The 72,089-nt window shown below is 37.7% G+C and overlaps 1 protein-coding gene across 1 annotated transcript; it reads right to left on the bottom strand.

The window, feature by feature from the left end:
• Positions 1 to 16,703: 16,703 nt before the first annotated feature.
• Positions 16,704 to 38,833, bottom strand: LOC140693651 (uncharacterized). Its single transcript, XM_072957369.1, has 15 exons — positions 38,621 to 38,833; positions 37,125 to 37,614; positions 35,560 to 35,645; positions 35,159 to 35,278; positions 34,972 to 35,053; positions 34,278 to 34,316; positions 33,612 to 33,677; positions 32,754 to 32,817; positions 31,323 to 31,390; positions 29,233 to 29,364; positions 27,844 to 27,951; positions 25,885 to 25,995; positions 25,441 to 25,503; positions 23,131 to 23,215; positions 16,704 to 16,982 (listed from the first exon to the last, which is right to left on the bottom strand). The coding sequence occupies exons 1-3, from the start codon at positions 38,831 to 38,833 to the stop codon at positions 35,590 to 35,592; spliced, it is 759 nt and encodes a 252-aa protein (XP_072813470.1). The 3' UTR covers positions 16,704 to 16,982; positions 23,131 to 23,215; positions 25,441 to 25,503; positions 25,885 to 25,995; positions 27,844 to 27,951; positions 29,233 to 29,364; positions 31,323 to 31,390; positions 32,754 to 32,817; positions 33,612 to 33,677; positions 34,278 to 34,316; positions 34,972 to 35,053; positions 35,159 to 35,278; positions 35,560 to 35,589.
• Positions 38,834 to 72,089: the final 33,256 nt, after the last annotated feature.

The following is a 72,089-nucleotide window of genomic DNA, read 5'->3' on the forward strand; positions in this document are numbered from 1 at the left end:
TTTGCCTCAAGCCCACCCACAGAGTGTGGAACAGATGTGGAGTGGGGAGTAGCACTGAATAGGGGAGCAACCAACCCAACTACTATGGAGGACTGCTGCACCTGGACACGGCATTGAGAAGGGGCACAACCTGCCCACCTACCATGCAGGAGTGCAGCACCAAGATGCAGCACTTGGAGGAGAAGTGACATGTCTACCTACAGGCACTGGGAGCAGCACAGACCAAGGGTGTGACCAGAGGGTCTCTGGAAACAACGAGCTGAGTTCATGAAGCAAGGCAAGGGCAGGAGCTTTGACAACAACAAAACAAAGAGGAGTCCCCATTCAATAGCCAGGGTAGGCTCTGGTTAACAGGTTAATGGCCACATCATTAACCAAAGGGATAACAGACAAAAGGCACAGAAGTAAGACTTGGTAACCACACATATTTAAGAAGGACCTCTTGATAAAATTACTAAGGGCACACAATCTCCACGGGAACATACTCTTTTCCTTTTCTGTTCCATTTTCTTTTACTTTTTAAATGTTACTTCTTAAATAATTTTTATATTTCTATTTTTAATCCCTTTTAAAATTTTCTTTTAAAATACTTTTATTATTACCTTACAATTTGTCCAATTTCAGTTTTATCCTTGTTTTGTTCTTCTGTTGTGATTATACTCTGTTCTCAAATATTTTTTCTTCCTTTAATATTTTAAAAATTCATCCCAACTCAATTGTTATCTTGTTTCAATATGTTCTTCTGTTATAGATTATACTGCTTTTAAAACTAATTTCTTTGTGCTTAGTTTTATTTCTGCATCCACTTTATATAAATAAATAAACTCTTAAAAGACCACAGTAGATAATTGATACTCCATAAGCCATAGTGCCAGAGAGATATAAGCAAGATAAAAAAGCAGAGCAACCTGTCTCAATTAAAAGAACAAGATAAGCCCCCTGAAAGAACAATCAATGAAATAGACATTGATAGTCTACTAGATGATTTCAAAAAAGGAGTGATCAAAGTACTGAAGAAACTAAAAGAGATTGTGTATAGAGACAGAGAATATGTCAAATAACGAAATTGAAACTCTTAAGAGGAGCCAGTGAAAATTGGAAAACTCATTTGCTGAGAGGAGAGTTGAGGTAAAGGCTGTAAAATGTAGGCTGGATAATTGAGAGGAATGAATATGTGACTTAGAAGACAGGACAACAAAACAGCTGAAAGACAACAAATAAAAACCAATGAAAGCAATATACGGGACCTATGGAATAACATAAAGCATGCCAACCTACTCATAATGGGGGTCCCAGAAGGAGAAGAAAGAACAAAGGAGATTGAAGAGATATTTGAAGAAATCATGACTGAAAACTTCCCAAACCTAAAGAAGGAATCAGATATCCAAGTACAGGAAACACAGAGCGTCCCAAACAAGGAGGACCCAAACAGACCCACACCAAGACATATTACAATCAGGATGACCAGGGTTGAGAATGGGAAATGATTCTAAAGGGAGAAAGAGAAAAACAAAGAATGAGATACAAGGGAACCCCCATAAGATTTTCAGCTGATTTCTCTACAAAAACAGTACAGGCCAGAAGGGAGAAGCAAGGTGTATTCAAAGTCCTGAATGAAAAAATGATGCAGCCTAGGATACTTTATCCAGCAAGGGTATCCTTTAGAATAGAAGGAGAGATAAAGAACTTCACAGAGAAACAAAAACTAAAAGAAGTTAGCAACACTAAACCTATGCTAAAGGAAATATTGAAAGACCTACTCTAAATAGAAAAGAAGCAGGATGCTACAAAAAGGAGAAAACCATAATTGGAAAGGTGATTGCTACAATGAATTACAACAGAATAAACATGAAATCATAAAAGAGGGCATCTAAATCATTAAGGGTGGGAGAGGCGAGCAAGAAAATATGCAGGTTTCTCTCTCTCTTTCTCTCTGTCTCTCTCTCTTTTTTGTTCTTGGTAGGATGGGTTTGAGCTTATATTATTATCTGTTTAAAACAAACAGATATAGTAATGGGTTAATATATGTACAAAGTAGGGTAGCCACAAGCCAAAAAGTTACAATAGAGTCACAAAACTAAAAAGACACCAAGATAATAAAAAGGAAAATTATCAAACCACAAAAAGAAAAAGTAAGGAACAAAGAGGAAATACAAAATGAACTGCAAAACAAAGTTCAAATTGTGATAAACACATTTCTATTAATAATTACTATAAATGTCAACGGACTAAATGCTTTAATCAAAGGACATAGAGTGCAGAGTGGATAATAAAGCAAGTATCTACAATACGCTGTATACAAGTGACCCACGTTAGGGAGAAGGACACACATAGATTGAAAGTGAGAGGATTGAAAAAGATATTCCACACAAATGGAAATCACAAGAAAGCAGGAATATCAACAGTGATTTCAAATAAAATAGACTTTAAAACAAAGATTATAAAGAAAGATTAAGAAGGACATTTTATAATGATTAAAGGAGTCATAGATGAAGATATTACACTCATTAACATATATGAACACAACATAGGAGCACCTAAATATATAACAGACAAAAAGAGAATACTAACAGATAAAAAGGGAAAATTTGATCCAAATACAATCATGGTAGAAGACTTTAACAATCCATTAACATCACTGGACAGATCTTCCATACATAAAATTAATAAGACAACATAGAAATTAAATGATACAATAGAACAATTTGTTTTGGGTAATATTTTCAGAACTTTATATTTCCCTAAATTAGAACATACATTCTTCTCAAGTGCACATACCACATTTTCTAGGATAGATCATATACTTTGGCACAAAAGAAGCATTAACAATTTGAAGAAGATAGAAAATATTTGAAGCAACTTTTTCTGACCAAAATAACATGAAACTAGAAATTAACTACAGAAAAATAAAGGAGAAATAAATGACAGTATGAGGTTAAACAACATACTACTTTAAAAAATAATGGGTGGATGATGAAATCAAAGAAGCAATAAAAAACACATTGAGACAAATGATGATGAAAACACAACCACACAGAACCTATGGGATCCAGAAAAGGCAGTGCTTAGAGGGAAGTTTATAGCGAGAGAATCAGGTCTACCTCAAAAACGAGGAACAACTGCAATAAACAATCAAACTTACCACCTAAAAGAATTAGAAAAAGAAGAGCAAAAATAACAAAAGTAAGCAGAAGGAAGGAAATAATAAAGATCAGGGAGGAAAAAAATAAAATAGAGATATAAGGAACATTTGAAAAAATCAAGCCAAGAGATGGTTTCTTGAAAGAGTAAACACAATTGACAAAATTATGTTCTATGCTGGAAATTGACACAACAATGCAAACTGACTATAACTCAATAAAATAAAAATTAAAAAATAAATATATTAACAAAAGAAAAAAGAAAAGGTAGTTTCTACTCACCAGACTGGATGAGGGGACTGCAACCTATGCGGGGTCACACCCAATGGGAAAGCCTGGGGTCAGGATCGGAGGAGCAGGGTGCTGTGGACATGATCTGTCACAGGGTTTCTGCAGGAGGGGAGTGTGAGGCATGTGAGCAGGCTGAGGACTGGCCATTTGAGTAAGTTCATGGGCTCTGGAGTGGAGGGGCTCCCCCAAGTGTCTGGACTTGACTCTGGGTGAGTTGGGCAGGTGGACAGTGGCTCAGTGTGAGTCCAAGTCCAGTGGAGGAGGTAGTGACTTAGATCTAGAAGGACTCCTTCTGGGGTGGGAGGGCCCAAAAGGCAGGCAGGAGGCCAAGTCCAGGTGACTGAGAACAGGGTGTGTCCTGCATAGGGCTGCAGGGCAGATGAAAGCATCCAGTCTACAGAAGGTGGAAACACGGTCCATACAAGGGCTCAGCTCAGATGTCACCTCCTCAGAGGAGCCTTCTCTGCCTGCACAGTCTACAGGGACAGCCTCCTCCACGCACATCTCCCCAGCAGACACCTGCTCCATTTCCTGCATAGCACTCAGGAACCGGGCCCCTGCTCCGTACCCAGCCATGGTTCCGCTGCCCTGAGGAAAAGCTCTCACAGGAGCCATAAAGCCATGCACGACCTGGGCCCCACCTCTCTGTCTCCTCTGGCACCACTGTCTCCACCTGGCCCTCTTCTCCTCCACTCCTGCACTCCTGACTTCCCCCAGCCCTGTGTGGTCTCCAGAGCACATGTCCCTCCTAACATGCTGTGTGTGCTCACTGTGTCTAATCCACTGCATGCCTCCCACCCAGGTCAGTATCCAGCACACAGTAGGGCTCAGTAAGTAGAGAATGAATGACTCTTACCATGACTGCTGGGAAGACTTTTGTCTGTGGCTTACAGTGATCACACACCCGTCACACAATCTCTGAGGTCCTACTGTGTGTTGGGTGGGTTCCAGATACTGGGCACAGCAGGTAGTGAAGCAGTCAGTTCTCCATCCTCATGCAGCAGACAGCCTGGTGGGGGACACAGAGAAAATTAAGTAAAATATACACAATGTCCGGAGGTGATATGTTCCATGGAGAAAAATAAGGTCAGGGAGGACATTTGAGCAGATTCCTGGAGGTGTTTAAGAAGCAGGTGGAGAGAGATCCTGGCTGGAAGAGCAGCCATCGCAAAGGCCCTAAGGGCAAAGTGGGATGTATGTGGAGGGTCTTAGTTATCCGTGTGAGTTCTTAGTCCTGCCTTGAGTATGTATGTTGCTTTTATTTGTAAACCTTGATTTCAGCTTTATAGCAAATTAACCTGCATCATCAATTTGCATAATTTAGCCAACTCTGTTTCAGGTGTTGTGGGCACAATGGCAGGCTAATTACTTGGGTTGGTAAAGAAATACCAGCGTCTGAGAAGGGTTTAGGAAAGTTCAATAGGGACACTGCTATAGACAACATCAGGCCACACAGGCAAGAGGTGCCTACACGAGCGCCAAGGTTGAGTGTGTGGGGTCTGTTATTGGGGGGGTGCTGTGCACATAAGGAGGAGGGGGCTGCATGATCAATTCATGCACAGGTACCTGGTTGGTTATGAGATCTGACAGGGGCTTCTCTGAACAAAAGGCTTTACCACTTTAATAAGGGAAGGATGTGAGGCCTCTCTTCCTGGGGCAATGAGGTTTCATAGGGTAAACACACAGCAAGAGAAGATGCTTTATAGCTTGTGGAAATGCAGGTGTGCAAAGGGTCCTGCAGTGGGGAGTGGGAGGTAAGAGGCCACTGGGCTCTAGGCACACAGAGAGCCCAGGGGTGAGGGTGTATGACACTGAAGAGTGCCTGCTGGCTTCACACCAGGGACTTTATGTGGAAAGAGGAGAATCTAGGTTATCGGCACGTGTCTACTCAGTGACCTCCCTAAGCCTAACTCTGTCAGGCACCAGGTGGCTGTGAAATGAACATGAAGGTCCCCACCCTGAGGACCCCAATGAATGAACATCTTGATATCCTCAAGCCCCTTCCCCTGCGCCACCGCCCCACCTCATCTGGGTCTCAGGCTTTGACCCTGACATCAGTGGCATCTTCATTCCCTACATCCAGCTCCTCTGGACGTCTCTGTGATGAGCTGTCTCATGTCAGCAAGCCCCAAACTGAGCTCTGCCTTTTCCCCATGATTGCTTCCTCCCTGTGAAGCCCCTCGTGAAGGAGCCACCACTAGCAGGATCCTACAGCTCTGGGCTCTGCCTTCCCCACCCCTCCGATGACTCCCAGCCCATGATCCCCTCTGGAGGTCCCTATTATCCTCTCCCTCCCACTTCAGTCTTGGGCTGCACACCAAATCCCTCTTCAAAATCTCCCACAAGACAGGTCCAGGTCCACTTGGGGACACTGAGGTGACACAGGCGGGTGTTGCTGGGAATGAAGAGCAGGATACTGAAGCAGAGGAGAGAAAAGGGCTCCCAATCCACCAGAACACACGCTAAAGTGGTGGCAAGACACCCATAAAGGGTGAGGCGGGCATCAAACTGCAGCCCCGCCCTCTGCTCCCCCAGGGTGCCCTGTGTTTCCTGCTTTGGCCTAGGGGACTCCCCCACTCACTCTCTGTTTGAGGGGTGCCATTTCATTCATTCACGCCCTCATTAACCATGTACATGGGTCCTGTTCAGTGTCAGGCCTCAGCTAGATGACAGCTCATCCTTGGGGACACAGCTCAGATCTCACCTCCTCCATGAAGCAGTTCTGGATTCCCACCCCCCCTGAAGCTCCTCTGGCCTCAATTGGGACCACTAGGGCTGTGACCACACTCTGATTACATCCCAAGTCTGTGATCTCTGTGAAAGCCCTGGGCCCAATGTAGAAAGAGACTCAGAAAAATGGGGCCAAAACGGGCTAAGAGAAATGTTACTATTCTCTATTACAGAGAATGGCACTGAGCAGAGGGAGGGCAGTGTCCAACCAAAGCCACAGAGGAGGGTCTCAGTGAGCCCTCCCATGGCCCTGTTACTAGTTCTCTGTTACAGATGAGGACACTGAGCCACAGAGAGGGAGCAGAGCACTGCTATAGCCTTGGCCCCACGGCCTGTGTCCTTTATGACTAGCTCCATGCTGCCAGCAGGGATGTAGGCCTGGAATGGACGTTGAAAGCAGCCTGACCCCCAGGCCCCCTTCATACACAATGTCAGTCTCAGGAAACACCCCTCAAGACCTACCTTATACCCCTGGGATTGGGACCTGATTGCTGTTCCTGGAAGCTGGCTAGGCTTCCCTGTGAATTGCCCCAGGAGATGCTTGGGACAGCCACAGGGCCCCTGAGGCTTCCTGTCCCCAGCTGAGCATCTCTGGTCCCCTTGACTGTCCCTGGCCCAGGCCTGATTACACGGGGTTTTGGCTGGGTAGCCAGCTGTGGAGATGAGGAAATGGGGGCAACATGCAGGTACATGCAGAGGTTCAGTTATTCACTCAACAATCATTGATTCAGGCTTTGCAGTGTGGCTGGCCTGGGCCCAGGCCTGGGTGTCCAGTAGTGAATACAGTCAACCCCTTGAGCCTTCTGGGAAAACAGTCCTCAGAGAAACGGGCCCTCAGTGCACCCATCCTGCTCCCCATGAACAATCACACTGAGATGAGGCTGCGGCCATGGGTCCCAGTGGAGGATGAAGGGAGGAGGAAAACCCAGAGTGGGCACTGACCATGAGCCTGGACACTGGAACCAGATGACCTGGGCTCTGTAATCTGGGGTGGTCACCTCAGCTGTTCTCTCTGTGCCTCAGTTACTTCTGCAGAAATGGGTGATAATGCCTGTCCCTGCCCCACAGATTTTCGTGAGGAGTCAGTGAGCTTCTCTTAGGCGTGTAGGGCAGCTCCTGGCTATGGGTCAGGATCCTGCTCACCTTACAAGAGTCTGTCCCACTTTAAAGATGATAAAACCAAAGCTAAGGGGGTTATGAGACCAGCCTGGGCTAGCCCCCTTCTCATGGTCTGCTGTCCAGGTCTCCTGCTTTTACATCATACCTCTGCCCCCATATCCACCCAGCAAAGTAGGTGCTGAGAATCTGAGCAAATCAGAGTATGAATGGAGGCACACCCTCTCCCCATCTTGGGCTCTTGGGGTGGTGGGCAGGTTGGGGATATCGGGCTCCTCCAGACTGTCCAGGAGGCCCAGCATGTCGGTCACCTCATTTCCACTCAACACGGAGTAGGTGTGTCTCCAAGGGCCAGAGGGCGCTGGAGTAACCCAGGGTGGGTGGATGCTAGGTAGGTGTGGGAGGCACAGAGTGGCCCCTGGAAGACAGTGTCTAGGCAGCCAAGGTGCGATGAATGAGGGTCCCCAAAAGGGGCAGAGGACAGAGTCCAGCCTGGACACCACCCCCTGCTGGACCCTGATCTGGGGTGAGAATTGGGACAAGCCAGGGCCCCGCTGGGACTCTACATCCAGCAAAGAGGTGAGGAAAAGTTAAGGAGACCATGCTCCCTGTGTGAGGGTGCTGCTTCCAGGATCCTGGAGGTTCCTTAGACCCTTGTGAAGTGGCTGCTGTTTCCAGCCCCATGTGGGCAGAAGAACTGAGGCAGGGAGGACAGAGTGACTCAGGACAGAGCTAGGATTCATCCAAGAGTGTGTGCTGAGCCTCTTGCTAAGAGCAGCCTCTGGGCATCATGGACTCAGGAAGTGCCTTGTCGTCCCTCTTAAGGCTCCTTGCATGTTAGGCAGGAAAGGTCCCAGTGCCCATACCTGGGCCTCTCTGGGTGATTCTGACATGTGGGATCATGATGGTCCTGGGAAAGGAGAGAGAATGTGGGCTAGGCGTCAGGTCTGCATCAGACCCTAATGATGCGCCTAATGTTGTGTGACCTGGAAACTCCCTGACCTCTCTGTGCCTGGCTTTCCAGCCCTGACTCAGAGGACTGCTGTGCTTGGCACACAGTAGGACCTCAATCAAAGGAAAAAGCCAGCCCTTCCCCAGGAACCTCTCCTCTTACATTCCCAAAGCTAAGCCCATGTTCCACACATCACCAGAGCTGAAACTTGACACACAGGGCAAGTGAAATCCAGCAATTCCTCCCTCCTGCCTGAGGCCCTTCGTTCCTCAGTGACAGTGGCTCAGAGCAGGTCTCTGCATCCCAGAAGTCTGAACTGAGCCTTGTGACCTGGAGGATTCCCTGTTCCACACAACTTTGTTTCCAGGTCCTTCCAACAAGACACAAGAGCACCTGGTCTGTGTCTTAGCTGCAAGGTCCTCCCTTTGCAAATTTCCCCATCACATCCGGGCTAGTTGATGTGAATTCCAGAGCACATGACCATCCAAATGATGACTTCAGGGAAACATCCCTGCCCACACTGCACTCTTCAGAGCCCACCTTCTAAAATAAGGGGTAGTGACCCACGGTTGTGCACACTTTTATCAGAACACAGCCCTCACCCAACCAACATTGGAAACACGTGAGAAGCAGAGATTCCCAAGTGCCTGGACCCCTGTCATCCAGAAAGCAGAGGGTAGGGTAACAGACAGAAGGGGAGAAAGTACTTTCAGACTATATATCTGATAAGGGGTTAACACTCAAAACATATAAAGAACTCTTACAATTCAACAGCAAAAAAAAAATGCAATGTGATTTAAAAAGTGGGCAGAGGAACTGAATAGACATTTTTCCAAAGAAGGCACACAGATGTCTAACAGGTACATGAAAAGGTGCTCAACATCACTCACCATCAGGGAAATGCAAATCAAAACCACAATGAGATACCCCCTCTCACCTGTCAGGGTGGGTGTCATCAAAATATAAGAGACAACAAGTGATGGTGGTGGTGTGAAGAAAAGGGAAACTTGTGCAATGTTGGTGGGAATGTAAATTGGTGCCATCACTCGGGAAAAGAGTATGAAGGCTCCCCCAAAATTTAAAATTAGAACTTCCATATGATCCAGCAAGTCCACTGCAGGGAATATATCCAAAGGAAATGAAATCACTATGTCAATGAGACAACTGCACCCTCATGTTCACTGTATCATTATTTACAATAACCAAGACATGTAAACAACCTAAGTGTCCATCAGCAGATGAATGGGTACAGAAAAAGTGATGCATATATATGTATATAAAATGGAATCTTATTCAGACATTAAAAAAGTGAAATCCTGCCATTTGTGACAACTTGGGAGGACCTTCAGGGTATTATGCTAAGTGAAATAAATAAGACAGAAAGACAAATACCTATGATCTCATTTATATGTGGAATCTACAAAATAAACCGAAACACATAGAAACAGATATCAGGTTGGTGGTTGCCAGAGGTGAGTCAGGGGATGATTGAAATTCGGAAAGATAATCAAAATGTACAAACTTCCAGTTAGAAGATAAACAAGTCCTGGGGACATAATGTACTGCAAGGTGACTGTAGTTAACAGCACTGAATTGTGCATTTTATAGTTAAGAGAGTACCTCTTAAAATTTCTCATCACAAGGAAAATAGTGTGTGACTATGGGTGATGACAGACGTCAGGTAAACTTAATGCACTGATCATTTCACAATATGCACATGTAAAAAGTCATTATGCTGCACACCTAAAGCCAACAAAGTTATGTGAAAATTGTATCTCAGGAATACTTATGTCAGGAAGCGGGGGTGCGAGACTGGACTACCTACTGCAGGAGCTGTCTTTGCCCTCCAACAGCAGAGGGTGGTAGTTGTGACAGGGACTGTAGGTCCCTCAAAGCCTAGAATGTTTACTGTCTGGACCTTCACAGGGAGAGAGTGCAGACCCTGCCCTGGAAGACAGTGGTCATGGCAGCAACAACGGCCTGCCTGTATGCAGGCTCAGCCCAGACAGCTCCTGTGCTCTGCTGTCACCGCATTTACTTCCCTCCACACCCTCAGAGGGAGAGACTTCAAAGTTCTCATTTTACACATGAGAAAACTGAGGCTCATTTGCTTTGAATTATTGACAAAGTGGTGGGGGAAGCTTTGAACTCCAGTGTTCTGACTTCAGAGCCACATCTCAGTCCTGATTTTTAGAAGGTGGAGGTCCAGGCACTGGGGACCCTCCACCTTCCTCACTTGTAGTCGTACTCCAGGGCTGCCACCCCCAAGGCTTCTGGGTGAACACAGTTAATCCGCTTACTCTGCACCAGCTGAGCCCTTGGCTGCCAGTCTGTTGTCACTGCCTGAAACCAGCTGAGGTTTTGCAAGTGAACCATCACCCCCTGCCAGCCCACCTGCCCTGCCATGTGGGGCAGACCCCTCCTAGCCTGGACATTCTAAACCCTTAGCTCACACATTTGCACAACTGCATCAAAAGGGCCCTACTCCCTGAGTGGAGATATCGACAAGGGGAAGGGAGGGGAGTTTGGGGTGGCCGCTTACTGTGAAGGTGACACATGAAAGGGACATGTTCATGTCCATAATGACACTCAATTTGAAGCTAAGAACATGGTCACAGCGAGGGGTAAAAGCTGAGTGGCTACAAGGCTGCCTAGAAAGGGGCTTGACTATTGAATTGTAAATGTGTATTTTAATTTAAAAATTAGCCCCCTGGGTGATAAGAATTTGCCCCTAAGGCCAGAATTGGCCAACTGACCCCTGGGAACCCCTCAATTCCAGGATGTAATCATCTGAGCAAGGAGGGGGCTTAAATTGGAGTGTTGTCCTCTCAGTCATGGTGCACCTGCCCACGTGTGCACCCATGATCTGCAGTGCTCACACATCAAGGAGGTCCAGGTCATAAGGAAGGGATGACAGACTGTGAGGTCACATGTGTGCCCCTGCAGGGGTGAATGTTGTATAGAGAAGAGCCCCCCACTCTCACCTCCAGGAGGGGTGCTGGAGGAAGCAGGACTCCTGAGCCCCTAGGCTTAGCAAGCATCCTGGCTGAGGGTGGGGAGGCTGTCCACTCTGAAGTCATAGGTCAGAAGGTAGATTGGGGTCCCTCCCCCACATCTCACCAGTGAGACCGTCTAGTCTGTTTTCTCTGTAAACTGGAACCCAGTCACCCTCACCCTCAGAACTGGGGGCAGCCTGTGTAAATTACAACACAAAGCCCTGGGCTGTTTCAGGTGCCCGGGGGTGTCCAGCCCCCTAGGCCCGGCAGGTGGGAGAGGAGAGGTGTGGGTTAGCAGGTGTGACAGCAGAGCTGAGACTTGGCTGAGTGCATGCACTCTAATATCCAGGAACTGGGAGCTACCAGTAGCAAATCTGTTCACTGAGGCCATGTGTACTCTCCCTTGTCATTTACAATCCCCTGTTTGAACAGAGGCCTCTGGACTCTATTAGCCACATTGTTGCCTGTCACCTCACTGTTGCAGTTCCAGGGTCTCCATTTAGCCAGCTTGAAGGAATAGTCAAACTTTTTCTTAAAACCAGTGACAGAAAACCAAAGTGGCTTAATGAAGCAAACAGGGCAGGAGAGAATGACTTACCTAACTGAGACGTCCACAGGGAGATAGCTTCAGGCAGGTCTGTACCTGGTGCTCAGTGACATCAACAGAAGTCATCCTTCCCCACCTCTGGGCTCTGCCACTGGTGTCATCTTCACATGGCTCTGCCTTTATGAAAGCAAGATGGTCACCAACTGCCACAGGCTGATATCACCACCCCTCAACTCCCAACTGAAATAGAACTTCTCTGCTCCCAGGATTCCAGCAACTAGGCCTGACATCCGTGGAGCCTGATTGGGCTGGTGCCCAGCCCTGAGCCAATCACAGTGTCCAGGGAGGATGGAAAATGCTGATCGGCCAGATCAAGGCCATGTGACCATCCTCTCCAGGAAACCTGTGAGCTGTTCACCTGTTTCCAGCTTGGGAGAGTGTGATGTCTCCCAGAGGATCCTGCTTCTAGCACAACCTGCTGGTGGCACAATGAGCTGGAATGAGCCTGTCTGCTTGGTGACAAGTGACAGGTCACTTAGTGGTTCCTTGCTCCAGGGAGGGAGGCATGTCCACACAGTATTGGGGCTTCAGAGCCAGAATGTAGTAGAAAAGCCTCCTGGTCTCCCAAAAGGTGGGAAAGTGAGCAGTGACACTGGAAAGGCACTCCTCTCTGTGGCCCTTGGCTTTCTCCTTGTTACAGTGGAGAGTGCAGTGCTGCCCCTGACAGCCCACTTCCCTGCTGGGAGGCCTTTGCAACAGGTGGAGAGTGCTTGGAAAAGCCCATTTATTCTGAGGAACTGTTATTGCTCCTGGTGGGATCATTATTTTCATGTCACTTGTGAGGTGGGCCCTGAGGGGTCCCTGATCTGGGGGCACAGACACCCACAGAAACTTGGCCCAGTATTGCTGTTCATTCAACAATGACTTACCAAGCACCTACTGTGTGCCAGATTCCCAGGGTAGAGCAGTGATGTTGACAGCACAGGTCCCTGCCTCACCTCATCTCTGCATCCCAGGTGGGGTCACCAGAGTGGGAGTTCAGGAAGCAGAGGACGTGGCCGAAGCCTTGTGGGAACCCCTGGGTTTTTCTCTGTGCTGAGGGCACTAGCAGCACACCGATTGTGGGACTCAGTACCCGCAGGACCCAGCATTGATGGGTAAAGGAGAGGGGCATTTCTACAAGCCCATCCTCACTAACCCCAGGCTCTGGAGGGCAGCTCCAGTCTGCTCAAACCCAGGGGGCATCTGCCGCCATCCTGATCACCCTCTGGTATTACTCCCCGCTAAGATGCAATTTTCCCTGTGGCAGCTACACTCAGAATATGTGTTTGTTTCTCTCTCATGTGGTTAAGTGGACTTCAGATGCATGATAGCGATGGAGTGGCTAAGCCTCTGGGCAGATTGCTGGGTGACCCGCGGAACTTGCTGCACATGGTGAGCTCCCTTCTGCCAACCAATGGGCCAGGCCCCACCACTGTTCTGTCTGTTCTACCTCACTTAATCTGCACACTCTGTGCGGGACATCCTGTTATCCCCCATCTCTGCTGACCTTGGGTGGACAAAGCTTGGGTTTGAGAAAGTTGCCCAGGTCACATGGTTGACAAGTGGGGAGCTGGGGATTTGCACCCTGGTCCCAGGAGTCTGGATCATGGAAAGGCCTGGGTGGGGCAGCTTATTGCAAAGGGAAGTCCTGCCCAAGCCTCTCCCATGAGAGCCCACCCAGCAGCATATCTAGCAGAGTCAGCATTTCCTGGACAAGATGGACAGAACCTCAAAACTTCTTTGCAGATTATTTCCATGTTCTTTTGCAAGCACAGAAAGGCCGCAGGCCAGGGAAGAATAAGGCCAAGAGTGTTTTCATTGGGAAGAGTGAAGGACAAGTGTGAAGACACACAGCACTCCCAGCAGCCCTCTCGGCAGAGCCTGCCACTGGGTGAGCAGCTACCGTGACTACCTACCATAACCCTGTGAGGTTCATGCCTGTACAACTCTGCCTGTGAGAAGAGCAAAGTGAAGCTCAGAGAGGTGTGGGGACATTCCAAAAAGAAACAGATAAGGTGGGATCATCACCACCATGCTGTGCAGGTGTCACACTGTCACACTGCTCATGCATGGCCTGCTGGGAGTAGTGAAGGCCTGATAGGAGCACAGGAACACTGTGGTGAAGGTGATGTTTCTACCTGGGACAGCTGGTACCAGGGACTCTAGCTGGTTCTTCATTGTGCCTGCTTTGAGTGTCAGCGTGTTGCAGCCTCATGTAGGGGAAGGGCTGTCTCCTTTCCACACCGGTGCAAAAGGAAGAGCATGTACACACTGGCATCACCATAGACCACCGGCAGGATCAGGATCTGGAGCTCAGAGCAGAAACTGCCAACACCCCAGGAACTGGTGCAAGAGGAGGACCTGAGTGCCCCCTGAAATATTTCTAGTTTTAAAAACATACTTCATTAGGGGGAAGTGATAAACTGTTTATCCCTTCAAAATATTCTGTTATCCAAGGAACAATAGCACCTCAGCATTGTAAGAGGATTAACTCAGTCGTCAATAACCATCACTATAGGTATGAGAAAACAGAGTGTTAGGAGTTACAAAAGGGTCTCAAGATCATGCAGGTCAGAACTGAGAACCATTCAAAGCATGTGCTGCATGATAGCCTCTCTAAGATACCTGAGGCTTGGTCTGCTCCTGACACAGGGCAGATGGTTCTGAGAAAACCACACTCCTCAGGGGACCCCAGGGAGTTGGCAGAGTTGAGTTTGGGTTCCTGGTCATCTTCTAAGTCTGGAATTTTGAGATTCTTCTGCACCTGTCCTTCCTCCAGAACAGAATCTGATTCAGACGGGATTCCAAGGACTGAGGCATGTGCCAGGCAAGAGAGCAGGCATAGCTGGATGAGAGCATCACCAGTGCCATTAAAAAAGAGGCCAGGGCACTGAGATTTCCAGTGATATAGCATCATGGCTGGGAGGAGTCATGTCTTCTACAATGAGTTCCGAGTATCCTGCACCGTCCTCGAGGACCTGCAGGGGGTGCACGAAGCCAGCGTGTCTTAGGTAGCGGTGCGCATGCGCAGTCCGCATCAGCAGCCAGCGTCTTCCTTGGGGGCGGAGCTTGTTTTCCTCAGGACTGAGCGGGCGGCGCCAAGGAGGATCCGGGACAGCGCTGCCTGCGTGTCTGCGGGAGGATGCTCCCCGCTCTCTGTCTGAAGTTACTCCGGTTTCCCACGGCCTGAGCCCGCTTCCTGCCGGGATGTGTGTGGACCTGACCGAGCTGGGGCCCCGGCCGGCAGGGCAGGAGGGGACGGGTGCGCTGGCTGGCCCTCTTCGACTATTCTCCTTGCCCGCCGGGAGCGGGTGAGTGTCCGTGTCCATCGGGGCCGCTGGGGTGTCCGCGCCCCTGGTCCTCACCACCTGGGTCCCCCCTTCCCCCGTGTGATCGCAGGTGTGTACACCGCGGGTCAGGAGCGGGGATGCGGGTGTGAGTGTCCGTGTCCATCCGGGCCGCGGGGGTGTCCGCGCCCCTGGTCCTCACCGCCCGGGTCCCCCCTTCCTCCGTGTGAACGGAGGTGTGTACACCAAGGGTCAGGAGCGGGGACGCGGGTGTAATGGGAAAGGGGCTGAGAAAGTACTGAGAGTTACACAGAAGTGTGTAAAATTACATTATGTTAATTTTTATATTTTAAGTGTGTCAAAGTCAGAGTTTATCATGCTTTTACTTTCTTGTCTTTAAAGGAGTGCTATCATTTAGTTTATACTTAAAATATGCTTCTCAGCTTATCTCATTTTCAAGTCAAAATACTGCCACGGTTGACATTTTCTCATAATAAAGTGACAATCTTAAACATTTGTGAATATAAACTCATTGAAAAAATCTTGCAGTATTCCATGATGAGTTGTCTTGTTAAAAATAATATCCAGGCCATTACTAAATTATTACAAAAATATAAATTTTTTGAAGCACTTTTAGAAGTTCCACACACAGTGGTATTTTTAAAACACCAACCACTGCATAGTGCTTAAGATCATTTAAGATGAAATATATTCAAACCTAAAATTTTAGAACACTCAAAAGGCAGGGTAATGGCTGCTTTTTCATTGCAAATACATTTTTTTCTTCATAAGTGCAAAATACGAAGGTATTCAGCTAAATTTTGTATATCTTTATTCAAAAGGTGAAATTAGAATATAATCTCCTTATTTTTGATTTTAAGGCTATTTCCCATAAAAATTGGTATTTTTATCTGTAGGACCTTAATTGTCTATTCATTTGTTTTTTTCTTTTCGTTTATTTTCTTTAACAGAGAGTGCATTCTTGTGTCTTGTTAGAGTTTTTAATTCTCCTAACTTATTCCAAGACTTTCTGACACTGATGGTAAATAATGGGAGAGGCCTTATAGTAACTGTGCATCTTTTCATGTAGTCAGGATTTTTTTTTTTTGGATAACTTTTTTTTTTTACAATTTCCACTTGGTTCACAATATTATCCCATTATGACAACTCAATAAAAAATTGTAATCTGTTTACACCAAGACACTTATGTCAGCAAAGTGCTTTTGCTGATATGATTTTACGTTAGATTATAATATTTGATTTGATTTACATATAGACTAATACCTATTTTATATATTTACACACATATATGAATATCTGCTAAATGCCATTAATTTGCATGGGGTGGTAGCTGATAACATGTGATCTTTCTGACCATTGGCTATTCTTATGTGTGTCTAACGTACTTCTTAGAACAGATACTAGAACATCACACCTCTCATTATACAGTATTTTAAAGGTTATATTTTATTTTACTTATGCCATTAATTTGCATGGGGTGGTAGCTGATAACATGTGATCTTTCTGACCATTGGCTATTCTTATGTGTGTCTAACGTACTTCTTAGAACAGATACTAGAACATCACACCTCTCATTATACAGTATTTTAAAGGTTATATTTTATTTTACTTATTTTTAAACATTTTTTATTGAGTAATAGTCATTTTACAATGTTATGACAAATTCCAGTGTAGAGCACAATTTTTCAGTTATACATGAACGTACATATATTCATTGTCACTTTTTTTTTTTTGCTGTGAGTTACCACAAGATCTTGCATATATTTAAGATTCCACACATGAGTGATCTCACATGGTATTCCTCTTTCTCTTTCTGTTCTGCTCCACCTAGAATAACATTCTTCAGGAGCATCCATATCTCTGCAAATGGCATTATGTAGTCAGTTTTTGTGGCTGAATAGTATCCCATCATATAAATATCCCACATCTTTATCCAGTCATCTGTTGATGGACATTTTAGGCTGTTTCCATGTCTTAGCTGTTGTAAATAGTGTAGAAAAATCAGCTGAAAACCTTATGGGGGTTCCCTTGTAACTCACTCTTTGTTTTTCTCTTGCTACCTTTAGGATCATTTCTTTATCCTTGAATCTGGCTATCTTGATTAGGATATGCCTTGGTGTGGGTCTGTTTCGGTTCTTCCTGCTTGGGACCCTCTGAGCCTCCTGTGCTTGGATATGATTCCTTCTTTAGGTTTGGGAAGTTTTCAGTCATGAGTCCTTCCCATACCTTTTCAACCCACTTTGTTCTTTTTCCCCTTCTGGAACTCCTATTATGCATACATTGGCACAGTTTATATTACCCCATAGGTCCCATATATTGTTTTGTTTTTCATTTGTTTTTCTCTCAGCTGTTCTGATTGGGTGCTTTCTGTTGTCCTGTCTTCTAGGTCACTTATTTATTCTTCTGTATTTTCTTGTCTGCTTTGCACAGCCTTTAGGTCAGCTCTCATCTCAGCCAATGAGTTTACTAATTCTACCTAGTTCTTCTTTATAGTTTCTATTTCATTTTTGATACATTTTATATACCTAAACACTATTTCTTTTAGTTCCTTCAGTACTTTGATCACTCTTTTTAAAATCTTGATCTAATAGACCATCAATGTCTATTTCCTTGATCATGCTTTCAGGGGATTTCTCTTGAATTTTTCATTGGGAGTGGTTTCTCTTCTTCTTCACATTGCTCATATCTCTCTGGCACTGTGGCTTAAGGAGTAGCAGTTACCTCCTTATCCTGGAGATGGTGTGCCCTTAATGATTTTATCGAGAGGTCTTTGTGTCTTTGCCCTGCTTCACGAACTCAGCTTGCTGTTTCATAGGCCTTCTGTTGGCACCCTCATCTGTGCTGCTCTCAGTGGCTGTTGGCCAGCAGATTGTGCCCCCTCCTAACACTAGGTCAGGAACTGAGCTCTTATCCAGTGGGTGGGCAGGTCACTCCCCCTCCTGATGCCACAGTCAGATGCTGTGCTTGGGGGAAAGCAGGTGGGCAGATCACACCCCACCCCAGCACCGTGGTCAGGTGCTGTGTTCCTGCCAGGAAGGTGGGTGGCTGCCCACCTGCCCTCTCCTGGTGCTGGTCACTCTGCTGCTCTGTGCAGCAGCCTGCTCTGCCTCGGGTAAGCGGTCTGTAGGTGGGCTCAGGGAAGACCACAGAACAGCCCCGCCTATGCTCTGTGCCAAATCTGAGCTCCTTGTTTCCCTTGGCAGCACAAGTTCTCTGAGGTGTCAGGGTAGAAAAATCCTCTCTGCCTCAGGCTATAAACAAGTCTCAGTCCTGCCTAAAAGGTTGTGGAGCCCCCATGTGCAGATTCAGGTCTCAGCCCTGCCCCCACCCGGGCACTATGCACAGGAGGAGATGGTAGCTGTGGCTGAGCCCTGCCTCTCTTCTTGCGAGATGTGCCAGTAATGGCACAGGTCTGAGGAGACAAAGGCTTCAGCACCCCTCCCCCCAGGGCACATGCCTGTTTATAGTTTTGTTTACCTTCTGAGTTAAAATTTACCTGACAATGAAATGTATAAATTAGGCTTTTGAGGTTCATCCTTGTATCAGTAGTTGATTCTTTTTTATTGTTGAATTGTATTCCATTGTTTGAATATAATATCATTTGTTTTATCCATTCTCCTACTGATAAATACTTAGGTTTTGGATATCTTTTTTTGCAGCAAACATTTTTTTAAAAAATGCAAATATAATATACATGCTTAAATGTGCACATATCTTAAGTATACAGCTCAGTGATTTTTCACAAAATAAACACATCTATGTAACCTTCATCCAGTCAAGAAACAGAACATTTCTGTTCCACTTTGGGTTTCTTCCCAGATACTATGGCACCCCTTTGATGGATTCACCATCCTAAATTCAGCCACCATGGATTTTTTTTTTGCTTTTGAAAGTTTTAGTCCCGTACATTCCACTCAACATTACGTAAGATTCATCCACTAGTGTTTTCTGTAAACTGGTATATTTATTTTTATTGCTTTAAAGTATACAATTTGTATTCATGTGCCACCACTTATGGTTATGTATTTATTGTTGACAGGTGTTTGGGTCATTTTCTATTTGGGGCTATAACAAATAGTGATTATGAGAATTTTCTGGATGTCCTTTTGTGCTCAGATGTAGAAGCTTCTGAAGGGTACACAGGGAGTGTGTGTGTGTGTGTATGTATGTATGTGTGTGTGTGTGTACATACATACACACACACACATATACATATATAACTTTCATTCAAAAAGCCTACTTTCAAAGTATTTGAAAGAATTTATATTCCCACTGGCCATGTGTAAGAGTCCCCATTGCATGTTACCCTCACCAATGCTTCATATCACTTAACAACTAACTATTCTAGTGGATGTCTAATGGTGTTCCAAGTGTGGTTTTAGTCCGTATTTTTATTATTACTAAAGAGGTCAGCCACTTTTCATAGCTTATTTGGATTTTTCTTTTTGTGTGTGAAGCACTTGTTCAATTTTTTTGCACATTTTAATATTGAGGTTTTGCCTTTTTCTCCACTGGTTTTTGTTCTCTATATGCCCTAGATACAAGTCTTTTGTTGGATATAGGTATAGCAAATATATTTTCCCAACGTGTGGCTTTTCACTTTCTTAATGGTATCTCTTGATAAAAATAATTCTTAATTTTACTGAAGTCTAACTTAAAACTCTTCTTTTATATTTAGTGCTGTGTCCTGTTTAAGAACTCTTTGCCACTTCAAAGTCATTAAAATATCTCCTACACTATTTCCTAGATGCTTTATTTTGGTGGGGGATTAGGTTATTTATTTTAATGGAGGTACTGGGAGTTGAACCCAAGACCTTATGCATGCTAAGCACACATTCCACCTGAGCTTTACCCTCCCCCAGATGCTTTGCTTTTTGTTTCAAATTTATTAGATTTATAATCTATCTAAAATTACTGTTCATGTATGGTACAGGGTTTAATTCAATACTGTTCCATTGGTCTATATGTCTAACTTTAGGTAGTTATCACATAGACTTAATATTGTTTTATAATAAGTTCTTTAACATTGTTCTTTAATATCATCTTGGCTATTGTTGGCTCTTCAAGCTTCTCTATGTATTTAGAATCAGCTTGTCAATTTCTACAAATAAACAGTAACAACAATTAAGTTTTGGGGATTTTGATGTGCACATATAAATCTTTGAATCAGTTGAAGGGGAACTGACATCTTTAAAATGTTGAGCCCTCCAATCCATAAATTTGGATTACCTCCCCCATATTTATTTTTATCACTGCTGTAACAAATTATCACAAATTTTGCAGCTTAAAGCAACACAAACTTATTATTTTATGGTTCTGTAGGTCAAGTGAGGAACAGGTATCACTTGGCTAAAAATCAAGATGTCAGTAGGGCTGTATGCCCTTCTGTAAGTCAAAGGAAGAATATATTTCCTTGTCTTTTCCGGCTTCTTGTGTTCACCCACATTTCTTTACCCATGGCCCTTCCTCTATCTTCAAAGCTAACAGCTTTACAGCTTTCTAATCCTTCTTCCAAAGTCATATCTTTCTGACCACATCTGGGAAAGATTTTCAATTTTTAAGGACTCCTGTTGTTAGACTAGGCCCATGTAGATAATCCAGGCTAATCTCCCTGTCTCAGAGTCCTTAACCTGATACATCTGCAAAATCCCCTTTGCCATGTAAAATAACATATTCACAGATTTCAGGATTAGAACATGGATATAGGTAGGGGTCAGTGTGGTGCACTATTCTGTTTATCAAACTGTTTAACATTTCACGCTTTCTGACAAACGTACAAGATAGAAGATCCTGATCATGTTTAGAATGCTTCCTCTGCAAAATATTGGGCACTGAGTTTATTTGAAAGGACTGAAAATAATATTACCACAGGAATGGTTTCCTAATTCTACTGACATTTACTTACTTTATACTTAAATACCCAAAATGGTCAGCCAGGAGTGGGATCTTGGCAAATAAAATAAAAGTATAATTCAAGCTTTTATCACTGAATTTATTAGCTAATTCTATTTTAGAAACAGACAGAAAATAAAACAATTTAGAGTAAGTCTCCTTACTTATATATTAAGTGAACATAAAGTTTTAAAAGCATGTCTGAATATGGGATAAAGTGAGCATTATAAAATGTAATGTTAATATTTAGTACCTGCAAATCTCAAACTCCCAAGTCATAAACAAGTTCATACTGTATAGCACAGGGAACTATATCCAATACTGTTTTGTAGTAACTTATGGTGAAAAAGAGTATGAAAATGAATATATGTATGTTCATGTATGACTGAAGCATTGTGCTGCACACCAGAAATTGACACAACATTGTAAACTGACTACATATATATATATATATTTGAAAGGACTGAAAGGACTATATATACCAAGAAAAAAATTAGATTGGTAACCAACAAGAAATCTGTCAGTAATATAATGCTAGAAACCCTGAGACACAAAAGAAAATTTCAGGCATAAATCTGTTTATAGAGTCATAGAAAAAATAGTGCCTATGCAAGTCCCTGATAAGCATGAGAAAATAGGAAAGGCAATATAAAAGTTCAAAATGCTTTGCTATGTAAGAGCTGCCAGATGACTCAGACACAAACTTAAGTGGTCAAAATATCTATATAATTAATGATAACAAAGTAATTGAGGGCATCATTTTAAATGAGATAAAAATAGCTGCTCAATTTTCATATTACTAAGCAAGTCATTTCTGTTTATAGTAGGTTTATATTATTTTTACATGTATTTATATTTTATAAAGACATCAACTTAGATCCTGGCAGATAACTGACAGTGGAGCAACTGATTGATTTAAATGGGCATCACAGGCTTATCAGATTTCATATGCTTTAAATATACATTAGTTATTAGCTGTCAGGAAGAGTTCAATTTTCATTTATTCTAACATAGCTGTGCCACAGGCAGGTTACTCTGTATTCACAATGGAGGATCATGATAGATATGAAGATATCAAGCCTTATTGATCTTCATAGGGGTGCTTTTATAAGAAAAGGAGAATAAAATAAGAAAAATGTAAAATACTACTTTTTTTATAGTGTTCTAACAGTTTTATCTTTTATTTTTTAACTGAGTTATAGTCCATTTACAATGTTGTGTCAATTTCTGGTGTACAGCACAATTTTTCAGTCCTTTATGAATATACGTATATTTGTTTTCATATTTTTTCACCATGAGCTACTACAAATTCTTGAATATATTTCCCTGTGCTATGCAGTATAAGCTTGTTTATCTATTCTATATAAACCTGTCAGTATTTACAAATCTTGAACTTCCAGTCCGTCCCTACTCACACCCCTCCCCCCTGTAAAATACTATTAAATCAACATATATTTTTGAAGAATTATGAAAAATGGGAAACTATAAGTTGTTTCTTTAAACTGGAGCAAAGAGAACTACTTTAACTGGAAAAATACTTAAAATCTGGCAAGTTTTATGATTTCATGTTCACCCCTGACAGCTTTTCTTTCCTCCTTTCTCCTTCAATCTTTATTGGACCTTCTAAAGAATTAAATTACAAAAAAGAAAAAAAGAAAGAAAGAAAGAAAATTAAGAAACAGCTCTGCATCTAAAATAACCTCCTAACTGGAAAGATGGTATACTTTGTAAAAAATTTACAGCTGCCAACTTATGATCTATGTCTCTGTCCACACTGCCTTACTTGTTAGGGAGGGTCTTAAAAAAAAAGTAAAGAAAAATAGCAAATTATAATGGCTTTTTCATTTTAAATTCTTTTTTATGTGTCTACATTCTGCTCTATCAAGAGTAATTAAGATAGACATTATCAGCTATACTCTACTTTCCTATCATGCACATTGTGACTCTGAGAAGCAGGCACGCTCTAACTTACCATCTGCAGGTGGTGTACAGGTTAATACAGTTCTTTTGACAATATATGGTTTTGTAGTCTAGTTGTCTAACTACTACATAATGGAAAAGATGTAGAACTACTGGTACCACTGCCCTCGGTCTCTGTCATTTACCTTAAACATACCTGGAAAAGTAGATTCAAAAACTCATTGGCAAGAACATTTTTCACACTCCAGATCTGATATTCTTCTAGAGTTAAGATGGCCATTCTGAAAGAGAAACAATATTTAAGAATATCTTAAATCTTCATTTTCTTATATTATTTGAATTAAATTTGTTTTATTAAACTTGCAATGGTCATTTGTCTGAAAGAAAACTAATGATTTAATGTAGATGCTATGTATTCATCTGAAAGTAGGCCAGCAAGAGTAAGTTCAAAAGTAACCAAACTCTGAAGTAGTCAGTCATAACGTGGGCAATTTATCACCAAAAATCTTCCTCAAGTAAGACCTGGGAAATAACTCACAGTATCTTCTGGCTCAAGGTGAAGTTTACTAACAGAACCCACAAAAGGTTCTGGGTAGAGAAAAAGGACTATTTACTAACTTTGAAAGCATTTTTCCAAACTCTTTGGATTATGCCCTTTGACCCTAACAATTTTCTAAGATCTTTAAAACATCTGGCAATATTATTAACCTTCTTAAGAGATTTAAAAAAACTAAATATATATAATAAATGAGTATCTATATTAACATTTCCTCAAAATAAAATTTAACATTACATTCACAAGTTGAGTAAAGCAGTATTTTTTTTTTTTGGTGTCAAAGTGTACCAAAAATTACATTTATATACAGCAGACAATATTTCTTGGCAGGCAAAAATATAACCAAATGCTTCTTACTTCATGTTTTGAACAATCACCTTAACAATCCTAGATGAATAATAATGTTCTTAGCTTTTATTACTTAATTATATTTTTATTATCTAATGATTTATTATTTAATGATATATAATAATATTTATTATTAATGATATTCATGTATTCATTCAATATATATTACCATTTATTATAAGGAAAGATTTTAAAGCACTGTGATGGTAATTATTGGCTTTCATGATGCAACTTCCATTGAAGTATATTAACACCAACGTAATGGTACAAAATAATGGGTAATATTGTCACCATCTAGTCACCAGTGAATATGGGTAATAGGTTTGGTTGAAAGGTCCAAATTCTATTCTAAATTTTTACCATTTCATTATTATGGTTACATGGAGATGGAGTAGCTAAATGATCTTTTTTTTAATGTTCAAAAGTACAGCCATAAGAAGAAACTCGGTCTTATATAAAAATAGACAGCAATGATAACCTTCATACTTATCAAACACCCAGAAGAAAGGCGATGGAAATTGTATCTCTACATAAGGTATTTCCTAGTAGAAACTTTCCTGTGTTTCTGTTTTCATATATACCAAATAGAAATGGCTACCTTAGTTTTGGGCAGAAAAGTAAATGAACACGGTTATCTGAATTGCCAAACAAAGATCAAGCCCTGAAAAATTCATTTCTATTATTTATTTCTATTGAGTGTCAGTTAATAAGACGATGATGATTTCTTTTGGATTTGTGATTGAAAAAAATGTTACTTATTTTTCTAAGCCTGTGTAAGGCCACTATGGTCTACGTCCTACCATCTGCAACTTGGTACATGTCAACATTTGAATAGAAAAGGTCAAATTAACTCATATGTGTCTCACATATATGGATTATCTTCAGTTTCACAGGGATACATAGACATGAAGGCAAACCTATTATAATATCTTTAATAAATGTTGTGAAACTAAAAAAATTCAAAGCTTTATTCTTTGTAAAGTTCATGCTTGTTTCTGCTATTATACACTTATTCTGGCTGCTATTAAAGAACTTAGGACAGACCCTCACCAATATTATTGAAAAAAAATTTTAAAAACTATATACACCACCCAGATTGAGATAAAAAATAATTTCCATCATCCCAGATATCCTATGGTCCTTCTCAGTTAAGTCACCCATCTCCAAAATCACTATTGTAACACTTATTAACATTAGTTCTGTCTCTGTTCTAGAACTTCATATAAATTAAATTGTACAATGTGTTCTTTTATTCTGTGGCTTCTTTTGCTCAATATAAGTTTTGTCTTACCATAATGTATTAAACTGGGAGAAGTAAAGATTATAAACTACAGATCGCAAGGGTTGTCTCTACTTAATTTTTACAAAATGCCTAGCTTATAAAATATAATGTTTTTATGTACATAACACTTAATGGAGTTGTTTAAAGGTCGAATGGGCTTTCCTTAGGGACAACTTAGAGTTATTGTAACCACAGGTCCAAATAAGCATTTAGCAGGGATGATGTAGAAGAGATTCAAGTATGTATATGTAAGGTATGTATACCAATTCAGAATATAATGTATTTTTAGAAAAGAATAAATTAGTCTCTGCTAGACTCACCTTTGTGGTGTCATGTGCATTCTATGTGTCTTCTACAATGTTGGATAGATCCACAAGTAATTCCTTTAAAACCAGAAACCCAAATCAGTAGTTAGGAAAGAGAAGGTATCATTTTTATTAGCCAGTAGCTGAAGTATAAAATATTTTTTCGGTCAAGTTTTTTTTTTTTAATTCCAGAAATAGATTGCTTGTTTGCCTTAAAAATTTATGACAATTTTCCAGTGGTTTCATTTTTTTTTTACATAATACATTCAGTTTATTAAATTTTCTTAGGCAAATTCTCTTCCCAATTTTGCATCTTTGGCTATGAATATTTTGAGTAGCATAATATAGAACCTAGAAGTAGTAAGAAATCTTTTTCTCAACCTCTTTTAAAAAAAATTCTTCACTCTATGTTCCTGTTGGAAGTTTACATGCAAGAAGATGTATACAATCAGACTTTACCAGGGTATCATCGGTGCAGTTGTCCTTCCAGACCTCTGTGCAACCACGTGTCTCTCAGTTCAACCCTAGAAAGAACTCCATCACCATCAACATCAAATACCTTGAAGCAAACTAAAGAAAAGAAACTCTTATGGAGGAAAATTACTTTTATATTCTGAAGTATAATACATTTTATTACAAGCTGCCCTAGTGAAATTACTTAGTTCCTCAAACAACTACATTCTGGATTAAGTTCTTATTTGGAGGAGATTGTGTCATTAAATTCCTTTGAACTTGTAGGAATTCCTGTACACTTCACAAGTCTCTCTCCTTATATCATTAGCCAGCTGTGAGAACTCTATCCTTCACCTAAACCTAAAGTTAAATTTCTTGCAAACTGAAAAAGAAGGGCCAAGTTACTATAGAATATCTCACAGATTTTGAGAAGGTAATTCAAGCTTTTAAATTAATTTCTAATATTTATAACTGATCACTTCTCAGTTGATTCTTACAATGCTGAAAATATTCCATCTACATTAAGAATCAACAAAAAGCTGCTACAGTCAGCTCCCCGTATCCATTGGTTCTGCATTCACAGGTATAAACAATAGATCAAAATATATATATATATAAATTTTCCCAGAAAGTTCTCAAAAGCAAAACTTGAATTTGCTATGCACTGACAACTATTCACATACCATTTACATTGTACTTACAAATAATTACATTGTATTAGGTATTACAAGTAACCTAGAGATGATTTAAAGTATACAAGAGGATGTGCATAGATTATATGTAAATACTATGCCATTTTACATAAGGACATGAGCATCCATGGATTTGGTATCTGAGGGGGTCTCAGAACCAATCCTCAGCAGATAATGAGAGATGACTGTATAACGATTTTGCCTCTCCAATGTAATTAATGTGCACCCAATATTTTTGCCTAACAATTTCAAATCTTCAATGAAGTTTATATACAACAAGCTAAAAATCCAAAATATCAGCACTTTGCTAATTAACATCAATATCAGCAAAATTGCTAGTTAGTCTAGTTGGTTAACTTCCACTAGTCCACTGGCAAAAAAATAAATTTAAAAAAAATTTAAGACAACAATTAACCTCAATTGAGAAACAAAGACTTCAGCCTCTTTAATACCAGAAGTTTAATGTGAACAAATAATCTATCACAAAGCCAGGTTAGAGTAATGGTATACTATCAGGGAAGATAAAAGAAATTTAAATTTTTAAGATTAAATAATTACCTACTTCACACACCCATGTAATATTTATGCTATTAAATTAACTAAGTGCATCACAGTACAACATTACTAAAGAATATTGAACTATTAAGTATCATACCCAAAATATGCAGTATTTGTAAAGCTGTATTTTAGAAAGATGCAGAGATAATTACCCTAGTGAATATGTAAGAATTATGTTCCAATTAAATGTAAACTGCTGCATTTTCCTAAACAAATATGGTTAAGATTTAGGAATGTAATATGCTTATAAATTATGCCATAATATTTTAGATAGGTTTAAAAGATAAATTTAGTATTTAATAAAATTGTTTTATCATAAATTTAATTTTGCTAATAAAATATCAATATACACAGTGATAGAAAATAAGTTGGAATTCAAGATAAGCAAGACAAATTTTCTATATAGACTACCAGAAAATATTTTCTATATGCTTAACATTTTTAAACACATCATGATTGATGTAGTTCATTTATCATGAATTGTACATTTATCTGGAAAATCAACCATTATTAATAACAAAGATCTTAAATTACTCCACAGTAAAAAAGAATAGATGATTGAACCTTTACACTGATCTCAGTAAAACCTCAGCAAGAGACTGCTATTTGCCAAAGGGATGAAAATTCAAGCCTTAATCAGATGATTTTTTACATGAATGGATGCTATGTATTTCTCTGTATAGCTTCCAAATTTTGTGATGTTTAACACACTTACATTTCTGTCTTTCAGCCAGAGGTCCTCTGCAACAAGCTGATAGCCCACAGGATATCTCCTTAAAATCTATGTGGCTGTCATGATTTCCACCAAAAGCATTAAATAAACCTGTAAAATAGGAACACAGACAGAATAAATCACAGCCAACAAACTTCCTGTTAATAATGACATGCTTATGAAAGGAGGCATGACTCGCATAAACTGATTTAGTTTTTAAAAGTTATCAGTAGTTTCCACTGTCTTAGGAAGTTTATTTTTTTCCCCCTGGCATAATTATAACCAAAATTTAACTTACTAGAAGAAAATACTATCATTTAGTGTTTGGTTTTGTCTGCATACCTATCTCTATCTTATATTAATTCCAAAAGTCAAAAGTGATTGTAGAATTTAAAAAATAAAAATGTATTTTAAAAATTTAACTGGAAAAAAGTCAGAGACCACAATTATCCTAATTTGGAAAGACTAAGAAGAAAAAGGAAAAAGGAAGAAGAAAAGTTGAACTCTATCAAAGATATACTGTGTTGTTATTAATGAGCTTCATACGGCTCCTTCATGAAGCAAAGAAAACTAACACACTATAAGAGACAGAAATTCTGTACTGCAGTCTTCATTGTACCACTTAATCTGTATAACTAAATATATTAAATTTCAGAAATAAAGGGCAATTTATAATCTAATCCTGTGGTTTTTAAACTTTTCATAAAAAATAAATGGAATCATTTTATTTTCAAATGAAATGATTTCTCAATCTCTAATTATAAAAAGGTAAAAACATAACTGCACTGCTGAAGTGGAAACCCTGTCTGTTCTAGCTCCCCTAACAAATAAATATTTCTAAAACACACTAGAAACCTGAAGAATACAGACTGTCTATTTCAAGAATCTAATTCTGTGCCCTCAAAGAGCAGAAAATTGGAGCTAAGAAGTAGTTAAATGACTTGCTAAAACTAAGAAATTTTTTAAAAAGGTCTGAATCAGAAGAAAAACCCAAGCTTTCAGATTTCAAATACAGTTTTTGTGATTAGAGCTAAGTGGGGACCTTAGAGATGGTCTAGTGGTTTCTTAATTTTTTAAGGGTGGGGGAAGGATACAGCAGTGGAACCTTCTTCTATATAAAAGAAATACAATAGACACCTCTCAGCTGAGGAAGAGGTGGGGTCAGGTGTGGAAGCTAGAGCTTTGCCTATTCAGTGTCCACCACCCTGACCCTGCACCAGATGCTGAGGCACTGCACTGAAGCACACTTTCATGATTGTCTTGGTCAAACTGATCTTATATATGAGAATATTCAAGTGCAGAAAGGTAAACCGACTTACACAAGGCTCCAAAGTTGGAACAAGGCTCACGTGTTTAGCAAAGAACATTTGTAGGAAATAGAAGGATTCCCACCTTCACTCAGAGATGGACGAATTGGTGGTGAAGCCAATGGGCCAAATGTCTCTAAATCAAATCATCCAGTTTGGGATTGAGCCCTCAGCAACCAATAGCATTTCTCCAGATGAATGATGTCTGATTCTTCCACTGACAATCAAATCAAACAAGATTATAAAATCTCACTCTTCTCTTCTGGACAATCAATTAGTTCCCTGATAATGTAACTTCTAAATATACATTTTAATTTCCCAGTTAAACTGTTAAAATCTATCTAAAACAAAAACTCTGAAAGACAAATATATTGTATCTTAAGTGGCATGAAAATTAAATTCAAATTAACATAAAAGAGGCTTTCAAATGGGAAAAAAATTTGCAATTTCCCATTAAGCAGGCTGTTTAATTCCAACATGTAAAATAATAAACTAAGATACTTATTTTTTGCTTCCCACACTTTTATTTGTATTCGCTTTGGTGATTTTAATCACTATCTTGGATTTGAAAATTCTTGATCATAGTCTTTCCTGGCTACACAGGTAACACACTAATAGCAGAAACTATGTTTGATTTATCCTGTCACTATGGTAACCACTTACACATTTAATACTTATTAAATAAATGTACAAAGGGGATAGACTTAAGCTTCTCCTTCTTGGCCCTAAAATTCTTACTACACCTCCTATAAAGGCAGGAGCCTCCTCTGTAGGACAGAGAGTAAATGTATCTCATGAGAAGGATTCCCCAACAAGGGCTGTCTTTTCAGCGTGCTTTTAGATGTTTTTATGGGACATTTCAATAAAAGGATCAAGGACCTAAGCTTCCCAGTATGGTGGGAGTTGTGATGGGCATGGGAGGATGCTCACTTGGGAGGATGAGATGTTAAAGACACTAACAGTGAAAAGGACAGGGCAAGATGAAGGGCGATTTGGAAACAGGACCACAGAGATGTGACATTTACTTCCCATTGTCATCTAAGTGATACCTACTTGAAAGAAACATTTCTACAGTTAAATTCTATAATGGGGGTTATTTAAATGAAGCACACATATACTCAATGAGTAGATCACATAATTTTTAGAGATTCAGAGTGCAGTAGCACTTTTAGAGTACTTTTTACATCAATAACTAGTATTTATAAATTCCCGTGTGCTAAATAAGTATGTGGAATTATTTCCATTTTGCTTTTAGACTTACTACAGCTTAACGTATTCATTGCACTGATACAGAGTAATTTTTCTAACGAATAAAAATGATAATGTACAACCTTGTTAAAGATTCTTTAATTTCACCATCACCAGATTTATGAACATTTAGGCCTATGTGTCAGGCCCCGTTTCTTACCAGCTTTTTCACCAACACCTTACATTGAGGTTATATTGCATTACCCAGAGGTCAGGAAATGTTCTTTCACACATCCACATCTTTATTAGGTCCTGTGTCCTCTGAGGAGAAACATTCTCCCCACTTTCACATTCTTCCATTTTACATCTTAACCACTAATCCTTCTCTAAACACCTTCTAATGCTTTCCAAACTCACCAGCTACCCCAGGATTTTAACTTCTCTCTTCTGCAACTGTCCTCCACTGTATATAGTATCCAATATTCAAGTGAAGTATGAGTCCTCATTTACAGGTCTGTGGCCTCTCTAGATTACAAAGTATTTAGATTCAGTAACCTTGTCCTTTTATCACTGTTGCTGCAAGAGTTCCTTTCATAGGACCTGATACATAGTAACCACACAATAAATACTTCCTGAATGAATGAATGAATGAATGAATGAATAGCCAAGGCAATCTTCACAGCCAAGGCTTCCCCAACCCAGCTCAGTAATCTTTCTGTTATATCAAAGAGACTCTGCCCCATGAAACAATAGACCCTGCACATTTTAACAAATGTATACAATTATTAGGAACTATTATTAGAACAGAGACTAGCACTACTGTTCTCATAGTTATGTCACATAAGTAGTGTATTAAAGCTCGTTCTGATTTCTTGTTTATACAAATCAGCTATGTCTGTCACCAGTTTAAATATTAGTAATTTAGAAAACAAAAGTTATTGATTTATCTACTCATCAGAAATCATTACGACAGATCTATTTAAATACCTCTTTTGTCAGTTTATATACCAACTGGAAAAGAAGGGGTGTACAGTCAACTCTGAGAGTATAATTGCCTGCAAAATAAATAAGAGAGTATTTTAATACCTCCAAATGGACTACAAACCTGTATTTAATTCTAACTTTATTTTCTAATTATAAACAATATATAACAGATTTCAAATTGAAGGCATCATTCCTGGAGAATTAAAAATAGGGTGGACCCTACAGATTATCATATTCAGTGAAGTATGTCAGACAGAGAAAGGCAAATATCAAATTCTATCACTTATATGTGGAATGTAAACAAACAAAAAAAGATACAAATGAACTTGTTTACAAACCAGAAATAGACTCATGACATAGAAAAGAAACTATGGTTACCCAAGGGGAAAGGGGGAAGGGAAGAGATATGTTAGGAGTTCAGGATTAACAGATATACACTATTATATATGAAACAGATAACCAACAAGCACCTACTGTATAGCACAGGGAATTATATTCAGTATCTTATAATAACCTATAATGGAAAAGAATCTAAAAACAATGTATATGTATATGTATATGTATATGTATATGTATATGTATATGTATATGTATATGTATATAACTGAGTAACTTTGCTGTACACCTGAAACTAATATTACAAATCAGATGTACTTCAGTAAAAAGAAATAAATAAAATTTTAGAATAGATAGACAGGTAGGGAGATAAATAGACAGACAGGCAGTCTGGCTAAAACTAAAACACAAGGTGGAAATAACCCTTCAGGAGCCAGAGAGGCTGCAGCACACACTCAGGATAGGAGACTGCAGAGGTGGACTCTGCTGCTAAGGCGGCAGCTCCTGCTGTAACAGTAAGGGTCATTGCTCATTACGGCAGCAGTACCTAGGGGTCTTTGGCAAAGGAAGTGGTAAGGCCATAATGTTCATGTTTTTATTCATTCATTCAATTCAATATCAAGACTTTAGGCTAGAGCATGTCAGTAACTAACATGTGTCCTCTGACACTTACCTAGAAATAACCATAATACGATGAAAGCCTACAGATGCACATGCCACATATCAGGGTCAAAAGGAAGTCTGTAGTGGGTGCTTATTCCAGAGTTGTTCCAATACATACAGGAACTATTTCTGTATGAAATATTTTAGCCCAACTTTTAAAAATAGCTCCACAGGAAGAATGTCAAAAGTACTAAAGTTTTAAGTAGTAATCCAAGATAGGCAAATGGTAAATATACTAAAGAAATTAGGATCAATAGCTTAGTTATGAATCATATTGATTCATTTGAATCATAATAATGTTCTCTCTGGTAAAATGGAGAAATGGAGGTATTATTGAGGCATCTCATAGAAAGAGGCTAATCCTAGTTTATGAGTTGGAGTTGATAGACTTAAATACTGGTATACTATTTAATGACAATCTGAAATAAAATTTACCTTCTGTGTATGAGTCTGCATTGATATATGCAACCTCTCTCTCCTGGAGTGTTTTCACATTCTCCTGTAGTTGAAGCAAAGCAGTCACTTAACTCACAGCATTTACAATAGTGGAAATACAAGCAAAACAAATTAATTCAGTAAAAGAGTGGTTTGCAGGTGCCATTATAAATCAAACACCTATGCTTTTGACCATAATTTTAAGAAAATACTATTAACTGGTTGATAATATTAATGCAATTAAAACAAGAAAGAAAAATAGTAGTGATGCTGTAGCCACTGTTCATAGCAGCAGCAGGGAGACCCAGAGGAAAACTGCCCCTGATCCCCTGCACCATAATATGAAGGGGGAAGGCTCGAGATGCTCAGCATCACCCTGGATCTACTGGAAGAGGACTGCTCAAAGTAAGGCCTGGAAATCTGTATTTTTAAAAGTTGTCCCTGGCAATCCTTACAGACATTAAAGTATGAGATCCCTTGATGTTGGGGATCCAAGTAAATTTACCATATTAAGTGAGGAAGTTGGAAATTAGATTTATCAAGAATTTTTTGAAAGAGAAGATATTAATGAAAAAGAAAAATATAGGAGGGGAGGATAGAGAAAAAACTAGAGGGAGAGAAGAGTGGCTATTAGGACAAAGACAAGACATTTCTCACACATACATGCACACACGCACACACATTCTAGAGAAATACAGCAGAAGAAGACTAATGCCATCACACACATGGGAATATGCAGAGAGAACTCTTTTCTTCTCTCTGTTTCTCTCTCTCTCTCTAGCTTGCTACCTTATAAAAGCAGTTACAGTAAAAACATTTAAAGCTGTGAGTGGTCATCCCACAAATGAGAATTCTCACCTCTGCACTTGGCCACATGGGATAGATGACAGCTGATTCTGCTGCAGAGTTTCAATTATGACAGAGCTACAGTAGAAATAAAAAAGATTCCTTAACTATATGTAAAGGTAAAGGTGCTGCTGAATATGATCAAGATAGTAGAAAATGGGAAACAATATTCAAATTGTCTTTTAACTCACATGAATTTAAATTAATGCAAGGCATATTATCTTGTATCTTGGATTTATTTTATCTGTATTTTAAGCTGCTTAAATTATAGAAAGACACATGTATTTCTATATACATGTATTCACAAGAAATTACACATTTCTAAAAGTAGATGACCTTAATGAATAAGATCTGATTCATCTAAATAAGTGTATTATGAAATGCATGTTCATAACACCAACATAATAATAAGACTTTGCCATATAAATGGAATCAAATGTTATACAAGTAACTGTGATTTTATTCCCATACTTATTTGATTCATATTATTCTTTTAAAGTATGCAGAAATGAGTCAGAAAGAAAGCATTTTAAAAACCAGACACAATAATAAGAAACATATGACATTCTTTAAATCAATTCTATAAAATTTGGACTCATAAATGATGAACAAAACAGAGGATAGTCACAGGAAAGTGCTTTTTGGTGCACCTGCCTTTAAAAAAATACACAAGCCTACCTTGAACATGTAAGAACTTAGAGTTACCGGACAGAGAGCCTAAGGGAAGAAGATGAAAGAAGGGGGTCTATGAGAGACACTTTAAAATAAAGCATTAAGAGCCAGTGACAAATGAAAATTAATCATAATTGAATTAAAAATAAATCCTTGAAATTTTAGAGTAATTCAATTTACAAAATCATTGTACTATACTTCCCAACCAGGCACTTTTGTAAATGGTAAAATATACCTATGGTTACAATTTAGTGTGGAATCCATAAAGGAGAGACTATAATCAGAGTATAGTCATCTTAAAAGAGCATGTTGTTTTCCTGGATAGAAGAAATCCAAGGAAACTGTAAAAAATTGAAAATTAATGCCAAGGATCTAAATCAGATTTTCAATAAGCTAATTCACTTGTCAGAAGCAGCTTCCTAGGTTTGACTATTTTCTGAGCTTACAGATTTTACTTACTTATCACAAAACAAATATAAATAGAAACTAAAATATTTTAAAATTAATGAAAAAATTGGTTTGTGCTTAGTAATTAAGAGGTTGTTCTGTTTTGTCAAACTGATGTAAAAGCAAAACCAAACTCTATTTCTTAAATTTTCTTGTTTTTATCCAAATTAAAACAGTATCAGGTAATGGAACACATCTGTGATTACCCTGAGATACATGTTGACCAAGAAGATATGTTTACTGTCTTAGTTACCTCAGTCCATTTGTGAAACCCAGAAGTCCAAATTTTTCTGCATCCCAGCTGGCAAAAATGGCAGTTCTTCTCGGTCTCCAGCCTGTAATCATTGTTAACATAGATGGTTAGGTACACCTGCCTAAAAACAAAGGAAAATTCACTGAAGTCACTTTCTGTCATCACTTGCCAAGGAAACATTATTTACCTCTACTAATCAGTTTTCCAAAATTCTGGACAACTTCTTACAAATCAGCAGTTCCACTGGTTAGGTCAATACCTCCAAATACCCAGAGGTCCTGATGATCACCCAGAATAACACATCTGTCTGGAAAGGAAGGCATTCAAAAGAATGACAACTTAGAATGTATTATAAAGAGCAGTAATTTATGTTTTTAAATTAAACTTCCTCCTGCTTGAGTTTCCTCCATAGAAAACCATCAAGGTACTGTCTCCTTTTAGAATTTACCTTTTTTTCCCCACATTTAATTATATCACATCAACCAGGAAAACAATATTAAGAGTTGATAAAGATGTATCTTCTCTTACTCCTGTAATCTTTGTAAAAACAAAATGTTTTACGACATTTTAAAAAATTCACCAACTCACCAAGTTTCACAGATCCTCAGGTAGTTCTGATTACATCGTAAATGCTTGTGATTTTCTTGATGTTATGAACATGCATTTTAACCTTCCTAGAATTTCACAAAGGGAACAAATTACTTCACATAGAGCATTATGTCTAACAGGTTCCTTCCAATGTTTTATTATAAGTCTCAGAAGTACAGAAAACTGTTTAATAGGATGATAAATTCCCATATGCCCACCACCTAAACTCAATCATTGTTAATACTGTTGAACTATTTGCAAGCGAGTTGCGCAAATCATGACAGTTCTCTCCTATGTATTTAAGAATGCACCTTACGGTGAAATAAAAAAAAAAATCAGTATTTTATATTTTGCCTCCCTCATAGCTCCATTGTTGGTATTTATTTAAACTTCAAAGTTATTACTCAACGTGAAAAACAATCTTGTTCTTAGCAATTTAAAAAAAATGTGTATTTGTCCATTTAGAGCTCAAATCAATTAAGGGATATAAGCCCCAGGTGCTTTTTTTGATAGTTTGACCAGGGAAAATTTCTGTTTCTGACTTTTCTCTTAAACTGTTACTGGAGTTACATGCTCTGTTTTCCTTGTGTCTGTATGTATCTGTTTATAAATCACATTTTTCATTGTGTACCTCTAGAGGGTATTAATACATGAGATAATAAAGTCTCCTATGTTAAAGGAACTCTGTTCTAATTGAGTTAAATAAACACTTTTTAAAAAATTCTTATAAAATAAAACAACTTCTAATACCTTAAGAGTTCTGAAATTTTAAAACAAGCTTCTTACAGAACTTATAAAATACTTGCAGAATCCAAATTCACATTGCTAAGGCAAATCATTAACCAACAAGGCTCATTCAACCATTTTAGTTTAATAAAAAACAGCTATCTCCTCTCTGATTCATCAGTGTGAAGTTTCCCTTTCCCTCTACATTTCAAGCCAGTCAAACTAAAGTTCTGATCATGCCATGCTGTTTCCCAGCCCTGCACAAGCTGTCCTCTGCAGCTGGCGTTTACTGCCTGTCTTGATTCCGTGGAAATCTTACTGTTTGTGTAAACTTAAGCTCAATGAGCACATGTTCTGTGGTCCTGCCTCCTTAATACCAGGGCTGTCCGGGGTTAGTAACAGTAACGACTATGATGGTAAGCGCACGGGGCCATGTAGCAGTTACGCGTCCACCACTGTGACCACCTAACCCACCCCCACAGAAGTGACCGGTGAACTTCGCTCCTTTCCCCCTTCTCTCCTACTCCTTCCCTTAAGTTAACCTAGTATTTTGCATGTACAGTGTTTTGACAGTTATCTGAAACACTGTTTTAAGCCGTCAGTTGAAAAGGGAAGACAAAATGTTACACCCAGCCCGGAGGAGGAGAGGGGTGGGGAGTGGCTCAGAGGAAGCCAGACGGGACGCGCGGCCTCGGATCACAACACAGCCCAGTTCCTTCCCGAGTTTCGCAGCCGGGAAAGCAGAGGCGTGGGGCCCGGACAGCATCGGGGCCTTCGTGGGAGGCCGAGGGAGGGACGGAGACCCGCGCAGGGTTGGGGAGGGGCCTGCAGGGACTCACCGTCTGTGCAGCGGCTCCTGACCCACAGCTGGGCGGGCGGCGGTGGCGGTTGAGGCGGCGGTGGCGGCTGAGGGGGCCGAGGCGGCGGCGGCTGCGGTGCCGGCTGAGGGGGCTGGGGGGTTGGCGGCTGCGGTGCCGGCTGAGGGGGCTGAGGCGGCAGCACTGGCGGTACCGGCTGAGGGGGCTGAGGCGGCGGTGGTGCCGGCTGAGGGGGCCGAGGCGGCGGCTGCTGAGGTGCCGGCTGAGGGGGCTGAAGCGGCGGCTGCTGAGGTGCCGGCTGAGGGGGCTGAAGCGGCGGCGGCTGCAATGCCGGCTGAAGGGGCCGAGGCGGCATCGGCGGCGGTACCGGCCGAAGGGGCTGAAGCGGCGGCTGAGGTTCCGGCTGAGGGGGCCGAGGCGGCGGCGGCTGGGGTGCCGGCTGAGGGGGCTGGGCGGGCGGCGGTGGCGGTAGAGGCTGCGGTGCCGGCTGAGGGGGCCGAAGCGGCGGCGGCTGCGGTGCCGGCTGAAGGGGCTGAGGCGGCATCAGCGGCGGTACCGGCTGAAGCGGCGGCGGCTGCGGTGCCGGCTGAGGCGGCTGTTCCGGCTGAGGGGGTCGAAGCGACGGCGGCTGCGGTGCCGGCTGAGGGGACTGAAGCGGCGGCGGCTGCGGTACCGGCTGAGGGGGCTGAGGGGGCTGAGGGGGCCGAGGCGGCGGCGGCTGCGGTGCCGGCTGAGGGGGCTGGGCGGGCGGCGGTGGCGGTAGAGGCTGCGGTGCCGGCTGAAGGGACTGAAGCGGCGGCGGCTGCGGTGCCGGCTGAAGGGGCTGAGGAGGCATCGGCGGCGGTACCGGCTGAAGCGGCGGCGGCTGCGGTACCGGCTGAGGGGGCTGGGCGGGCGGCGGTGGCGGTAGAGGCTGCGGTGCCGGCTGAGGCGGCTGTTCCGGCTGAGGGGCCCGAGGCGGCGGCTGCGGTGCCGGGTGAAGGGGCTGAGGCGGCATCGGCGGCGGTACCGGCTGAAGCGGGGGCGGCTGCGGTACCGGCTGAGGGGGCTGAGGGGGCTAAGGGGACCGAGGCGGCGGCGGCTGCGGTGCCGGCTGAGGGGGCTGGGCGGGCGGCGATGGCGGCTGAGGCGGCTGTTCCGGCTGAGGGGGCCCAGGCGGCGGCGGCTGCGGTGCCGGCTGAGGGGGCTGGGCGGGCGGCGATGGCGGCTGAGGCGGCTGTTCCGGCTGAGGGGGCCGAGGCGGCGGCGGTGCCGGCTGATGAGGCTGAAGCGGCGGCGGCTCCAGTGCCGGCTGAGGGGGCCGAGGCGGCGGCTACGGTGCCGGCTGAGGGGGCTGAAGCGGCGGCGGAGCCAGTGTCGGCTGAGGGGGCTGGGCGGGCGGCGGTGGCGGTTGAGGGGGCTGGGGCGGCATCGGCGGCGGTACCGGCCGAAGGGGCTGAAGCGGCGGCGGCTGCGGTGCCGGCTGAGGGGGCTGGGCGGGCGGCGGTGGCGGTGGCGGTTGAGGCTGCGGTGCCGGCTGAGGGGGCTGAGGCGTCGCCAGCAGCGGCTGCTGGAAAGACTTGTGGGACTCGAAGGCTTTCACCAGGTTTTCCAGGGTCGCCATGGCGGCCTCCCGCCCCGCGTGTACAGCCCCCGGAGTCGCCGGCCCGACCAGCGGCTCCGGTCAGCAGCGGTGGCAGTGAACGGAGCTCGGGGCCGCCAGCCGGTGCGGACCCCAAGCGCGCGACCATCTTCGAGCCGTCTGGACAGTCCCCGCGGCCCTGCGTCCTGCCACGCTCCGCCGGTGGGGCGGGGCCGGGTCACGGGATTGACAGCTGGAGGCAGCGGCCTCCGCCAATGGCTGCATCGCTCTCCCCTTGGGCTCAAAGAGCCGCCACGGCTCTTGGAGTCACTGCGTTCTTCCCGGCGAGGGGCGGGGGTTACTGCACGGAGATCGGGAGGGCGGTTCGGGGGCGGGGTTGCAAGACATGGCGAGGAGGGTGGGGAGGGCGGGTGACTTGTGATTGAGGGTCTCTCTGCGAGGGGCATCCCCAGATGACGCATAGCATGTGGCAGGGAGGCCGGGCAGTGGGCTGGGAGCCCGAGACCCCCGCGGGGCGCTTGCCCACCCCGCGGCGCGGGCGGAGGGCCTGCTCGCAGGACAGCCTGCTATAATATGCTGACTGTTACATATTTGGCCTTACCCTTGTTAGTAGCCTCAAATCACTTCTTGTTCACCTTCAGGATCATTACCATAGACATACTTCTTACAATCCTCGTACTTAACTATGTTCCCTCATGCTACAGGGGCATACACATGCTATTCTCACTCTTAGAAATAATCGTATACACATCAATCCCCTACTCCCCTCAAGAGATTTGCCTATCTAATTCCAATCACTCTGAGTGCTCAGCTAATTTGTGAATTCATAAAGCCCATTACATTAACATAATTCCTTAACACCATGTAATGCTCCTTTATCACACTTATTAAAGTATACTTTATAATAACATAAAAACATAACATAATAACATAAAAACATAAAAACTCTTCCATGCATTAAGGTAGATATTAAACAATTAAGTTCACAATATAAAGTTGTAAGTACATATACTTTATATTATGAAAAATGTTAAGGAATTACATACTATAGTTAAATTCATTCATAATTTTTCATAGAAATATGAGAATATTTATTCCAAGTTGGATCATCACTATATGTGTGTGTGTATATATGTATATATCTTTCATCCTTCATTCACAATACAAGTTCTGATAAAATATTGCCAACAATTAACTTTTATACCAAGAAAGGAAAGAAGGAAGGAAGGAAGGAAAGAAGGAAATGGAGGGGTTTTAGATCTCTTGAGATTGAGACATATTAGATACTCAAATCTGTACATTTGCATATGATAATTATTTTCCTGAAAGTATATAAAAACACATAAGAAAACTGAAAGCTAAATATAAAATTATTTACAACCCAAATTTGAGGTTAATTTATATCTTCAATTGATATGCATTTTTTTAAATTTAATATTATACTGTTCCATTGCTATAATCAAATTCATAAACAGAAAACTATATATGATATGTAATCCTCTCACCATTTATAACATCTCTGAAAGCATTTTTGAAGTAGAATATTTTATCATTAGAAAGGCTTTGAATATTTTAACACTATTAGATTTAATTTACTTCATCGTATTATTTTTTCCAATACATGAGAAATAATATCTTATATGGTTTTGATTCATTCTTTAAGTAGTTTGTTAATATTGTGTAATAAGTGAATTCATGGAATATTGTTATAGAGTTAGACATTTTTATTTGAAGATGTCATCTTTTGTAGTATAATAATAAGGCCATTATTGTAGGAATGTGAAGGAGTTAGACAATGCTTTTAGTAAAATCATCACTCTAAAGGGCATATTGGCAATAGCAGCATGTGGTTAAGATCATGTCAATTTTTTGTAAATCTTTAACAAATTCTGAAATCACTCTGGTTGCTTACAAATTTATAAAACACAATTACTTATAGGAAGAACAAGGCTATACTCACCACATGACAAAGGAATGCTGCTTAATAAATAAGTGAGAAGAATTAAGTTTAATTCAAGGAAAGCAGCATTCTTAAAATATTTTGAATTGATTGGAGAAACAGAGATTTATGATTATTTATTTAGCAGAGTTTATATAGACATTTATGTGTGTGTGTATCCTTCATCTCTGTATCAATTCAAATAAGATTTTGCCAAAAAAATAAATTTTAGAGCCAAAAATACCAATCAAAAAGAAAGAAAAGAAGAGGGAAGGAAAGCAGGAAGGCAACTTAACATCAAAAAATTTCATCATTATTTAGAGTAAAGATCTATATCAACTAAACATTTGTATTGTGACCTCCACATTCCACTAAAACTTATGCCATTTACCTACAAATATAAAATTTTATTTGCTTCTACAATAAATAATACATAAATTTAATGAAACTGCAGCTCAAAAGATGGACATAGCATTAGAAATTCAGTCATCCAGTGCAGTAGCTAAAGCATGGGTATGACCTGACTCTAAGCAATCAGAGAACAACCAAGAAAATATGCCAAACTGTTGGATACCCAGATTTGTTCCCAGGGCAGGGAAATAGGCATATAAAGATAAGTAAAAGAATATACTATGTTTAAAGCTTAATTATAATACAAAATACATATATATCTATATCTATTTCAAAATGTTAAACTTAAAAGTGGACCAGAAAAAAAAAATAAACAAAATTACTTCTATAGAGAAAACAAAGAATAGCCTTGTCTTCTTCTATTAAAGACTGACTAGCCACAAAATATTATGGAAATAGCTATAAAGCTTTGAGAAAAAAATATTATAATACTATAATTGTGTTACCACTAAGGTTGTTATGTTTGTAGTTAAGCCAAAGTAATACCAAGACATTCAAAGAATCAGAAGGAATGGTAACTATATATTTATCCTAAAAAATAATAATAAATACTAAGAAAAGGGTACATTTTCTAAAATTTAAGAAGTAAGATATGATTATATAAATGCTGTTAAAGGGTATTGAATCAAAAGGTAGACAAAATAAGGATCACGTCTATTTTGAAAATATTTCAAAATAAATGCCAATAAATAAAAATAATTCTTAAAATGATACGTCCGTCTAACTTGTTTGATTTTGTAAGTGCATGTTACTTTATATCAATTTGCATTATTGATTATTATATGGTTAATAACACAGATACAATTAAAAGAAAATTATAAAAAAGTTGAGATAGCAAAAATAACTTTCTTTTCTAATATTTACAAATAAAAGATTTAACAGTGAATTTTTATCAATCATAAGTCTTTATATTTTCAGTAAAATATAAAATTATAATGGAGAAAAAAGTAAGAAAAAATGATTCAAATAAAAATGTTAAGGGGAATAATCTTTTATAACATTTGCCATCTACCTCTGATTGGTACTATAACCAATCACAAGCCACTGTAGACGCTGACCTCCAACAGTCCCTGAAATTTCACAGTGGAGATCAGGAATGGGGCACTTTGTGCTGTGGGAAAACTGACAAAATAGAGCTTCAGATAGATGTTTTCAGGAGAAGATTTTATAAGCCCCAATTCTTGCATCTCCTTATATCTAGAAGAGCACTAAATTCATTAATGGTGATGTCTGCTCCTCATAACTGGCAAAAGAACTCAATGTGTGTTTGACGGCACGTACTCCCCTTCACTAAAATTACATATATAATATTGAGTTTCCCCCTGCCTCTTCAGAAAAGGTCCTCAGAGCCATCTGAGGTGCTCTCTTCTAGATTATAGTCCTCATTTAGCCCCAAATAAAACTTAATCCACAACTCTCATGTTATAAAATTTTATTTCAGTAAACAGCATGTATATTAAAATAGTTCAAAACATTGATGTCACAATTGGTGAAAAGATACCTCTGCCTATATAATTTCAAACAGAAATAAAAAATAAAAACTGGGCCACCATGATAATGAATCTGTAAGGAGAGACATTTTCAGCATGATGAAGGGAAGATAAATCACTCTAAGCTTAAAACTATACATCTGGACAAATTAGCAGTTGTGAGAGTAATAACCAAATATACTTCTAGAAATAAAAAGGATGAAAAAAATTTACACCCAGACATCTTCACAGAGAGAATTTCTGGAGGATGTACTTCAGCCCAGTCTGCTTGATGATCCACGAACTGGTCCAACACAGAGGGAAGGGAGAGACCATAAAAAGAAGCAGAGCTCTGCAGCTTAGTGGGCGGCAGGTTTTATCAGCAAGATAACTTACTTATGAGACTTGTCTTGAGCAGCCACAAGAGTCTCCCTGTAACCCCACCAGAATCTTAAAAGTTTATATAGAAGCCTTAAAATATTGTCCGGATGGTCTCGGCATCAAGCACATTACTGTCACAAGGCTGAGTACTTGGTGGGGCTTCTGCAGGGAAGGCAAGTGAAACACATTCCAGTAGTCATGTCCTCTTGATGATCCCTTCAAGACTGATCCCTATCAGGTATAAGTAGTGGGGAAAAAGAAGAAAAGGAAAACAGAGTTCATGACTTCTTGGATATGTAAAACATTTTAAAATTTCTGTGCAAAATTTATGATTATAATAATGAGTATATTTTTAATGATACCATTCTGGAAGTCTCTATATCAAAGATTAAATTTAGTTAATTATGGGCTTGTGAGTAATATTTTTTCTGTTTCTAAATTTCATAACCTATATTATTCACTAAAGATTTTTAAGAATTTAATTACAAAGTTAAAATCATTTCAAATGTATAAATAAAGAGATATTAGAATGGTTATTTTAATAGAAAAATGCCAGTGTGAAGCATTAAAAACAATGTAACAACATCAATAAAGCTGAGTAATTATATTTCTTATGGTTTTCACAAAAAGTTACTTTGTTATTAATAGTTATATTTACAATCTTTTAAAACCATAAGGAATTCTCAATGTAGAATATCTAATGTTCATAGAGCAAAATTGTGTGCATAATTTGATTCTAGGACAAAAACATGCATATATATATTATACACACACATAACTAATACCCAGGAATTACATACAAAAAAGAAAGTTTAATTCTTTACTTGTTACATTTCAGTAAGATTTGATTATAGTTTTTATTTGCATTTCTAAATTATGAAACATTTGATACATACAGGTTATGATTATAAAATATATATCCATTACTCTACCACCCAAAATGAGAAATAAAACAAGACATTTCCAATATAATTACCCTTGCTCTTTTATGTTGCTTAAAACTAAAACTGATATAACTTCTTTTTATAGTAATAGGTATTTCTTTCTGGTGTTTCTTTTTCTATATTTTTATTTTCAATAATTTTTGCAGCATGTTTAAGTGTTCCTCTTGAAATATCCTAGAGATTCCCCCCTAATATCTGAGAATTTATGCATTTTAATGTCTTTTAACAGGAAAATTGACTCAATTTAGGCTTATCCATATGTATTATTGACTAATTTATTTATGACTTTATTTTGTTTTCCACATATAACATTGTTCATTAATTTTCATTTTTTTGAGTGACTTTCTTTTGTTTTCCTTCAGATGTGTTTTTCAGGCATTAAACACCTCATTCTTTATACCACTGAAGATAATTTCATTTATTTCATACTTGTATAATATTTTGGCTATTTCTAGAATTTAAAATTCAGGATGACTTTTCTACAAAACATAAATTTCAAGAAGCTGTCTTTAATCCAGTTTTGCCAATATTATATAAAAAACAACCTGTTTATTGTTTTTTTCTGATAGTTATTATTCTATCCTACACAAGGATAGTTAAATTTTTTCTAATTATATATTTTTTAAATATTTTCTACTTTATATCAAGAAAATAGTCATGTTAACTGTTTTTTGTATTATAAGTACATTATGGTATTTTGCTCCATCTTTGGAAATTAGGTTCTGCTATTTAAAGTATTATCTAGTCCATATTTTGACTTTGTTCACTTTACTTTTTGATATAGCACCAAAGGCATGATCAACGAAAGGAATAATTTCTAAGCTGAACTTTTAAAAATATTATAATTTGTTTTCTTTGCAAAAGACACTGTCAAAAGAATGATAAGACGCCACAGATTGGGAAGATGTATTTGCAAAAGATATATCTGATAAAAGGCTATTAGCCAAAATATACAAAGAATTCTAAAAAGCTCAACAATAGAACATTAAACAACCTGATTTAAAAAATGAGCAAATTACCTGAGCAGATACCTCACCAAAGAAGATAACAGATAGCAAGCAAACATACAAAAATATGTTCAGCATTATATGCCATTAGGAAACTACAAATTAAAACAAGAAGATACTACTACATACCTATTAGACTAACCAAATCTAGAACACTGACAACACCAAACATCCTGCCAAGATGTAGAGCAACAGGAATTCTTACTTATTGCTGATGGAAATACAAAATGATTAAAACAGTTTGGAAGGTAGTTCGGCAGTTTCTTACAAAACTAAATGTGCTCTTACCATAAAATCCTTCAAGTCTACACTTTGCAGTTGACCTAAAGGAGCTGAAAACTATGTCCACATGAGAACCTACACAAGGATATTTACATCAGGTTTGTTTGTAATTATCAAAACATGGAAGCAATAAAAATATCCTTCAGTAGGAGAATGGATAAACCATAGTACAATCAGACAATGGATTATTATTCAGTGCTGAAAAGAAATGAGCTATTAAGCCATAAAAAGATAATATAGATCCTTAAATGTATAATGATAAGTGAAAGAATCCAATCTACAAAGGCTATGTATTATATGATTCCAACCTCATGATATTCTGGAAAAAACAATACTATGGAGAGAATAAAAAGATGAAAAGTTGCTAAGTGTTATGAGAAAGGGAAGATTGATTAGGTAAAGCACAGAGGATTTTTAGGGCAGTGAAACAATTGTGTATGGTACTGTAATAGTGGATAAATACCACTGTACACTTGTCCAGACACACAGAGTATTCAACACCAAGAGTGAGTCCAAAGGTAATTATGAGTGATTATAATGTGCCAGTGTAGATAAGTATATATTTATATATGCTGCTGGGTCCTATAGATCCCAGGACATGGGCTTTCTCTGGGAAGAATGATTGTTGCATCAGGGTCTTGGTCCTCTCATATATGTAGATATAGGGTAGACTGATAGAAAAAGAATGTTTGGATATTGAGAAACTCAAAATTAAAGTGAGAAGATTTAAAATAATAAAAACCAACTAATCCCTTGAAGATATCTAGATTAATTAGACAAAAAAAGTACAGAGAGGATTTTCTTATAGAGTTTCCAACTTTTGTCTAACAATTTGTACACCTCACAGAATATATATTTTGAAACGTACATATAAAAATGACAAAAAATAACTATATAGTATGTCAGAAAGGAAGTGTCCACAAATTTCATGATGTTAAAATTGTACTATTTTCATAAAAATAAGTAAGATAAAATTTAAAAAACAAAAATGGCTAATTGTCTGGGAAACTGAAATTTATGAACCTTCTTTTTCAAATTAACTAAAACATGTAGTTTATTATTAAAGCCCTTAATGTGCTTTTATTTTTATCCTATTTACCTCTCTTTCTTCACTACTGAGCATCCTGAGATTTTAAAATGCATTCTCCTGCTTTTCTTTATTATTTCTTGAACACACATATATATCAATAAAATGATATCATTTAGTTTAAGTTGCCATTTATATTTTTTAAATGTTATATTTTTGTTCAATTTCCCCTGAAACATTCTCTTTACTGCAATTTTTATATTTAGAATTATTAATTTTTATAAAACTGAAATTTTTTTAATGCAACTTAAAAATTACTCCATTTATCCATTTTCCAAAAAGTGGATATTTGAGTTATTTACAATGTTTGATTACTATAAGCAATGATGTTATGAACATACTTGTATATTTATCTTGGTGCACACTGAACACAGGCAGAAGGTTGAAGGTAACTTAGGAAAGAAATTGCTTGAGTTTGAGTGTTGACACCTTTAATTTATAAGGATATTATAATTTTCTGAAGTTAATGTAAAAGAGGAGAACAAATCTGCCTCTATATTAGATCTGTTCCTTTAGCTTTGACCACTGTGCCATGTTTCCTAGGCCTAGTCTTGCAAACTTTGCACTCACATAAAGATAACAAGCTGTAGAATAGAAAATAACATTTGTTTGTTGGAGGTTTACAGGGACACCATGAACTGACCCACATGGACAGCTGCAAGAACAAAGAATTTCTATAGCAAGATGTTTGCAACAACCAACCATATACCCTCCCTTGTTTTTTGTTTGTTTGTTGTTGTTGTTTGTTTTTGTTTTTGCTTTGTATAAAAGAAGCCTGTATTGTGACTGGACCTGGATGGTTCTCCAAGACATTAGTCGGCCATCCTCTCGGTCTGCCAGCTTTCCAAATAAAGTCACTATTCCTTGCCCCAACACCGCATCTCTTGTACTTAAAGTTTAAAGTTTAAACTTAAAGTTTCACGTTTGTGTAAGTGTTTTTCTAACTTTTCTGCTAAGTGTTACTGTCTAATATTTATGGCTGGAATTTACAGTCACCTAAATTTCTTCAAGAATAACTTGACTATAATTGGCTGTGTCTTTTTCCATATAAATTTTAGAGTAAGTTTGTTGAGTACCATTCAAACCTCTGCCAGCATTTGATCATAGAGATTAAATCTGTGAATCACTTTGGTAAGATTTTATATGGTTAAAATATAGGCTTTCCATATTCATGAAGAAGCTATATTTCTCAATTTACTTTTGTATCTTCAATGCATTTCCACACAGTCATAATTTTTTTTCTGATGGCTCACAAGACTTTTATTTGGTGAATTTCTTTTCTTCATATTTTCTGTGGTTAAAATTGTATCTGTTTATTGCATTTCTAACATTTTGTTTCTAGGCATAGAAATACACCTGATATTTAGTCTCTGAAAACTACTCTTTTTATACCTTTTTTTAACATAAACAGTTTAGATTATTTCTTACAGATTCTAGTAAATAATACATTTGATTCTGTTTCTTACTAAGTTCTTAAGTACCTCCCTTACAATGATGAATGGAAGAGGTCATAGAGGATATTGTTACCTTGTTTCTAACATTGAAGTTAATGTTTTTACCTCTTTTGTATTAATCACAATAGTTTACTTTGGGTTTTTTTTTCAGATATTCTTTGTCAGAATAAAGAAGTTTTTCATTTCTTGTTTTCTAAGAGCTTTTTATCAGGACTAATATTGGACTTCAATCACGTACTTTCTCTGCATCTTCTGAAATGATCAATTGCTTTTCTACTTGTAGTTTTGTAATCTATTAATGTGCCATACTACATTAATTTATTGTATACAGGCAAACTAATTTGCATTGTTGGAATAATCCCATTTATTTTTACAGGTCAATTTTGCCTACAGATTCATATTTTTCTACTGTATTTACCTATTTTTGTTCTGTTATTTTGTGTGATAGTAAATATGAGACAGTTTACGCTTTAAGAATTAAATATGCAATGCTGAATCTCACTTTTTTCATAAGGGGTACATGAGCTCAAACTATTTAAATTGCGAGTTATGAACAAGTCACATTTAGTCACCCTGTGATGAAAGAGTCATGGTGAAAAAACGCCCACTATAAAACTATGTAAAGTGAAAGCTAGGTCCTTGCTTCACCTAATCCACATAACTGGATATTTATATTTGCTTTTCTCACAGGAGGGTACATCCTTCTTTTAATTTTATATTTATATATAATGTGCTGGAAGGAGCATATTCTTGTCAGAGATTTTATAGTTACTAATAATTTAATCTAATTTTAAAAGGGTCCATGTCAAAGTGTACCAAATAACTGCTTCCAGAGATTTGAGGTGTGACTATAATCACTGAAAATGCACAGTTAATTTATGCCAAATGAATTTCTATTATTAATGTACATATGTACAAGAAAAGGTTGTTTTAGTAAATTTAGTACATTATACAATGACTAACAATACAAAGGTCCCTAAACATTTAACATTTCATTAGTAATATATTTATGTGTGTTCATTTTTTAATCATGTAATACTATTTATTGCTCACACATGATATACCAACATCATGAAAGACAGAGCTCTAAGGACTAGAGGTGTATAATATAAAATAGAGTGTGCTTTATTTTAAGGAGTTAACAATTTCATATTAATGGCTTTAAGTCTAGCATATATTTCTTTCTCTTAGTGGCCTTGAATTTTTATATTTGCGTTGCCTATTTGTCATTTTTTGAGCCAACTCAGATGAAACACAAACATAACTCTAAAAAATTACCTAAACACACAGACACATCTTTTTTTTTTAAATCAAGAAGCAACTCCATCACTGTCTTCCATGTTTTTGTAAACTGGTTAACTACACAGGGAGCTTACAGGGCCTTCTGAGGAGAATAATTTGCCTATACTTTGATGATCACTTAAGAAATTGTCATGGATACATTTGGTAGAATACAATCATTCATATTATTACCTTTATACCATTGATGTTTTCACTGTTTCTGACTTTGTTGCTTGGTTCTTAAGTTATAGTTAAATAATGATGAAGTCTCTTTTTCCTTAAAACAGAGAACACATATTTATACTCCTGTAAATATTTTTAAATACAAGATCTAAAAAGAAAAACATATCTGTTATTGCAATCACTATAAAACACAGATTCATTTGTGTCTGTCAGCTATGGGTCTGCAACAAAACATCCCAAAACTTAGAGGCTTATAAAGATAAATATTCTTGTGCACTGACTAATTGTTCAGCTGGGGTTCTACCTCAAACTGCTGACCCACTGGGCCAGCTCTGCTGAGACCTCTGATGCCCTCACTTTTGTTTAGTTCTAAGACATGGGTTCAGTTCAGGTCTAATCTTAAGTGCCTTTGATTTGTTTGAGACCAATCAGCCTACTCAGCATGTCTTCATGGTAGAGATTCAGTACAAGAGAGAAAGCCCAGTGCATAAGCACATTTCAAGCCTTGGCTTGCATCACATCATATCTGCTGATAGCCTACGGGCCAAAGCAAGTTACAAATTCAAACCCAAATGTAGGAGAAGATAAATACTCCTCATGTGGAAATATAATGCCAAAGGATATTCTAATATGCACCATAACCTTCTCTGACCTCCACTCAAAAGTTCCCCATTGAAAATTAGAAGCTTAATTATAATGGTTAGTAATTTTATAAAAGATCTTTTTTAGAAAAAGGTCTCTATATTAACGCTTTCTATATCACTGACATTTAACACAGTGCTGGTCACGTATTAGGCACTTTCTAAATGTTTACTGGCTAGCTGGCTGGGTGACCTGGTGTCAGACACATAGACATGTTATCAATATAATAATGTCCAACTAAAACAAAGTTACATTATTGTACCAAGAACTGGATTGTCTTCCCCACGCAGTTTTTAAAAAATATGCATATAAAATATAATATACACTATAATTCACTCAATTCACAATATGAAACACAACAATGAAGTTAATATTCCCACTGGATATTCCCCATTGACATTTTCTGATGTATTAACTCTCCTGGAAGAAGTTGCATTAATTATTAGATATTTAATTAGATTTTCACTAATGGTGTAAACACAATATGAAAATTCACTTTGATTTGCATTGTCATTTAGAATCACTAATCAACTGAGAGGTATGAACAATCATGGCAGAAGACTGAAACTTCAGCATTGAGGGGTTTTTAAAATATGCTTGGCATCATTACATGAACATATAGGCTCAATTACAGAATGTGAAATTCCATTAAATTACTCCATATGAGTCAATGCCCAGAGGATCATTTTTGATCAGGGTAGAATAACTCATTTTCTAGGACCTTAGGATGGGAAACTTCATATTTTAATGAAAAGTCACATCATGAATACTCTTTATTCCTTCACTGTGAAAGACAGGAACTGTTATTCCCCTTCAGTGAGTATAACAGTTGCTTGAAAAAATAAACAGACTTCGGATTTAAAAACTAGAAAAATTCTTTGTTTTTGTTTGTTTGTTTTTGTTTTTGTGATTTAGATTCCACATATGAGTGATCTCATATGGTATTTTTCTTTCTCTTTCTGGCTTACTTCACTTAGAATGACATTCTCCAGGAGCATCCATGTTGCTGCAAATGGCATTATGTTGTCGGTTTTTATGGCTGAATAGAATTCCACTGTATAAATATACCACATCTTCTTTATCCAGTCACCTGTTGATGGACATTTAGGCTGTTTCCATGTTTTGGCTATTGTAAATAGTGCTGCTATGAACATTGGGGTGCAGGTGTCATCCTGAAGTAGATTTCCTTCTGGATACAAGCCCAGGAGTGGGATTCCTGGGTCATATGGTAAGTCTATTCCTAGTCTTTTGAGGAATCTCCACACTGTTTTCTGTAGTGGCTGCACCAAACAGGACAGAATTAGACTCACAGACAGAGAATACAGACTTATGGATAACAGGGGGGTGGAGGGTGGGAAGGGATAGACTGGGATTTTAAAATTGTAGAATAGATAAACAAGATTACACTGTATAGCACAGGGAAATATACAGAAAATGTTATGATAACTCACAGAGAAAAAAATGTGACGAGTGTTTATATGTCCATGAATGACTGAAAAATTGTGCTGAACATTGAAATTTGACACAACATTGTAAAATGATTATAAATCAATAAAAAATGTTAAAAAATAAAAAAAATAAAAAATAAAAAAAACTAGAAAAATTCTGTAATTTTTACTTATTTTGTCAGTGTTTTTCTTTATAATTATTAGTAGTAAAAATCACAAAGTCACTTGGGATCTACGTCCCCCAGTAATTTTTAGTATCGGCTATATTAGCTAACCCTGCCAATAACACATTACCTTTGCCCAAAACAGGCATGTGTGTGTGTGCTCCCACACGCATAACACACTATATCCACAAGTCCTCCTTACTACTATTTATTGTAGTATAAAATCTCCTAAGTTTAGGACCAAAGTCATTGTTTTGAACTCTATGTCTCTGATGAAAACACAGAAATGAATTCTTCACTGCCTCTCCTATGAAACAGTCACTGTCAAATACTTGCACTGCTCTGTAACTACTGACTACATGTCTTTCACTATCTTAATAAGACCACGTACTCCCAACATCAGGCACTGTGGTTTGAACCTCAGTCTATATACCGTGTACATATCAAGGCCTAGCCCAGATTTGTTTAAAATCTGTTTTCTGCAATAGGGCCATAGGTTTGATTGGGATAGTCTCTTGCAAAGTGTCCTTTGATTTTTGTTTAAAATGAATTTCTAATTCCTCAGTTGTTTTAGTTATGATTAGGTTTGCAAACCCAAATGAATTTGGAACACACCATAATCAACATTTGTATGACTGAATCATAGAATATGTGCACAATTGGTAAAATATATACCACAGTGGTTGGTGTAAGTAGTCAGTTGTATTACAAAAAACAATAATAACATAAAACAGGCACATGAAAAGTTCAGTAAATTATACAAAATTTTTATTTATGATCTATATAATTTTTCTTACTTTATCTGGGTAATTTTCTATTTTTAGCTATCAAATGATAGGATTAAGAAAGATAATTTTGAAGTTTCTCTTCATTTCCAAGAAAAATATAGTAGAACTTTAAAAATCTATATATTAATGGCATTTGAATTTATTTATACACAGTTCCTATGTGTTTCTGGCTAGAGGTAGAAATTACTGACTTAAATGTGTGTTGGTTTCCACTGTTCATTAGCTAAAATTGAAGTAAATAAGTATTAAAAATAATAACTATTAAAAACTCAAAGCACTGAATTTTCTTCCAACTAATTTTATCAGAGCAGCAGTTACATAAGATTCAAATCTATATTTATAATTTTCTTGGTAGTACATGAACTACAGAATTCCATGTAATAGAATTTGTAAGCTATCCACCTCTTTGTATGTGTCATGAACATTAAATTATTAATATATTATCTTAGAAGTCACAAGTAAGGACTTAGTTAACAGATGATTATGGAATTTTTTATGTAAATTTTGTGTACTGCATTGTAAAAATTTGAAATCTACAATCATAGACTATACAATAAGCAGATATACACAAGACAAGTTAAGCCCACACTGTTTCATGAGGCTTCTATTTTTAAAATGTATTAAATATTTATTTTCACAGATTGATGTGTTTAGGCAAATCATTTTAAAATCTGTTGTCACAATTATTTTGGAAACAACAATAATTTTTATCATTATCCTAATTTTCAGTGTATATTCACATGTGATTCCAACAACTATGACACTGAGTTGCTGAAGCAAAATCAAACATTTTAAAAATAAAGAAATTTAAGTACAGGAAAATTAATTGACTTGCAGCAATTGTTTGCACTGTCATCTTGGCTAAGCTAGAATAGTTTACAAGAATCCCTATCCTGTAGGATACTTTGTTAACTGGCCCAATAAGAAATTCTTTTTACAAATTTTGGAAGGGGAAAATAAAGTAGCTCATCTGAAATCTGTTATTTTAGAGGTACGAGTAACAAAAAAAAGAGATACATGTGGATTCTAGCTAGTTCTTGCTGTCTTTGGTTCCACACCCACATCATCTTCCCAAATGAAAATCTTGCTGACCAAGAGCCACTGAGACCCAACAGATAAGTGGAGACAGCAGCTTTCCATAATCTTTTCCACCAGGTCCCCTTTGCAGACCCACTTGGGCAGCCCAAACTGCTTTATTTCAAATGGTTGGTAATTGTCTTTTCTCTGATCCTCCAATTCTCCCTTTTAGAAATTTATGACCCCAGCAATACACACAATTTGGGGAAGTGCTATCACATATCTAACTCTTTATTACATAATACTCAGATTTGTTTACATTTTCAGATTGAATCTGACTGAGACATAACTTTGATGAGATCACACTGCTATTAAATGTCAGTATTGAAAATCAAATATTTCTTACTATTTCTCAATCTTGAAAGAAAGAATATTTCCAAAAAAAAAAGGGGGGAGATGTTAGGTTATGTATTTACTAAAAAAGAATTTGGGAGCAAGAAATAAGAGGTTTCAAGAGAGACAGAAGTGAGAAAAAAGGAGATAATCTAGCAGGAGAGAATAATTCATGCTTAAGAATGTTTTCATGGTAGCCAATGCTAACTACCAGGTGGCTGGTTATATCAGAAAATACTGGTATAATTCATAACATGGAAAATTTTCAAAGCTTCATGCCCTTAACTTTCATTGAAGATAAAAATGTCCTGATTTTGTATATAGGCTAGATATCCTCATATGTGTATGTGTGTGTGTGTGTGTGTGTGTGTGTATGTGTGTGTATACATATACATACACACACATACACACATATATATATATATCCCCAAATTTCAGTGGATTAAACAACAAAGATTTAGAATTTACTCTAGCAAAGTCTGTATCCAGATAAGAAGCAAGGTGAACTGTTCCACAACCAGCAACTCAGTGATTCAGAACAAGGAAAGTACCACCGTCTTGAAGCAACATCATATGGAGCCTACTGCCTCCTGATGGGCATCTCAGAAAAAGTGGCACCTGCAGAGCCATTGCTGGTTTTTCCGTGCTTTGTGCCAAAATTTATACATGTAAATTTGACTCATGGCCATTGGACAAAGCTAATTACATGACCTTATTTATCTTCAAGTGGATAAATAATATAGTCTTGCTGGTGCACAGAAAGGATACAAATGAACAATGATAATATTTTTTCCATAAAGCTTAATATTTGAAATAATTGACTTTGGCATAGGGCTTTATGATATTGGGCATATTAGTTAAATTATCTGTTCCTTAATTTTCTCATTAATAAAATGGAAGGCAGCAATATTCCACTATTAGAACAATTAGGGAATCAAATGGAGGCATATAGCACTCAATAATATTAGATATTATCAAAATCATCATTATCATCATAATCATTCTCTAGTCTTTGACAACATGTATCACTGAGGCTGATAGATTTTGACAAAAAAATAAAATATTAGAGTTGAAAAGAATTTTAGTAATTATGTACACTGGTCCTGTCCTTTCATTTATGAGAAAAGAGATGTCCATCAGTTAAGTGACCTTCCTGGGCCCAAATCTTCTTAAGAGCAAAAATGGAAACAGATGTCTAAGTCCAGTGTCCTTTGTTCTCAAGATAGGGAAATTAGAACTTTCTATCAAGCATAGACTGAAGATATCCAACTCTTTTGTATATTGCTAAATCTGTTCCATGTTACCTTTGCTCATTTTACTGCATCGATTAATTGACATTTTGTAATTAATTAAAATCTTCCCAAAGGTGCAAGCTTAATGATTTTATAAGCATGGCAGAAATATGCTGATATAGTAAAGCGCTTATTGCCTGAGCAAATGCATTTTCCAATTTCTAAGAACTAGTCATCCAAGGAAATTTTGCTTACTGTGCTAAAAATTAGGGATTTTCATGGGGGAAATGAACAAGAAAAAATTAAAAAGTGAAACTGTTAATAGATAAGTTTACTTAAAATATTTAATTATTGAAAGAAAGTAGTATTTGTCTTAGAATGATACAAATGATTTTTTATTCTCCCATTTCCACCAAAACAGAAAAAAAGATGCTATTAGAATTGTATGGTTCAATAAAACCTTACAGAATGCAAAATCAAGAATATAACTAACATTCTTGTCATTATGAACTTTCTTTGGGGAAATTTGTACCATCTGGAAATATATGAGTAACACAGAAAAGGCCAGGTGACAAAAACACATTAAATTGCTTAATAAATGGATAAAACTTTAAATGCTAAATGCCAAAATGTCAAATTTCCACTTCAAGTTTACAAATGCTATTTTAAAAGACTTTCCAAAGCATTTTACCACTTTTTCTATGAAATCAAAAATTTCCTTTTAATCACCTACAGTTGCACAAGAACCTCATTTAGACTCACAAAAAGACCAACCAAGAAATATGTTTGCTATATCCATGGCATGTTGCTGACACAAATGAGAAAAAAAGAGAGAGTGATGACTTTGTGTGTGTGTGTGTGTGTGTGTGTGTGTATGCATGTGTTTGGGGAAGGGCAGGAGGTTTGAAGGTGAAGTAGATAGGGAAAAAAGAGGCTTTGTTTATGGTGTTTTAAACTTAAGAGATAATATAAACACTGATGTAAATTTATTTAAACCTGCAATGTTTCATCATTACAAAGAATAGAAATCAAAATGCATTAAGATTAAAGAAACCTAGATGCTAAAAATAGATAGATGTTTTGCATAAATGAACTGCATCTAAAAACTGTTACTCTCAGTAATGTGTATTAAGAATCACAATTTCAATTTATTTGTCAATTATTCCTGAGTTAAATGAAAAATAAAATTAAAAAGTCACAATACACTGTGTTATATCTTTCAGAACAGAATGGGTCTTTAAACAGAACAACATTCAAGCAATGAATTTGGGGAAGTACACAAGGCAGAAGTCAGAAAGCTTGGTAGGAAAGTACTGTAGTTGACCAGGAGAGAATATAAAGGGTTATAAAAAGCTGGATTTATCAAGAATTATTAAGGAGATAGAATTGATGGGCTTATGTACTATTTAAAAGTAGGACATGAAGTTGACAAGTATAGATTGACTTTCATTCAAGATTCTTGCTGGAGTAACTGAGTCAAAGGAGTGACTTACAGCAATAGAGAGAGTGGGGAAGAGATAAGAAGATAGGGAAATGCACCAAGTGTATTGAATTCAGTTTTAGATATGTTGGGTAATCTGTGCCTGATTTTAGAAGACATATGCAATTTCGGCATATAAATGAGTATTAGTTTAAACCACAGATTTTGATATTATTCTAAAACTGTATATAAAGGACGATCCTCAAGAAGACCAGCATTTTAGGCATTATAGGGGGTGTTAAATCCAAATTTTTTAGAGACTCTTAAAGAATCATAATAAAGATGAAAGAGCCTGGAAAGAATAGTGGATTTGATAAAGAAAAGAAAAGGCTATATATATACCAATGAGGCCTGCAAAATACCACAAACTAAGTAGCTTAAGCAGCAATTTATTGATTAGGATGCTAAAAGTCTGAGATCTAGGTTTTAGTGGGGCTGATTCCTTCTTGGGCTTCTCCCCTAGTTTCTGATGGTTTTCTGGCAGTCCTTAGCATTCCTTGGTGTGAAGAAGCATTGCCCCAATCTCTACCTTCATTTTCACGTGGCATTGTCCCTGTGTCCATGTGTATCCATGCTCTAATATTCCCTTTTCACAGGGACTCCTGTCATATTATGTCAGAGGCCCACACTAGTCCAGCATGATTTCATCTTCACTAATCACACCTTCAACAGCTCTATTCCATATAAGGTCACATTCTGAGGCAGCCAAGTTTTAGACTTCAGCATACAAATTATACAGGGACACAGTTCATTCTATAACAAAATTCTAGCTCAGTGGTAGAGTACATGTTTAGTATACACAGGATCCTGGGTTCAATCCCCAGTATCTTCATTTAAAGAAACAAACAAACAAACAAATCATAAATAGATAGATAAACAAATAAATAAATTCCTCCTCTATCAAAACAAAATTTAAAAAATATGGTCAAAAGGAAAGTCATTTTTACTAACCAGTTTCAATTGGTGGTAGAGGCTGATGTTGAAAATCATTTACATAGTTTAAAAGATAAACTAGATACAATAAATTTAAACTCATTTAAAAAGGCACTTGGATTTGAAGTGAAGGTCAAGTATAAAGACGCAGTTAGAAGAGGGAGATTAATCTTGAATTAAATATGAGAAAAAGATAGATGTTCATTTTTTTATTTAATTTAGCCTACCATGAAATTTCTTTTGAGAAAGTATCCTGTGGAGGTAGACCTGGGCTGCCTGGATCTATTTCTGGAAGTAGCATTGTCTAGCAGAATGAGTAAGAGATTTGGAGTCACAAGATTCACTGTGTGGTTCTGGATCTGAAATCTAAACTGTGCAAATTTGAACATGTTTACTGACCTCTCTCGGACTCACTTCTCTTCACTTGTAGATAATAGCATTCCTGTACCAGAATGTTATGAAAATTAAATATTATAATGTTGTCTAAATGCACTTTTTATCAAAATATTATATGTGTATATTATTTTTTATATTGTCAGTATCATTTTATTCTGTCTAGCTATAAAGCTTTTATAAACATTTAGAAAATGCAGAATTTGACTTCCTCTGATTGCCAGAGCATAGGAAGGATTGTTAGAAACATAACTATCTTTCCAAAATAGTACAAATTTTTGTCTTAAAATACTAAAGGAATGTATTACTATAAAAATGTGTTGTATTGTGGCAATGGCAGAAACAAATCTTAAGAAAACTTTGTGAACATCACTCAAGACACAGAATGTGCAAACCGAATGGGCAGCAAAACAGAAACATTTTTGAATTTAAAAAAATAGTACAATTGCATTCTGGTGCATGGACATCAACCCACAGGAAATATTAATAGCTATTATACTCACATTTATGATTCAATAAAATGTAATTTTATATACTTTTTAAAATCATAAAACACTAATAAGATGGATTGATTAAATTTGATGTGAGTAATGACAATGATGCCATAGAGAAAATGGGAAACCACAATGTTGTTTCAATCACAAAATCCCTCGGTGTTTGCTTCCCCAAACTAAAAGCAGATAGTGCCCTTTAAAGATTGATATGAAAATTTTGAAATTGTGAATTTTCTCATCTTAAAATGCTCTTTTCTATACAGTGAATTAAAATGTGTTAAATTTATATTCTATTTACCTGTAACATCAGGTTGTCTGACAGACTATAAGACTGCATAATTTATCCAAAAGTTTAATTGAATTAAACTAAATATCTAAGGAGAAATATTATATATATATCTATATATAATAGTATTATATATATATATGTATATGTATATAAAAATACTAAAAAGTAGCTTATTTTTGGGGGGTACACATTGTAAGAGGAGTAGAAATCTATCGTGTCATATTACAGAGCATTCTGTGCCCACCATCCCCTCCAGCCATCCACAGGTAGTGTGATTGCCCTGATCACCTACTCCAATTACCCTGCAAGCAAGCTGCATGTAAGGAGCATGACCTCAGTGTTTCACATACAAAAGGGAAACTTAAATCTTCTTAGTGCTGTACTTAGACATTTACACTGAATCTGTCATTCTAGCCAGTGGCAGAATTCTCCAGTTGAGTATGCTATGGAGTTTCCTATTGAAACACTCATCTTCACCCAGCATCTTCATGATGTGTACATGTTAGTGATCAAAATTCTCAAGTACACTTCTACAAGAAAGTACATGTATTGAGGAACACATAAAAAAAGAAGTACCCTCAACTCATTTGTCTTATTGATTGAGTATATTTACATGTTGTCTCTTTCCCGAAACAAGTGGAAGCATTTCTTCTTCTACTTTCCCTTTGAATGCAAATTACTAAGGATTTATCTCCTGGAAAATGGGAAGAATGTATTACTCACCTCTACAGTAAAGTGTATAGTATAATACACTATAGTATAATATAATATGTAGCATATATGTTATAGCATGTATAACATAACATATTCTATATGTGGCATGTTTATGTGTGGTAAAGCTGTTTATGCTGATTGTTGAAATACTTGTCATCTTCCCATTGTACTATGGGTGTCTGGGGGTCTGTAACACATCACAATTTTATGTATATTTCGTTCCCTCCTAAAGTAATTATCAGGACTAACACAGATCTTCATACGCATTAAGTCCGATCAAAATTTACTCAATGAATAGCATCATCCAAATATATTTAAAATAAAATACAACTACCTGTCCCATGCTCTAAGCACAGACTTAAAGGAACCAAAAATAATTATAACAATCACATAACATCCTGAAGGCCTTCTGTGTCAAGGACTGAGAAGTGTCTAAAGTTTCTTTAGAACACACTTCATCTCTTTCACAATAGATCAATTTTGCTTTTGGCATCTGATAGTTTCTCCTCTGAATGAGCAGCTGACTTACTGAGAGCAAGTGACGTTAGAGCAGAGGAAGGCAGGACACAAATGCTTACTCTTGATTCTGAAACTCACTTTTCTTTTCTGTGAGACAAGGGTTGAGAGTCATAAAACTACAGGTTTATAAGAGGATTTACACTGATTCTTTGTTAAAGGAGACGTGGGCCAGACTGCCAGTTATCTATCATTCAATGTCCGCTGCTCCTTTCCTGGGTAGAAATGATAGTTCTTATCTGGGAACATTTCCCAGCATGACTTGTAGCTAGATTTAGTGACTATATTGTAGTCAGCCACATATAAAAGTAAGTGTTACTTGTTCTTTGAGTACAATTTTAAAGGGTTTCAATGCCCTTCTTCATCCTTCTTCTTTTCAGCTGCCCCAGATACATATGCGCTGGCTTGAGGACCAGCATATTGAAAGAACTTGAAAATGGAATCCCACCTCCACCCTACTGCCCTCCTCAACAGAAAAACAACAGGACTGGTTCCTGACATTGTGCCCTGTGGAGCTGTCATTACAGCTTATTCACTCCACTCACCAGAGAACTTGACATATCACATCACATGTCTTAAGACTATTTAGGATGATGGCACACATTCCAAGCCAATTTTATGATTTCCTTATTGGTGATCTCCTACTATTGAAAAGTAAAATGTCCTCCCAAAGGTTGTTTTCTGGCGTTGGTTATTTTAAGTGTCCACTAACAGATTGCCATTCTCCCCTCTCTTTTCTCATGTTCTCCTCTGAATGGATAGCCATCCCTTTGTCATCATTTTGTCTAGTTTTCTAATACCCTAACCATTCTCTTAATTTCCAGTTCCATTTCCTGTATACAAGGAACATTATTCTGGAAGACACTTCCCTGAAACATGAGTTTCAACAGAATCTTGGGGGCAAGGGTTCTGACCATACAGTGAGAACAAGCAATTATAACCTTAAGAGAGTATGGGAATTCTGATGTCACTACTCCGTGATTTTTTATTTTCAGTCAATAAATAACATGTACCTCTGATGATGGCTGTATGGTCAGGCAACTCAACATGGCTGCTCTCTATACATCTCCTGCGTGACTGGTGCCTGCTTCACCTACACACAACTCACATGACTGATCTTCCTTCATATTTGCCCCAGGCCCGAGCTAATGACTGTTCTAGATTTAGATCAGAACTCACCACTATGCTTATCATAGGGGTGGTAAGAGGCATGACCCTCTGCTGATTACCCTGGTAACCAATGAGCCAACCTGACATCAACTCCCCTATAACTGGTAACCTCTTCTTCCCCACCAGGAGCAAACACTGCTATCATGTCCTGCCCTCCAGCTCCCACACATGGCAGGATGTTGCTCCAGGACTTTGCTTCAGATGTGCAAGATCACCCTAATCATTAAACTATTGATTATCTCTGTTGCTGACTCTGGGCTTTTTCTCAGGTCTTGAAGCTGGGCAAGTACAGGGATTGTAGACCTGCAGGATGCAGTCCAGTGCTGACATAGCTAATTAATACCCTCACATAAAACACTTTGTTTATATAAACATAATGTAACTAGTAGACAAATTGGGTTCAAAAGAATAGAAATACATGGAGATCAGAAGCAACCTTAGCTCTAGGGTCCTCAGAAAGCACAGTTCAGTGGGATATCATGGTACATCACAAGGCTTGTGGGAGAAATGAATAGCAGGCACAGCTTTGTTCATCTCTTATCTAATTCTCAATACTTCCTTCTGCTATTGGACCAACTTGGGATGCGTCTATGTCCATCCAAATGCTATCCCTATCTGAAACTCTTATGAAAATTTCAGTGCACAGTCACGTTAATTATGATGTTTCACTCATGATGCCACTTGAACATATCATCATCTTGCATTGTTTCAAAATATTGAATGTATGTAATTACTCTAATTATTTATGCTGCCTTATTTTAGTTGTAATGGTTATATGTTTTACCAGGTTTATTTTCTTCAATTGTAAAACTGTCTGCTCAAGCAAAGTAGATCTACCCAGTGTTCCACAATGATACCCTGTACACTTTGCCTTCCCAAAATGTTACTTTAAATATTCTATTTGAAGAGTTCTCTCTCTCTTCTCACTCTCTGTGAATAGTGTTCATCCTTCAAAAAGCAGTCAATGCCGGTGACTTCAAAAGGGTCCTTCCTCTCACAAAAGAGTATCTGACCTTGTGACTATGATTTTTCTCAGAAAAAAACATGAATTTGCATAGTTTGTTTGGAAGTTTCTATATGCAGGTACATCTTATTTTATTGTGTTTCACTTCACTGTACTTTGCAGATATTGAGTTTTTTCCTTACAAGTCGGAAGTTTGTGACAACCTGGTCTCTGGCAAGTCTATCACTGTCATTTTTCCACATTGTATCTCTCTGTCACACTTTGGTAATTTTACGAGTATTTCAAACTATTTCATTATTATTATATTTGTTATGGTGACCTGTGATTTTTGATGTTACTATTGTAATTGTTTCAGGGTGCCATGAATCCCACCCACATGAGATGAAAACCAGATTCACAGATGCTGTGTGTGTTCTGAGTGCTCCATTGACTTGACTGTTCCCCCCTCTCTTTCTTTTCTTGGGCCTCACTATTCCCTGAGACACAATATTTAAATTAGATGAGTTGATAAACCTACAGTGGCCTCTAAGTGTTCAAGTGAAAGAGGAATCAATCAATATTTCACTATCAATTATTATTTATTGTTATTTTAAGAAATTGCCAGACATCTCAACTTTCAGCAACTGCTAGCCTGATCTGTCAGCATCGAGGCAAGACCCTCCACCAGTAAAATAATTATGACTCACTGAAGTCTCAGATGATGGCTAACAGATTTTAAAGTATTTTTAATTGAGATATGTATATTGCTTTTTAGATATAATACTATTGCAAGCTAAATAGACTACAGTGTAGTATAACATACATTTTATATGCACTTGGAAACCAAAAAAATTATGTGGCTCATTTTACTGTGATATGTGCTTTATTGTAGTTGTCTGGAATTGAACATGCAATATCTTTGAGATATTCCTGTATACCTTCTTCTATCATGTATCTAATTATGTCCCTATGAATGTAGTTCCATATCTACCCATATATCACTTAGTTTGTAAATGCTAAGAATGTTAATACAATTTTAGGTACCACTTCACACCTACCAGGATGGCTATCATTAAAAAAAAAAAGACAAGCAATAACAGGAAAGAATGTGAAGACATTGGAAACATCATACATTGCTTAGAGTCGGGGGGATGTAAAATAGTGAAGCCAATTTGTAAGGGAGCTGGTTCTTCAAAAAGTTAAAGAAAGAATTATCATATGATCCAGCAACTCCACTGTTATGTCCAAGAAAATTTTAAAAATACGTTCAAAAATTTGTACACAAATATTCACAGCATCAATATGCATGATAGCGCCAAAATGAAAACAAGCAAAAGTCTATCAATAAGTAATTGGGTAAATAAAATATGGTATATCCATACAATACAATATTATTTGGCCATAAAAAGAATGAAGTTCTGATTATGCTAAGTGAAAGGAGTCATACACAAAAAAGCCACATATTGGATTACATTTATATGAAATGTTTGGAATAAGTAGGACGATAGAGAGAGAAAGTAGGTCAGTGACGGTCAGGGGCAATAACCAACTGATATATGGTTGAATAGAGGACTGACTAAATTATAAATAATAAGATGAATGGGTACTTTGAAACAATCCAATCCAATTTTTCTCTTTTTTGTTTATTATTTTTGTTGGCCTTCTTTTTCCTTTTTAAATTTTTTAGTTTCTATCTTTCTTTCTTTCTTCCTTTCTTTCTTCCTTTCTTTCTTTCTTTCTTTCTTTCTTTCTTTCTTTCTTTCTTTCTTTCTTTCTTTCTTTCTTTCTTTCTTTCTTTCTTTCTTTCTTTCTTTCTTTCGTTTCTTTCTTTCTTTCTTTCTTTCTTTCGTTTCTTTCTTTCTTTCTTTCTTTCTTTCTTTCTTTCTTTCTTTCTTTCTTTCTTTCTTTCTTTCTTTCTTTCTTTCTTTCCTTTCTTTCTTTCCTTTCTTTCTTTCTTTCTTTCTTTCTTTCTTTCTTTCTTTCTTTCTTTCTTTCTTTCTTTTCTTTCTTTCTTTCTTTCAATTGAAGTAAAGTCAGTTTACAAAGTTGTGTCAATTTCTGGTGCACAGCATAATGTTTCTATCATATATGTATTCATACATATATTTGTTTTCATATTATTTTTCATTTTAGGTTACTACAAAATACTTAATGTACTTCCCTGTGCTATAGAGAAGAAGCTTGTTGCTTATCTATTATATATATAATAGTACATATATCTACAAACTCCTAATTTATTCATTCCCACCTGCTTTCACCCTAGTAACCATAAGTTTACTTTCTATGTCTGTGAGTCTATTTCTGCTTTCTAAAGGAGTTCATTTGTGTCTTTATTTTTAATTTGTTTTAGATTCCACATATGAGTGATATCACATATATTTTTTTTTTCTTTCTGGCTTACTTCACTTAGAATGATAACCTCCAGGTCCATCAATATTGCTGCAAATGACATACTTTTATTCTTTTTATGGCTGAGTAGTTTTCCACTGTATAAATATTCCACAGTTTCTTTATCCAGCCATCTGTCAATGGACACTTAGGCTGCTTCCATGTCTTGGCTACCTGTATATAGTGCTGCTATGAACACTGGGGTGCATGTATCTTTTTGAATTAGAGTTATCTCCAGATATATGCCCAGGAGTGGGATTGCTGGATCATATTGTAACTTTATTTTTATTTTTTGTTAAGGAATCTCCATACTGTTTTCCATAATAGCTAACCAAAATACATTCTCACCAGCAGTGTGTGAGGGCTCCCTTTTCTCCACACTCTCTCTTGCGTTTATCATTCATGGACTTTTTAATGATTGCTTTTGGTAGTGTGACCATTTTAACAATATTAATTTCTCCAATCCAAGACCATGGGATATCTTTCTATTTCTTTGAGTTATCTTTAATTCCCTTAATTAATGTTTTGTAGTTCTCCTGATACAAATTTTTCCCCTCCTTGGTCAGATTTATTCCTAAGAATTTTTTTTTAATTGGATGAGATTTTAAAAGAGATTGTTTCTTTATTTTCCTTTTCTGATATTTCATTGTTAGTGTGAAGAAATGCAACTGACTTGTCTATGTTAATCTTGTATCCTGCTACCTTGCCAAATTTTTTATCAGCTTTATTAGTTTTAGTGTAGAGCCTTTAAGGTTTTCTATATATTGTATCATGTAATCCACATTTAGTGACAATTTTACTTCTTCTCTTTGAATTTAGATTCCTTTTATTTCTTTTTCTTGTCTAATTGCTGTGGCCAGTACTTCCACTACTCTGTTGAATAGAAGTGATGAGAATGGGCATCTTTGTCTTGTTCCAGATTTTAGAGGGAAGGTTTTCACCTTTTCACTGTTGAGTATTATGCTGGCTGTGGGTTTGTTATAAATAGCTTTCATTATGTTGAGATATGTTCCTTCTATGCCCACTTAGGTAAGAATTTTTATCTTAAATGATTTTTGAATTTTATCAAATGCTTTTTCTGCATCTATTGAGATGATCATGTGATTTTTGTCCTTTCTTTTGTTGATGTGGTGTATCACATTGTTTGATTTGTGTATATTGAACCATCCCTGTGATGAATCCAACTTGATCATTGTGTATGATCTTTTTATGTGTCGTTGGAGTCTGATTGCTAATATTTTGTGAGGGATTTTTGCATCTATGTTCATCAATGATATTGGCCTATAATTTTCTGTTTTTGTTAGTATATTTACGTGGTTTTGATATTGGGGTGATGGTGTCTTTGTAGAATGAGTTTGGTAGTATTCCCTCCTCTTCAAGCTTTTGGAAGAGTTTGAGAAGGATCAATATGAGTTCTTCTTTGTATGTTTGGTAGAATTCCCCAGTGAAACCAAATGTAAATTTTCTTTGCATTCTACATAGGATGTGTTAGAGCCTTTATGACTACCACTCTAAAGCAAATAGATATACTAATGGGCTAACATAATTAAAAACAGGGTAACCACAAATCAAAACAGGGTACACAGACATACGGTTGATGCCAAACCCATCCCAAATATGTACCAAATCTCCACTCATTTGTCTTAGAGGCACAGGTCTACAAAGGCACCAGGAGAGCAAATCCACCACCTCTTCCTGGGACTAGAATGACAGTCTTGCCTGTGATGTTGGATGGCCCCTGAGTAACAGTTCATGTTTCAGCCCCTCCTCTGCCCAGAAGACGAGCACCAGCAGTTGTACCGCTCCAGAGCAAGCTGAGAAGATGGCTGTGACTGAACCCCGCCTCTCTTCTCACAAGAATGCTCATCAACATTGGTGCACAGCAACACCCTGTGCACTAGTAGAGATGGCATCTATGAAGGTTGCAATGCACCCCTCATCCCACATGCAATAGTGCTTTCTATGGAGGGATCCAGATTGATTTGCACTCTCTTCTAGCCACAGCCCGCACCACACTCCAGGCTCCTGAAGCTGCCTGTGTGCAGTCAACCCCAGTCCTCTCCCCAGGCTCATCCGTGGAAGCCTGAGTACCAGCAGCCCAGCCCAGCCTGTCCCCACTGGCATGCATCTTAGGCTAGGATTCAAAGTGACTCTCACTGCTGGTTTCTCTTAGTTCTTTCTGCTAAGCTGCTGTTGCTGCCTCCTCTGAACCTCTGAAGCTCCTGTTCTGTCCCTGTGGATCTCCTTGCTGGAGAGGGAGCTTCCCAGGGTGAGGGCACTTTTCTTTCTATGCTGCTCTCTTTCTGTGGAACATATCATGCACCAATTTCCTTTTTCTTTCTTTTTTTTCCTCTACCTGCTTTTGTGGGGCTTTCCTTGTATTTCCAAAGTAAGAGAAATTATGTCAAATTTCAGGAGTTATTCTGTGTGAATTGTTCTGTATTTGCATATAATTTTTGGTGTGTTCATGGGACAGGGTGGACCATGTGTCCTTCTACTCTGTCATCTTGTCAATCCCTTTTCTGGTTTCTAATTGCCATACATTTTCTTAACAAATAACACCAAATGTAAGTGCATAGCAGTTATATGACTGTCCACTGCTGTGCTTCCCTAAAGAGTCATAAAGAATTTGAATGGATCTACACTTAAAAGTGCAAGTTTTCAATCTTTGATCTCAATTTTTCAAAGGCATTCCTTGCAGTTGCAGTCAGTGCTTGGCTGTGTGGCTGAATTGCATGAATTCAGTCAATGAGTTTATTGACGTTGAACAGCAGGAACTTATAAATACAAACAGTTGAAATTGTCAGTTTACTGATAAACCCTTGCATGGGTAAGCAGTTGAAAGTCCCCTGCAGTCAGCCTTGCAGAACAATCTCTGGTGAAACGGTAGAATTTCTTAACTTTTTCTCCCAGTATTCTGCCCTAAAGAAGTCAAATACAATTCCTTGGTTTGACCCATTTTAATTATCCACAAGAAGTACCATGCACAAAATTTTGCAAATGATGATTTAAGATTAATATAAAATAAAGAGAAACAAAATATGAGGTCAAGCTATGGCCAAAGGTGCTATTTTAAATACCAACATCTAAAATTTAATATGGAAATATCCTATCTTTTGTTTCTAAATTTATTAAATGGAAATAATTCACCTTATCCCACAGGAAAACCGCATAACATTCAGATATGAAGATACAAATATGTTTAAGTCCTTTTTAAGACTCAAATAAGCTGAATCATCTATAGAAGCAAGTACTGATATTGCCAAGTACTGCACTTCTTTTCATTAAGGCTTTTTAAAATTTGCTCATGACAGGTAGCTGAAGTATATTTTAAGTTAGTGTGTTATTTTTTCTTTCTAATTTGTTGGTAGAGATTTCATATCCTTTCACTCATATCAATTTTTATTTAACATGTGAAAGCATTGCAGGGGAATGAGCAAACTGCATAAATGATGGTCATTTATTGAGATGTCAAAACTCCCTTAGCCAAACACTTCCCTTTAGCATAGTTTAATTTATTATAGTTTAATTTTGTACTGAGAAACAAAGCTGACCTTATGCTTGTGTTTCAGAATTTGCATTTATGCAAGATTAGTAAAACAGCAATAATTCTATTTGTATTATATTATCACAACCTTTCAAAAGTGTATCTTAAAAAAGTAACTTTTTATTATTAAGAGATATCCCATCAAGATGTCATAAAAAATGACATCTAGAACAGACTGTGAAATAAACATTTTAAGGAACACTTAGGCCCTTTGTCCCATTCAATTTCTTGCTGATTAATTTTAACTACCACTAATTGAATTTATCTTCAGCATGCTGAGTAAAAAATATCTTAAAATCAAATGTTTTGTATAGGAAATATTTTTTCTATTTCTCCTGTTACAATGGTGAAATAAAGAGACATTACATCCTGAGTTTTTGCTGGTGATTATCATAGTTACAGGAAAGTGGGCAAATGATAAAAATAAATAGTAGTAAATATTTATTTAATCAGTCTATGTTTAAGTAACTTTTGCTGTCCAGATATAATAAAAAGTCAATAGTTTAAAGTCCTGTTTCTTCCTTCATTATTTATGTGTTCACAGAAAATTTATTTAATCTTCTTAAACCTTGATGTTTTCACCTTGGGAAAAAAAAGCTAAAATAAATTCTGGGGACAATAGAACCAGTGTTGGAAAATTAAGAAAAGAATTTATTTTAGGGCCTGACATGTAACATTTTGACTACAAATCGTTCCTTCCTTCCCTCCTTTTTCTCTTTCACTCCCTCTCATCTTCCTGTCTCCCACTCTTCCCTACTTTCTTCTTATTCCTTCCTGAATTTAATAATCATATTTACTAGCTAGCAGGACCATTTTACTACCTCTGTAGATCCAGTCATCCACAATTATAGCCATCTTATTCTACATTATATTAATGTGATAAGCACACATATAGATTACTTTTATCAAATATGTAACTTATAGTTTTGATTTTAAGTTAATTGGCTATGTAATTCAGATTGTCCATCATTTCTTAGTAGTCACTGAGTATTCTTTCCAACACTTAAATTAGATATGTAACCAATGGAATTTTTTCAACAGAATAGTGAAATTGAATTTTAACAGTGACATGCAATAGTTTTGTGGATATTTATTGATAGAATTTTGTAAGATCTCTTCTGTAATGTATACAGTATTTACATTTTTTCCATCTTTTTCCACCAAACCTCCAGGATTTGAAAAGAGAGGTTCTAATGGATCATGTGTTAAACTGCATTGGTTGCTTGATCCTTATAAAAGCATGTTTAGTCATTGCTGTTTTTGGTAGTGGCTTTACCAAAAATTCTGACAAATTTAATTGTGATAGTTAACAAATAATTAATAGATTATGTGTTATCATATAACATAGAATGAATAATTGAATACAAAATATTCAACATGACTACTTCTACTCTATTGAAGTGTTCATATTGACAACTGCCATCTCCTTACACAATAGTTGCATTTAGTTAAATGTCTTGAAAAACATTATTTGGAAAACTCAAGGTCCTCGGGAGCCAGAACCTTTAATGTGCAATTCATTTTCACAATTTATGGTTCTAAGAGAGTTGCTCCAAGTCAAGATGAGGGAATCTGTTAATCAAAATTGGCAGAGAGGTACAGAGAGGATTGCTTCCAAGTAGTTTTCTTTTTTCAAAGACACACAGGCATTGTGTGAACAAGACAGTTCTGTTGTTTTTGTTTTTGAGTTAAGATTTTATTGATGAATTCTGATCAAAATAATTTATACATTTTAAACTTTCACTGAATGAAGGGAAAATCTGCACAAGATGGATTGGTTAGATTGAACTTTGTATTCTCTTTTGACAAGTGTGTCCCTATACATTTGCATATAGATCAAGAACAATATTTCAAGGCATTCTCACCAACAGCAAGCAGATCTCCAATTTAGAGTGTCTTGTCTTGCTTTTAATTTGCATTTAGAGTGTACCTTATTCTAGTTGGGAAGTTGTAGTCTCACTTCTGTAAGTGGAATAGTGAAGCTGTTTATATATCTGAACTTGTTATATGTTGGTATCATTGTGTCTGTTGGGGACTGGGAAATAAATAAGCTTAATAAATTGATTCAATTTTGAGTGTGTTTGAATTTAATGAAACCTAAATTGTACTGATTAATTCTCAACACTTTAATTACAGGTTAATTTCAGATCACTGAATTGTTTTACTTACATAAGGGCATCACAGATAGGCTATAATGATACGTTGTAATATTTTGGATACAGTTATTTTGGCTTTCACACTAATTAAAAGTTTTACCTCCATCTCCACCAAGGACAAAGGGACAAGAATACAGTTGTTTAGAAAATGATACATTTGTAGACCATCTGATGTTTCCATAGAACTGCATGAGCATTTGCTTATAAGAAGGAATTATGCTCCTCTTTTTAGTGTGCAGATTAAGGACAAGTCAGGAGAGAAAATATTAATACAGACAATGAGAGGGCAAAAGCAATATGATTTTTTAATTACTACAGGAATTTAAAATAAAGGTGAAAAGGTACATCAGTGAAGGTTAACCTAAATCTTGAATTGTGAAACAAGCTATAATCATGTAATTAAGCTGAACTATTTACAATTGTTCAAATGCTTTGAATTTTTTTAATCTCAAATCTTTGCTCAGAATGTTCTTCCCTGTGTCCTATTAGATTGTTATTTATTTTGAAAATTTTTCAGAATTGCTCCATATTATCCTACAGTAACTCTCCTCTGAACTACCCCCAGTAGAATTAAATGTTTCTTCCACTGTGCTCCATTAGTAGCTAGTACATATCTTTATCATATAACTATTCAGATACTTGTTTATCTCTTCAGCTTGACCTTAATCCCCTAGAAGTCAAAGCTTTATTCTATTTTTTCTGTATCTCCATTTCCTAGTGCATGCTCCCAGATTTTATTCCTCTACTCAAACCTTATTATTGAATCTATACTGGAAGTATCTTCTCTAGACACTCTTTGGGGAACCTGGTATTATGACTTATAATATCAGCCCAAGACATCTCTCATTATACCTCTAACTTCAATCTGATCACCTCCTCTGATGTTTGACCTATACTCAGCTTTCCACCTGACATCTCTGCTTTAGTACCAGAAAAGGTGTCTCTAACACAATTTGCAAACTCATCTCATTCGTTCCATAAACTATGTCCCCTGTTTTGCTGCTTAAGCTCAGATTTAGGGGTCATCCTTGATACTTCTGTATTCCTTAGTCCTCACATAAAAAATATCAACAATTCCTGATAATTATATTTCCAAAAAACACCTTCTTGATCTTCAACATCATGGCCACAACCCAGCATCTTCTAATATCTTTCTCTCCTTTTATTCACTGAATTTCAGTTGCACTGGACTCTGGTGTACTGAAGACTGTGACTTTACCCATCTCAGTACTTAAATGTGATGATACTCTATCAGAAAAACATGAATTTGAATTCTTGGCATGGCTATTTCCTTCTCTTCACTCAGCTCTCAGGTTGATTTACTTCTTTTAAGGACAATACTGGGCTACATATTCTATACAAGAATCTGCTACCCAGATTGTTTTCTTACAGAGAATTTTTCTCTTTCTTAGTACTTAAAATCTCATTATTTTGTATTCATGTCTGCCTTTATTATATAATATTCATTTCCCCAATCGAATTTAAAAAACACGAAGATAGTAATCATCTCACCATTATGTACCAAACATGTAGAACAAAGCCAAGCACATAAGAACACCATAAATATTTGTTAAAAAGATGAATGCATAGATTGAGAAGAATCAAGAGAAGACCATAATCAGAAGGATAGAGGATGTTATAATACAAGCTTCATGGAGGGAAGCATATTTTGTTTTAAACATTATATCCCTTTGTCTAAGGATATTCTGATGTGTTATATGTATTCAATATTTGTTGAATAAATGTAAGAATTTAGAAAGCAATGCTTAAAGCAGTTTTGAATGATAGCGTCAATGTCAGGATATAGATTCAAGAAAAATAAAATTAAATTCTTCCACATACTTGAGACACTTCAGTTCTTACAAAATTTCTGCTAACTATATTCACTGCCTTATCAATCAGTGAATAAAAGGGGTAACAGCAGTTTTTTTGTGTCACTGTATAAGATACTGTAATCAAGATAATGAAGAAGCAGAAATAACTTAAAATCAAGGAACACAGTAAAAAACGGACTAATTATCAAAATGACTTTCATGGAGAAGAAAAAATAAAAAAAAAGCACTCATTTTAAATTTTGATCTGTAAGTAATAAAAGCAAAAACAAGAATTTCAAGAAAAAAATTAAGTATACATTTAATGGTATAAAACTTCTATAAAAATTGGTTTTCTGTCACTTCATATAATAATTATCCAACTGCAAAACTGCAATAACAGCTTTCACATTTATTTCTTCTTAAAGTCTATGCTTTAGGCTAATTT

Source organism: Vicugna pacos, unplaced genomic scaffold (genome assembly GCF_048564905.1).
Source record: "Vicugna pacos unplaced genomic scaffold, VicPac4 scaffold_20, whole genome shotgun sequence".
Taxonomy (NCBI): Eukaryota; Metazoa; Chordata; class Mammalia; order Artiodactyla; family Camelidae; genus Vicugna; species Vicugna pacos.

What these genes read in the sequence shown, in the direction of transcription:
- LOC140693651 (XM_072957369.1), bottom strand. Translation starts at nt 38,833, where the DNA reads ATGGTCGCGCGCTTGGGGTCCGCACCGGCTGGCGGCCCCGAGCTCCGT. An exon ending in GCGACGCCTCAGCCCCCTCA is followed by an intron (nt 37,615 to 38,620) that starts GCCGGCACCGCA and finishes CCGGCACCGCAG; the next exon opens with CCGCCGCCGCTTCGGCCCCC. An exon ending in CAGGAGCCGCTGCACAGACG is followed by an intron (nt 35,646 to 37,124) that starts GTGAGTCCCTGC and finishes GTGAAATTCTAG; the next exon opens with GAAGGTTAAAATGCATGTTC.